Source organism: Sander lucioperca, chromosome 7, assembly GCF_008315115.2.
Source record: "Sander lucioperca isolate FBNREF2018 chromosome 7, SLUC_FBN_1.2, whole genome shotgun sequence".
Classification (NCBI taxonomy): domain Eukaryota; kingdom Metazoa; phylum Chordata; class Actinopteri; order Perciformes; family Percidae; genus Sander; species Sander lucioperca.
In genome coordinates, this window is record NC_050179.1 from 1 (window position 1) to 67500 (window position 67500).

General features: G+C 45.3%; 1 long non-coding RNA gene across 1 annotated transcript; it reads left to right on the forward strand.

Annotated features, from left to right (window-relative positions):
* The first annotated feature begins 20378 nt into the window (after positions 1–20378).
* LOC116035182 lies at positions 20379–25622 on the forward strand. The gene is made up of 4 exons (XR_004101285.2): positions 20379–20433; positions 20550–20724; positions 20805–20966; positions 25229–25622. It is a non-coding gene; the product is annotated as an uncharacterized LOC116035182 (long non-coding RNA).
* The last annotated feature ends 41878 nt before the right edge of the window (positions 25623–67500 follow it).

Below are 67500 nucleotides of genomic sequence, written 5' to 3' on the forward strand. Positions count from 1 at the left end.
ACAGTGAGGAAATAAGTATTTGAACACCCTGCTATTTTGCAGTTCTCCCACTTAGAATCATGGAGGGGTCTGAAATTGTCATCGTAGGTGCATGTCCACTGTGAGAGACATAATCTAAAAAAAAATCCAGAAATCACAATATATGATTTTTAACTATTTATTTGTATGATACAGTTGCAAATAAGTATTGAACACCTGTCTATCAGCTAGAATTCTGACCCTCAAGACCTGTTAGTCTGCCTTTAAATGTCCCCCTCCACTCCATTTACTATCCTAAATTAGATGCACCTGTTTGAGGTCGTTAGCTGCATAAAGACACCTGTCCACCCCATACAATCAGTAAGAATCCAACTACTACATGGCCAAGACCAAAGAGCTGTCCAAGACACTAGAGACTAAATTGTACACCTCCACAAGGCTGGAAAGGGCTACGGGGAAATTGCCAAGCAGCTTGGTGAAAAAAGGTCCACTGTTTGGAGCAATCATTAGAAAATGGAAGAAGCTAAACATGACTGTCAGTCTCCCGCGGACTGGGGCTCCATGCAAGATCTCACCTCGTGGGGTCTCAATGATCCTAAGAAGGTGAAAATCAGCCCAGAACTACACGGGAGGAGCTGGTCAATGACCTGAAAGAGCTGGACCACCGTTTCCAAGGTTACTGTTGGTAATACACTAAGACGTCATGGTTTGAAATCATGCATGGCACGGAAGGTTCCCCTGCTTAAACCAGCTCATGTCAAGGCCCGTCTTAAGTTTGCCAATGACCATTTGGATGATCCAGAGGAGTCATGGGAGAAAGTCATGTGTCAGATGAGACCAAAATAGAACTTTTGGTCATAATTCCACTAACCGTGTTTGGAGGAAGAAGAATGATGAGTACCATCCCAAGAACACCATCCCTACTGTGAAGCATGGGGGTGGTAGCATCATGCTTTGGGGGTGTTTTTCTGCACATGGGACAGGGCGACTGCACTGTATTAAGGAGAGGATGACCGGGCCATGTATTGCGAGATTTTGGGGAAATTCCTCCTTCCCTCAGTTAGAGCATTGAAGATGGGTCGAGGCTGGGTCTTCCAACATGGCAATGACCCGAGCACACAGCCAGGATAACCAAGGAGTGGCTCTGTAAGAAGCATATCAAGGTTCTGGCGTGGCCTAGCCAGTCTCCAGACCTAAACCCAATAGAGAATCTTTGGAGGGAGCTCAAACTCCGTGTTTCTCAGCGACAGCCCAGAAACCTGACTGATCTAGAGAAGATCTGTGTGGAGGAGTGGGCCAAAATCCCTCCTGCAGTGTGTGCAAACCTGTGAAAAACTACAGGAATCCAACTCTCTCTCTCACAAATTAACTTTGGACTATATATAATACATATAATATTGTAATATCATACTTATTTGCAGCTGTATCATACAAATAAATAGTTAAAAAATCATACATTGTGATTTCCTGATTTTTTTTTTTAGATTATGTCTCTCACAGTGGACATGCACCTACGATGACAATTTCAGACCCCTCCATGATTTCTAAGTGGGAGAACTTGCAGGGTGTTCAAATACTTATTTTCCTCACTGTAATACCTATAATATTATAATATCATAACTTGAAAGGGCCCCCCCACCCTCCCCAGGAGGCCCCCGGGGGCCGACTGCACCAAACATGTCAGTGTAGGTCTCTCCAATAATAACTTCAAGGGCCCGCCCAAGGGGGTTGAGAGTCGTGATTGTACGGCCTCTGCGGGTCTTCTGGATGAGTTTGAAGCTGATGGGAGCTTAAATGACCGTATACTTACATTAAAGATTTTCACAACTACAAACCGGGTCTCTTCCCATTGAAAAACAGATGAAGTTGGTCCCCAGCGGCCTCCTGACCTTTGAAAACTCATTTAACTCTTTGCTGCATAATTTCGATGTTGGGCTCCTCATCTAATACAAATATTGTGGGTTTTTTATTCCTGTAAATGTACCAAAATTGCAGCAACATTACATTACAGTGTTTCACAGCTCGAAGGTTGGTCTTTTCCCATTGAAATACATATGAAGTTGGTCCTCAGCGGTAATGTAGTCAGAGTTGTCTTAATATATTTAATGTTTTGTTAAAATTTCGAATGAATCATAATTAATTAACTATTGGGGCTTTTTTTTTTTTAATGGGCCCCAGCCCCCAGCCCACAAAAAGTTTTGTCCGCCCCTGCAGCCAGCAGAGCTGAGGGCGTCGTCAATTAGTGAACGTGCAGCAGCCGCGCAGGTGGATCAAAGAGATCAGTGAGGACGAGGGGAGAGCAGGCATCAGAGACAGGACAGAGAAAGCATGGGATCGCAGGTGTTTGAGGCAGAACTGGATTCTGAGGTAAGAAACAAAAGAAATTCCGGTGTATTAGCTTACAGGGACTGACTTTGTGTTGTGTTAGTGACTGTTTATCGAAGTAAATTCAGGGAATTCAGAATCAAAGCACCTCTGCAGGTTCATTTGTGTGGTTATAGTGTCATTTAACACAATAATCGAAATTAAAACAGTAGTTAATTGTTTTACAAGTCATTTTCACCGTGGTTTTCACCGTGTACGGGTCGTTTGCAAGTCATTTAACATATGAATGCACTTAATTGTTTTACAAATTATTTTCGCGGAGATTTGGGGCTTTAACGCGTTACGTCATTTTCCTGGGAGATTCAGCAAGCCATTTTGCGCAGGTGGATCAAAGAGACGGGGAGGGGAGAGCAGTCAGAATTGAGAAAGCGTAACGCGTTACGTCATTTTCCCGGGAGATTCAGCAAGCCATTTAACACATGAATGCAAATGAATGGTGTACACTTTATTTTTGTAATGAAGTCAGGATGAACATATTCTCAGTCATTGCATCATGTCAATAAAATTGGAATTAAAATGGAATTCAACATGCTATCGTTTCCCCAATTAGAACATTCTTAACACATTGGGACCTTTGAATTAACGTGAAAAGTATGAAATGCATCAAAATAACGTTTGATATGACATGAATTATTTCATATATCTGAAAAAAAAATGTTCTACTGTTGTGCTTTTTGTTTCCGTGTACAGAGAGGGAACATAGATGGGGATGAACCAGCCTGATGTCTGACTTCCACCCCCAAACGAAAAGTCTGCAAAGTACGTGAACAGGTCTGCAACAAAATCGAATGCATTTTTGTGTCTATTTTGGTGAACTCAAATGGCAGTTTATAGCATTAGAGGCCCACACCTAGAAGGCGGCTCTTTTACCATTGAAATACATACAAAGTTGGGTCTTTCATTAAATAACCGCCCAATTGAGTAGTCCTCTGCGATTCAGGCCTGATGCACAATTGCGCCGTGGTGGTGCACGCCGCGTGAGCTGTGTACAGGCCTTTTTGACCTTTAGATTACAGGGACCCACACCTGGAAACTGGGTTTAGGTATGTGTTGGTCCATGAAAATGTTTATATATATTCTACATGAGTAATTTGAGCTCTGGATTTAGATCACTGCATTAGTTTGAATATACTGTATTTTACTTAAGACTATACTTGTATTTAATGAGCTGTGGAAAGGCCTTTTGAACTTTTAGATTACACGGACCCACATCTAGAAACTGGATTTAGGTAGGGGTGTGTGTGTGTGTGTGTGTGTGTGTGTGTGTGTGCGCATTGCATAAAGTGGTCTTCCTCTGCTTTTACAGATACCGCCACCGCTTCCTCTTCTTCCTCCTCTTCGTCCTCCTCGTCCTCTGCGGTCCTGGGTGTCTGCCACAAACAAACCTGCCAGCGAGGCCACGTCCCCGTCCGCAGCTGAGCCGTTTGCCAGTTTCTCCCCCGGAGTTCCACTAGCAGCGCATTTAGGCTTTTTCCGCCTATTTTCACCCCTTCTGGCACCATATTCGTAATATATTTGACGAATGCAACAGCATCTGTCATGTAGCTTCTTATTGTCGTCGGTTTGAAGTTTGGCTCAGACGGTTTGGGCTGTATATCTTGAAATACGAAAATATCAATTTAGATCACGTCTTCTACTCTTTTAGACATTGATAGTCCTCACGATTTGTACTTACTTCCTGATCCGATCGTAGTCCTTCAGAAAGAGAAGGTTTCTCCGCGTGGGATTGCTTCCTTCCGTGTGCTTCCTTGAACTCCTCCGCCAGTTTGACTTAAAACGGAACATACTTTTACAACACAAGTGTACGAAAAAAGCCACAAAATTAGGAAACTAATAAATAAGCAGAAAAAAAACGTACTTTGATATTGACATGATGGTTGTATTTACCATATTGCGGCGCTTTCGATGGTGAAATGGGGCTCGTGCCTCCTGTATTTCACTGCCTGAAATTGAAAAGAGAAAATGAGCTTAGTTTGTCACATATATTGCGCTGCGCTGCATTTTTTTCCATGCCATGTTTGGATGGTGAAAGACCCATCGGGGCCGCATTAATGTAAGAAACTCAGTTGAGCTCTAGTCGGCTTCAAATAATGAAAATGTAATATCAGAATCGGAGGAATGACGCAATGCTCGCAGTTTCTCGACTGGCCGATGAGTGCAACTGTTTAAGTTCATCATTCCGGTCTACTTCGGACTCCAGCGGCCCCCTTTCCCACCTTCACCTCGGCAGCAAGGATCTCGCAGTTCTTGCTGCCGAGGGACGGGCTCCTCGGAACCGGCTTGTTCCTTCTAAACAACTTTGTGCTCGACGTATGGCAGGCAGGTTTGTTCAAGGGTGTCGAACTGGCGGAAGGATGGGCGGACAGCTCGGCGGAGGATGGGGCTTCATCTGTGGTCTGGACGCACTCAGCAAAGCCAGTTCTCTCGCAAAGTGGCGGTCCTCCTGTGTCCCGGTCCTCTACCTCCTCTGTGGCTCTGTGGTCCTGGGCGCGTCTGCTTCTGTCTCACTGGTCTCGACGGCACGACACTCATCGACCGGTCGAGAAACTGTGAGTATTGCGTCATTCCTCCGATTCTGATATTGGATTTGAATTATTTGGGAAGGTGCCAGAAGATTAGGCTTTGGGATTCATGATACCACGGTCTCTGTGAGTCTTCTGGTTAAGTCTGAAGCCGATTAGAGCTCAGCGTCTTACAGTAAAGGGTCACGGAGCTATAAGTTGTGCCATTTCCCATTAAGCTACTCGTGAAGTTGTCCAAGTAATGAAGGGTTGTTTTAGGTGTCCAAAAATGGTGTTTGGGTTAGTTAAAATACATCTTTACCAATTAACAATTGTTTTATTTATTTCCCACAGCGAGGACAGTTTTCATGTGCCAGTCCCTCCTGGTGTAAGAGCGCTCACATTTAACAAATCTGAACATTCAAGCAGGATGAGCCTAATGAACAGCAATATATTTGAGCTCTTATTTGTATTTGTTTTTATTTTTCCAGGTGCAGAAGGACTTCAGCAGTCCGGGGACGGCGGAGGTGCTCGCAAAGCGCGTCGACACACCCTCGGCGTCCTCCGACAGACCCTTCGCGTCTGCGCTTTCTTCCAACGGACCCCTCTCCTCGGCCTCCCCTTGGCCGCCTGGCAGCTCGGGGGATCCCACCGACTGCAACGCTTTACCTAAAGCGCTAACAAACATAAATGAATACACCTTAATGACTTAGGCGAGTCTTTTGTCTATGTACTTTTTCTTAACTGTTTCCGATTACCACGTATGGTTAAGGTGTACTCAAAAAGAGCCGTCTGGTGGAAAACCATCCGACACGCACTCCCAACTGTTTACCCTGGAGAGAAAATAAATTAAAAAGAAAACCATGACATTGACAATGTTTGACAACACGCGACTCATGTCAAAACACATTCATTCAGACTGACAATTCACACAGTGAAATCAACACTAAAAAAAAGAATAAAAATACATAGTTTTTTTTCTCATTGCGAGTAATTTTCTATATTGTGACATTTTGTGATGAAGAATTCCGTCTCACCATGCTTCCTCTCACTACAGACAAAATTAATTTTTTTTCACATTGTTTCTCTTATCAACTGTTTTTCACATTGTTTCTCTTATCAACTGTTATGCTCTGTGTCATGAGCACACTGAAGCAAATTCCTAGCAACCTGCGCTGAGTTGTATGGCAATAAAGTATTGAATCTTGAATCTTTTTCTTGTACTCTGTTTTTTCTTCTTTTTTTTTCAAATACAATATGAATTCAGTTGATTGGTGTGGAGGACAATTCTAGCCTTGTGGATAGACAACTTTATCCATAGACATTACAACAGATGCAGATGCAAAGAATAATTGATTTGGACTGAGAGCTAATGACTAAAGTGCTTTAAATTGTTTCAGTTTTGGTCAGTAAGAGTTGTTGTGCTTCATAACTACTGCATCATAGTGTTAGCCCAAAACAATCTAAATTATAAAAAAACAAACAAAAAAACCTGCTTCCGGTTAAGTTTGAAGCAGATTGTAGATCAAATGACTGAAATGGAACGGCCCCACAACTACTAACCGGGTCTCTTCCAATTGAAATACATATAAGGTCACTGCCGCCGTCAAGGAGATTCTGCTGCTGCTGCCACCGTTCAGGAAAGTCAATCACCGTCCTGTGGAAGACGATCAAATGACAGTTTCTTTCATTATAGTTTCACAACTAACTGAAGGAGTGTATTTGCCCTGTAAGCAGCCAGCATTCTCAATGACATTAAATATAAAATATATTTATATAAATTTTATAAATATAAAACTATAAAAAAGAACTGGCTTTAGGAAGGTGCTAGCAGGTTGGGGCTAGGGATTCACGGTCTTACTGCCTCTGTGAGTCTTCTGGTTAAGTTTAAAGCTGTTTGGAGTTCAAATGAGAGTTTCTAACGTTAAAGAGTTTGACACCTGTCAGTTGGGTCTCTCGCCATTAAAATACATACAACGTTGGTCCCCAGTGTTTTTAGTTAAATAAAATAAAGTAAAATAAAGTGGTAAAGTAGTCAGAGTTGTCTTAATATATTTAATGTTTTGTTAAAATGTCATACAAATAATAATTAGTTAACTATTTGGCCATTTTTTTTTAAATGGGCCTCATCCCCCACAATTCTTTGTACGCACCTGCAGCCAATTGAACCCTACTGCACGTGGGACCTACCAATTAAAAGGCTCATGCAGGTGGGTGAAGGGGGAGGGTTCAGTGAGAGGGTAGAGCAGTTGCTGATAGGAAAGGAGACAGGAGACAGCGTGATTTGGACAGCTTTGGAGCAGATCTTGATTTTTGAGGTAAGAAACAACACAAATTACTTTTTCTAACTTACAGTTACTGACTTAGTGTTGTGTTAGTTGTTGTTTGTTGAAGTAATTTCAGTAATTTCAGAAATAAAGCACTTTTGCAGGTTCCTGTAATTTTTCACAACTTTTTTGGTTTGTTAAAATGTCATTTAACACATTAGTCGAAATTAAGAAGTACTTAATTGTTTAACAAGTCATTTTCACGTCGTGTGTGGGTCGTTTGAAAGTCATTTAACACAGTAATTTTCACGTCGTGTGTGGGTCGTTTGAGAGTCATTTAACACAGTAATGCAAATTAAGAAGTACTTATTTGTTTAACAAGTCATTTTTGCTGAGGTAGTTGTTTTTCGACGTGGTTTAAGGGTTTTGATGTTCTCCTGGGAGTTTAAGCCAGACATTTAACACAATACGTCATTTTCCCGGGAAATTAAACAAGCCATTTAACACATGAATGCAATTTATTGATACTTAATGGTGTAAATGTTTGTTCGTTTGTTTTTAAAGGGTTTGATGTGGTTAACACTGTTAATGAAGTCATGATTAACATATTTACAAACATTGCATCACAAATGAAATTGCAATTTAAAATGGAATGTAACATGTTTCCCAGTTAAGAACATTCTTAACACATTGGGACCATTTGAATTAAAATGAAGTATGAGATACATCAATTTTAATCGTCCTAATTTGATACAACCTAATTAATTCATATATTTAAAAAAAACAAAATGTTCTATTGTGCTTTTTGTTTCCATGTACAGAGAGTGAGAGTTGCAGAGTGTGAGTTGTGGAGTGAGAGTGCACAGATTGAGTTGCGGTGTGAGTTGTGGAGTAACAGTTGTGGCGTGAGAGTGCACAGATTGAGTTGCAATGGACGGGGATGAGCCAGTCTCAACCCGCCAACCAAAAGGGAAAATGGGACACAAATGTCCAATGTGTGGGCTGGAGTATGCAGACTTGATGCAGCACCTGAAACTAGGTGAACATGTGATGAACAGAACAGAACTGGACCTTCTCTGCAAGCTATCACACAGACAGTAAGTGTCTTATCTAATGTATTTAATTTATTCATTGGTTTATCTTTATAACTTGGCCTTTTTGAGGCCTTTTTTATTTTATTTTTATATATTTTTTTTTTTAAATAACGGGCCAATTAATAAGTCCTAAATGGATTCATGGCTTCAATATGGGTTTGAAATTCATTACTATCTCTGAGTCCTCTGGTTGAGTTTGAAGCTGATTGGAGCACAAATGAGTTTCTTACATTAAAGTTTTTCACAGCTAGTAGCTGGGTCTTTTCCCATTGAAATACATATGAAGTTGGTTCCCAGCGGCCTCCTGACCTTTGGAAGCTCATTTAACTCTTTGCTGCATAATTTTGATGTTGGGCACCTCATCTAATAAAAATATTTTGGGTTTTTTTTCCTATAAATGTACCAGAATTGCAGCAACATTACATTAGAGTTTCACAGCTAGAAGCTGGTTTTTTTTTACCCCATTGAAATGCATATGAAGTTGGGCCTTGGTTTCATGTTTTGTGTTGGTTTTCCATTTCCTGTTGTATTTTGAATCTGTTCTCTTCAGTCATGTCTTGTTTTTACTTCATGCCTTGTGTTTTCCCCTCCGTGATGTATTTCACCTGTTCCTGCTTATTACACTCACGGTTTTATTTTTATTTATTGCTAAACTTCCTATACCCCAAAAGTGTAGGCAGTCAATATTTTTCACTCTACTTCTACAGCTTCACCGCCAGCCTGGATTGCCCGGTCCGACTGTGCGAGTCCAAGAAAATCACCAGGCTGGACAAGCACCTGCAGAGAGTCCACAAGCTGGGGGTAAGAATTGGACATTAGTCCAATGTGTGGTTTTTGTGTCTTGGTGAGGCCATTCCAGATTCGTAAATGCAGCTCTAGAATGAAATTGGTTTTTACCTGAAAGGGACTCGCATGTAGAATCTGGGTTATTTGGTAAATCCAATGGGTTGGATATCTTTGAAAATTAAAAGAATACTCCTCATTGTGAAACGTGCTATATTGAATTTAATCCTGCACCTTGCCTACAAACTTTGCTTGATGCTAAAAGTAAATAAAATACTGACAATAGTAGAATATATTAAAACAAAATCCTCCCACTTTAGACACACTAAAATGTTTAACTTTCATATTTTCAGAATGAAATGGTGACATTGTATGTTCAGAAGGCAAAGGACCGCTACATTTCGAGAGAACTGGCATTGCTGAGGGCGTCCAAACCCCACCCGCCGATGGTATCCCATCTCGGTGAGGTTGATGACGGTGCTATAGAAGAGGGGATCAGGAGGAAGCTCGGGGACCCTTCCTCAGTCCCGCCTGCCACTGAGGTCACGGCCCGATGCCCAGCTAAGACATCTGCACCTCGTTCAACCAGCGTGGCCCCGTCCAAGGCCCGACCTGCCACCAATAGGTCTGCGCCCGTTTCCGCCCGTGTGACATCTGCACCTCGTTCTACCAGCGTGACCCCGTCCAAGGCCCGATCTGCCGCTGACCTGTCCACGCCTCGTTCCGCCCGTGTGATGTCTGCCCCTCGTTCCGCCCAGGCCCCACCTGCCGCTGACCCGTCTGCCCTTCGTACCGCCCGTATCACACCTTTGAATGAACCTGCCTGTGATGACGTAGACCCATCCTCCGCCGAACGGTCCGACAGTCCGTCCACCACTGTGACACCATCGAACGACGATGCCTGTGAGGACGTAGACCCATCCTCCGCCGAGCGGTCCGACACTCCGTCCACCAGTGTGACACCGTTTAACGAACCTGCCAGCTGTTCACCGAGAAGGACGTTGTTTAGAAGAAACAAGCCGCTTCCAAGGACTCCATCTGCCCACTGCAAGAACTGTGTGATCCTTGCTGCAGAGCTGAAGGTGACGAAAGAGCTTCTGGAATCCGAATTAGACCGGAATGATGAACTGAAACAGTTGCACTCATCAGCCAATCGAGGAAAGGTGAGCATTGTGTTATTCCTCTGATTCTGATGTTACATTTTCCGTATTTGGAAAGTTGCTAGAAGGTTAGGCAGTCTTCTGGTTAAGTTTGAAGATGATTGGAGTTCAACTGAGTTTCTTGTATTAAAGGGTCCCGATGCTAGAAGTTGGGTCTTTCACCACTGAAACGCGGGATTGATAAAATGCAGTGCACTGCAATATGTCACATAGTAAGCTCATATTCTCAAATTCCAGGCAGTGAAGTACAGGAGGCACAAGCCCTATTCGCCATCGAAATCGCCAAAATATGGTAAACGTAACAATCCTGTCAATGTCAAACTACTTGATTATATTTTTTTTTCCCTTAGTTTCATAATTTTGGGGCTTTTGTTTTGTAGACTTGTGTGTTGTAAAAGTGTGTTCTTGTGACGATAGTTAAACTGGTGGAGGAGTTCAAGGATTACACGGAAGGAAGCAATCCCACGCGGAAAATGAAGGAGAATGCCCGCCAGCGAGCTAACCACGTCCTGCAGTTTCTGACGTTCATGTCCGAGCCTGTTATGCCACACATGAACCTTCTCTTTCTAAAGGACCACGGTCTGATCAGGAAGTAAGTACAAATTGTAAAGACTATCAATGTCTAAAAGAGTAGAAGACGTGACCTAATTGATATTTTTGTATTTCAAGATTTGCAGCCAAACTGTGTGATCAAGGCTTGAAACCAACGACAGTAAGAAGCTACCTGATGGATGTGGTCGCCTTTGTGAAGTACATTATGTGTATGCCGCCAGAAGGGGTGAAAATAGGCGTAAAAAGCCTAAATGCGCTCCTTGTGGAACTTCGGGCGAGGGTGAGGGACGTGTCCAGAGCTGTGGTAGGGCAACAGCTGGCTCAGCGCCGCAAAAAGTCCAGTAAGGTCACACCCCCCCCCCCTTCTCTCTATTTGTTGACAAATCAGAAAACGCAGAACACGTGAATAATAAATTCTTTCAATTTTCAGGGCAACTGGTGAAAGCGACTAAACATGCGTGGTTTATTCAGAACGCACCAACAAGGATTACTACTGCACTCGGTAAGAATCACTGATCACTGCAGTACTTAAGATTTATATTATACACGTGAACACTGGGGAGTCCTGCTGATCTAATGTGATAGGGACTCACACCTAGAAACTGGGTTTATGCATGTTCAATAAGTGTGTATATATTCTACTGAAGTAATTTGAGCTCTGGATTAAGATCACTGCTCACTGCAGTAGTTTGAATATAATGTGTGTTTTACTTAAGACTATATTATACACTTTACCTGTGGTCAGGCCTGCTGATCTAACGTGATAGGGACTCGGACCTAGAAACTGGGTTTAGGTATGTGTTGGTCCATAAATGTGTGTGTATGTATATATTCTACTGAAGTAATTTGAGCTCTGGATTAAGATCACTGCTCACTGCAGTAGTTTGAATATAATGTGTGTTTTACTTAAGACTATATTATACACTTTACCTGTGGTCAGGCCTGCTGATCTAACGTGATAGGGACTCGGACCTAGAAACTGGGTTTAGGTATGTGTTGGTCCATAAATGTGTGTGTATGTATATATTCTACTGAAGTAATTTGAGCTCTGGATTAAGATCACTGCTCACTGCAGTAGTTTGAATATAATGTGTGTTTTACTTAAGACTATATTATACACTTTACCTGTGGTCAGGCCTGCTGATCTAACGTGATAGGGACTCGGACCTAGAAACTGGGTTTAGGTATGTGCTGGTCCATAAAAGTTTGTCTATGTTCTACAGAATCTTTCATTGAAATGATAATGGTGAGTCCTGAGCTTAAACATTCACCATTGCTGGTTCTTTACCACATCACTGGGCTAATATTGAGGCTTGTCTTTACATCACGGGGTCTTGCATGTTGAAACTGGCTCTGGCTGGATTCTGTAAAGTGACTTGAGACAATCCCACTTGTTAAAAAAATAAATAACAAATGCACTATATAGATAAAATGTTGGGTTTTGGTGTAGTGGTGATGGCGCTAGGCTTTGGTTTGTGGGTATGGGAAGTCCGTAGCTAAAGGACTTGACCATTGCATGAAGTGGTCTTCCTGTGCTTTTACAGATTCTCTAGAGAAAAAACCCGAGGATAAGAAGAGGCAGAGGATGTTTTTCGGGCTCCTGAGTGGCTACATCGTGGCGGTGACTGGGCACAGAAAAGGAGTCTTGCTAAATATGACGCGGAAAGAGGTCAAAGAGGCGGACAAATTGAAAAATGGCAGTCGCATCATACGGGTAAGTACAACAATGCTGACTGCAAAGTTCATTGTATGTTTATTGAGTCGCTCTGAGAGAAATGTCATTTTTTTGATATTATAGGTGGAACAGCACAAAACCGTTCGCTACTTCGGCCAGGCGGCCGTACCGCTGGAAAAAAAAGAGTACGTCTGGTTCCTCAGATATAACTGTCTCCGGTCTCGCATTGAGGGAGGACTAGAAGCGGCAACCTTCTTCCACACTTCCAGTGGCTCGGAGTGCCAAAAGCTTCCAGAGTACTTTAAGGAGGCGTGGGAGTCGTTGGAGTTGGGAAAGGCCCCGAGCTTCAACCTCCTCCGTTCCTCTGTGGCTACTTATGTGAGACAACTTCTAATCTAGTTTTTCTTATATGCAATAATGTGTGGTGAAATGTGGCATGCATTTTAGTCCTGTGTGTTTTCTGTTTTACATTTTTCATTCCTCTAGACAAAGAGGCAACTGGGCTCGAAGGAATACAAACGAGTGGCGGCCTTCATGTGTCATGATGAGAACACTGCCAAGAAGTTTTATCATGGTTCGTTAAATCTAATCGTAATTGTGATTGTAATCCAATGCAGTTTGGTTAAATTCAGCTGATGTTTCCACGCAGTCTGCTAGCTGTAGGTTTCTATATGCACTGAAAAAGCATCACTTACTTTCCGTTTACTATGTTCAACATCTATTCATTTTTCCATTGCTTTCCACAGCGGATGACCCAGCGGCCGAGGTCTTCAGAAGCAGAAATTTATCCATGACAGCAATCAGCACTTACGCTGTCAAGAAAGGTGAAGAAGCAGCCACAGAGGAGGAGGTTGAGGACGGGGACGAGGTAGAGGACAGTGATGTGGACGAGGACGAGGAGGAGGAGGAGGAGGAAGAAGAAGAAGAAGAAGAAGAAGAAGAAGTAGTAGTAATAAAGGAACGGGACACAGAGGATGAGGTAGATGACCGGGACATGGAAGAAGAAGTAGTAGTAATAAAGGAACAGGACACAGAGGATGAGGTAGATGACTGGGACATAGAAGAAGAAGAAGTAGTAAAGGAACGGGACACAGAGGATGAGGTAGATGACCGGGACATGGAGGAGGAGGAAGAAGTAGTATTAGTCGAGGAACGCGACACCGAGGATGAGGTAGAGGACCAGGACATGGAGCGGCCCTCTACGTCTGAAGCGCAACAGAAAGACCCTTCAAAACCTTCCGTCCCTGGAAAGCATCCCTCTGAAGCGCAACAGAAAGACCCTTCAAAACCTTCCGTCCCCGGAAAGCGGCCCTCTGAAGCGAAACAGAGAGACTCGTCAAAACCTTCCGTCCCCGGAAAGCGGCCCTCTGAAGCGCAACAGAGAGACTCGTCAAAACCTTCCGTCCCCGGAAAGCGGCCCTCTGAAGTGCAACAGAGAGACTCGTCAAAACCTTCCGTCCCCGGAAAGCGGCCCTCTGAAGCGAAACAGAGAGACTCGTCAAAACCTTCCGTCCCCGGAAAGCGGCCCTCTGAAGCGCAACAGAGAGACTCGTCAAAACCTTCCGTCCCCGGAAAGCGGCCCTCTGAAGCGCAACAGAGAGACTCGTCAAAACCTTCCGTCCCCGGAAAGCGGCCCTCTGAAGCGCAACAGAGAGACTCGTCAATACCTTCCGTCCCCGGAAAGCGGCCCTCTGAAGCGCAACAGAGAGACTCGTCAAAACCTTCCGTCCCCGGAAAGCGGCCCTCTGAAGCGCAACAGAGAGACTCGTCAAAACCTTCCGTCCCCGGAAAGCGGCCCTCTGAAGCGCAACAGAGTGACTCGTCAAAACCTTCCGTCCCCGGAAAGCGGCCCTCTGAAGCGCAACAGAGAGACTCGTCAAAACCTTCCGTCCCCGGAAAGCGGCCCTCTGAAGCGCAACAGAGAGACTCGTCAAAACCTTCCGTCCATGGAAAGCGGCCCTATGAAGCGCAACAGAAAGACTCGTCAAAACCTTCCGTCCCCGGAAAGCGGCCCTCTGAAGCGCAACAGAAAGACTCGTCAAAACCTTCCGTCCATGGAAAGCGGCCCTCTGAAGCGCAACAGAAAGACTCGTCAAAACCTTCCGTCCCCGGAAAGCGGCCCTCTGAAGCGCAACAGAAAGACTCGTCAAAACCTTCCGTCCATGGAAAGCGGCCCTCTGAAGCGCAACAGAAAGACTCGTCAAAACCTTCCGTCCATGGAAAGCGGCCCTCTGAAGCGCAACAGAAAGACTCGTCAAAACCTTCCGTCCCCGGAAAGCGGCCCTCTGAAGCGCAACAGAAAGACTCGTCAAAACCTTCCGTCCCCGGAAAGCGGCCCTCTGAAGCGCAACAGAAAGACTCGTCAAAACCTTCCGTCCCCGGAAAGCGGCCCTCTGAAGCGCAACAGAAAGACCCGTCAAAACCTTCCGTCCCCAGAAAGCGGCCCTATGAAGCGCAACAGAGAGACTCGTCAAAACCTCTCCCTAAAAAGCTGAAAAGGGGCGGAAAATGCCCCTTCAAAACAAATAGGGTAAGGGTGCCCTTAGAACCACACATTTCCACACAGTAATATCTTTCAATCGAAAATTGACGACATGTACTCTGTATTTATCTAGGAAGTGCCATCAGAACGGGAGGAAGAAAGGCCCCTTCAAATGAAGAGAAAACGAGAAGTGAGTTATTTTCAGTTCATTCACACATCTTTTAATTTTCCTTTTTTATTAAATTAATGAAAAACCATTGATCTTTTCCAATTATGGGATTGGGTCCTATCATCAGTTTCAACACTCTACATGTTGGTGGTATTTGTCTAATTTATCTTTGCCTTTTCTAGGAGGTCATGTCGAGCACCAATGAGACAGAGGATCAAAGACAACTCGCAGTCCCTGGCACCCTGGTTTATCTGAGTCCTGTGAAAGTGGAAACACCGGTTGTGAGTATAATTTACCAAATTTGTATACAAATAACAAACAGTGAAGAAACTAATATTGCGGAGATTGGATATGTATCATTGTGTACGTCTCTTTGAGTCTTCTGGGTTAAGTTTGGCAGCTGATTGGAGCTCAAATGAGTTTCTATCATTAAAGAGTCCCACACGTAGCAGTTGGATCTTTTACAATGGTAATACATATGAAGTTGGGTCTCCACGTAAGTAAGGGTTAGAGTAAGATCAATTTGGGATTCATTGTGTTATGGCCTCTGAGTCTTTGGGTTAATTTTGAAGCTGATTTGGAGCTCAAATGACATTTTATTACATTAAAGGGTCCCAATGGTAGAAGCTGGGTCTTTTCCCATTGAACCAATTATGAAGTTGCCTGTTTAATAAATGAAGGGTGTTTAAGGTGTCCAAAAATCTAAATCACTTATCATTGTTTGGGTTAGTTAAACTATATCTTTACCATTTCTTTAACAATTCTTTGATTTATTTCCCACAGAACGACAGATTTCCTGTGGCAGTCCATCCTGATGTAAGAGCACTCCCATTTAACAAATCTGAACATTCAAGCAGGATGAGCTACATGAACAGCAATATATTTGAGTTCTTATTTTGTATTTGTTTGTTTTTATTTTTCCAGGTGCAGAAGGCCTTTGTTAGTCCGGGGACAGCGAAGATGCTCAGACAGCACACACAGAGCATAACCGTGGATAAGAGAAACAATGTGAGGAGGATGATTTTCCATCAGACGGCTCTTTTTCAGTGCCCCTTACCCGGTAATTGGAAACAGTTGTAACAAGTACATCGACAAAGAGTTGACTAAGTCATTGAGGTGTATTCATTTGTTTGATACAGTTTCAGGTGAAGTGGTATCCCCTGAGCTGCCAGGTGGCCAAGAGGAGGTCGCTGAGGTCACTGAATCCAAGGGTGCTGAGTCCACTGAGTCCGAGGTCACTGAGTCCAAGGGTGCAGAGTCCGAGGTCGCTGAGGCAGAGTCCGAGGTCGCTGACGCAGAGGTCGAGGCGGCAGAATCCAAGGCGGAGGCGGCAGAGTCCAAGGAGGCAGAGGTCGAGGCAGCGGAGGAGGCAGAGGTAGAGGCGGCAGAGTCCGAGGAGGCGGAGGAGGCAGAGGTAGAGGCGGCAGAGTCCGAGGAGGCGGAGGAGGCAGAGGTAGAGGCGGCAGAGTCCGAGGAGGCGGAGGAGGCAGAGGTAGAGGCGGCAGAGTCCGAGGAGGCGGAGGAGGCAGAGGTAGAGGCGGCAGAGTCCGAGGAGGCGGAGGAGGCAGAGGTCGAGGCGGCAGAGTCCGAGGAGGCGGAGGAGGCAGAGGTAGAGGCGGCAGAGTCCGAGGAGGCAGAGGAGGCAGAGGTAGAGGCGGCAGAGTCCGAGGCAGCGGAGGAGGCAGAGGTAGAGGCGGCAGAGTCCGAGGAGGCGGAGGAGGCAGAGGTAGAGGCGGCAGAGTCCGAGGAGGCGGAGGAGGCAGAGGTAGAGGCGGCAGAGTCCACGGAGGAGGCAGAGGTAGAGCTAGAGGCGGAGCCCGAGGAGGTCGCAGAGTCCGAGCCCGAGGAGGTCGCAGAGTCCGAGCCCGAGGAGGTCGCAGAGTCCGAGCCCGAGGAGGTCGCAGAGTCCGAGCCCGAGGAGGTCGCAGAGTCCGAGCCCGAGGAGGTCGCAGAGTCCGAGGATGTGCATGAAAGTTCAGATTTTGAACTGCCAGCTGGCCAAGAGGAGGCTGAGAAGAAGGGTATTTTGCATTGACACTTTAAAGCTTGTGTTTGATTTTAAATGTTTAAAGCCTTGTTCAATAAACATTTTGAATGTAAATAAATTGCAGATGCAAAGAATGGTGTTTCTTTTTCAATTGATTTGGAGTGAGAGTGACTAAAGTTCTTTAAATTGGTTCAATTTTGGTCAGTGAGGCTTGTGCTTCATAACTACTGCATCATAGGGTGGTAGCCTAAAACAATCTAAATGAAAAAAACTGCTTCTGGTTAAGTTTGCAGCTGATGTGAGCTCAAATGACCGTTTACTGATGTTAAAGATTTTCACAAATACAAACCGGGTCTCTTCCCATTGAAATACATATGAAGTTGGTCCACAGCGGCCTCCTGACCTTTGGAAACTCATTTAACTCTTTGCTGCATAATTTCAATGTTGGGCTCCTCATCTAATACAAATATTGTGGGTTTTTTATTCCAAAATTGCAGCAACATTACATTAGTGTTTCACAGCTCGAAGGTGGGTCTTTTCCCATTGAAATACATATGAAGTTGGTCCTCAGCGGCCTCCTGCATAAGTTAAATAAAATAAAATGGTAATGTAGCTTCAAAATAGGCAGGCGCGATACAGGGGTGACGTACAATTGAGCCGTGGCAGTTTCGGGGCCTCAGGAGGCCCCCGTAAAGAACTGGCTTTGGGAAGGGGCTAGAAGGCTGGGGGTTGGGAGTCGTGATTGTACGGCCTCTGTGGGTCTACTGGATGAGTTTGAAGCTGATTGGACCTCAATTGACCGTTTACTTACATTAGAGATTTTCACACCTACAAACCGGGTCTCTTCCAATTGAAATACATACGAAGCTGGTCCCCAGCGTCCTCCTGTATAAGTTAAATAAAATAAAATGGTAATGTAGTCAGAGTTGTCTTAATATATTTAATGTTTTGTTAAAATTTCGAATAAATAATTAATTATTAGGCCTTTTTTTTCAATGGGCCCCAGCCCCCAGCCCCCAACATCTTTTGTCCGCCCCTGCAGCCAGCAGAGCTGTGGGCGGCGTCAATTAGAGTGCGTGCAGCGGCTACGCAGGTGGATCAAAGAGATCAGTGAGACGACAGAGAAAGCATGGGATCGCAGAAGTTTGAGGCAGAACTTGATTTTGAGGTAAGAAACAAAAGAAATTCCGTTTTATTAGCTTACAGGGACTGACATTGTCTTGTTTTAGTTGTTTATCTAAGTGATTTCAGGGAATTCGTTTTTTTTCTGTTAGCAAGCCATTTAAACACACTTGCGTCATTTTCCCGGGAGTTTCAGCAAGCCATTTAAACACACTTGCGTCATTTTCCCGGGAGTTTCAGAAAGCCATTTAAACACACTTGCGTCATTTTCCCGGGAGTTTCAGCACGCCATTTAACACATAAATGCAAACGAATGGTGCTTAACGGTGTACACTTTATTTTTCTATGGGTTTTACGTGGTTAACACACTGTTAATGAAGTCAGGATTAAGGTGCGTGCAGCGTTGCGCAGGTACATCAAAGGGAGCAGTGAGGGGGAGGGGAGAGCAGTCATAATTGAAGGATGAACATATTCTCAGCCATATCAATAAAATTGCAATTAAAATGGAATTTAACATGTTATTTTTTCCCATTTAGAACATTCTTAACACATTGGGACCTTTGAATTAACATGAAAAGTATGAAATGCCTAATTTGATATGACATAATTAATTCATATATCTAAAAAATATTCTACTGTTGTGCTTTTTGTTTCCATGTACAGAGAGGGAATATAGATGGGGATGAGCCAGGCTCAAGTCTGACTTCCACCCACAAACGAAAAGTCTGCAAAGTACGTGAACAGGTCTGCAACAAAATCTAATGCATTTTTGTGTCTATATATATTGGGAGCTCAAATGAGTTTCTATCATTCTATCATTTCACACATAGTAGTTGGGTCTTTTACCATTGTAATACATATGAAGTTGGGCCTCCAGAATCTGTTGACCTCCTGTTGAGCTATACAGACAAATCAGGTGTCAGAGCGCCCAGTGAGAAATAAATGAAATGGATTTATTTATCTTTATAACTTGGTCTTAATGGATAGTCGGTTGTAACGTGGAGAGTGGAGGCCGGGGGAGTAACGCAGTCTTTGGTGGAAATCTCAGGGGGTCCCTCAAACAGATTTTCATCAAACCCCTGGGCCAGGACATCATTTACATAATTGTCAATGAGTAGCATTTCCATATTTCCATCTGGTCTCCATGCTTTATCGACCAACACCTTTTCTGGGGCCTGATGAGCGTCGGCATCGGGCGCCTTAACCCGGCGTTCGGTTCATCCCGCGGCGCCAGTTCTGCTTACCAAGTGGCAGGTGCTGGCTCACACTGTCAAACCTGTGCTCCTCCGTCATTTGTTTCCCGTCCTTCCACAGCTTGTGTCCGTTGCTGCCAGAACACCCAGGCACTGGGCTTAGGTATAGTGTAGGTCCATAAAAATGTTTGTTTATATTCTAGATGAGTAATTTGAGCTCTGGATTAACATCACTACTCACTGAATTAGTTTGAATATACTGTGTATTTCACTTAAGACTATAGGCCTTTTGACATTAGATTACAGGGACCGACACCTAGAAACTGGGTTTAGGTGTGTTTGTTTGTGTGTGTGTGTGTAATGCATGAAGTGTTCTTCCTCTGCTTTTACAGATGCCGCCTCATCCTCCTCCTCCTCTTCTTCTTCCTCCTTTTCATCCTCCTCCGTGTCCCGGCCCTCTACCTCCTCCTCCTCCTCCGTGTTCCTTGGTGTCTGCCACGAACAGAGCTGCCGCTGAGGTCGTGACGCCATGCGCTGCCGAGCCATCTGCCCTTCCTTCCGGCAGTGTGACACTCTTGAACAAACCTGCCAGCCGTACACCGAGCGCAAAGTTGTTTAGAAGGAACAAGCCGGTTCCTAGGACTCCGTCCCTCGCCTGCAAGAACTGTCATATCCTTGCTGCTGAGGTGAAGGTGGTGAGAAAACTGCTGGATATCGAAGTAGTCCGGAATGATGAACTTAAGCAGTTGCACTCGTCATCCAGTCGAGAAACTGTGAGCATTGTGTTATTCCTCTGATTCTGATATTACATTGTCATTATTTGGAAAGGTGCTAAAAGCTTAGGCTGTGGGATTCATGATATCACGGTCTCTGTGAGTCTTCTGGTTAAGTTTGAAGCTGATCAACTGAAAGTTTCTTACATTAAAGGGTCCCGATGCTAGAAGTTGGGTCTTTTACCATTGAAACATGAGATTGATGAAATGCAGTGCCCTGCAATGTATGTGTGACTCATTCTCTCTTAAATTTCAGGCTGCAAAGTACAAAAGGCGCAAGCCGCTTTCACTACCGAAATCGTCTCAATATGGTAAATATAACAATCATGCCAATGTCAAATTAATTTTATTCCTTAGTTTCATAATTTTGGGGCTTTTGTTTTGTAGACTATTGTGTTTTGAAAAAAGTATGTTCTTGTATTTTTAGTAAAACTGGTGGAGGAGTTCAAGGAGCACACGGAAGGAAGCAATCCCACGCATAAAATGAGGGAGAATGCCAACCAGCGAGCTAGCCATGTCCTTACCTTCCTGAGGTTTATGTCCCAGCCCGCTGATCCTCATTTGAACCTTCTCTTCTTGAAGGACTACGGTCAGATCAGGAAGTACGTACAAAATTGTAAAGATTATCAATGTCTAAAAGAGTAGAAGACGTGACCTAATTGATATTTTTTTCTATTTCAAGATTTACAGCCCATCTGTCTGAGCGTAACTTGAAACCGATGACGATAAGAAGCTACCTGACGGATGCTGTTGTATTTGTGAAGTACATTATGAGTACGGCGCCAGAAGGGGTGAAAATAGACGTAAAAAGCCTAAATGCGCTACTAGTGGAACTCCGGGCGAGGTTGAGGGACGTGTCGAGGTAGGGCAATGGCTGGCTCGGCGCCGCAGAAAGTCCGGTAAGATCACATCGCCCCACCTCTATTTACTTTAGACTATCTGGGCATGCCTGTAGACTTAACATGATAGGGACCCACACCCAGAAACTGGGTTTAGGTATGTGTTGGTCCATATATGTGTGAATATATTCTACTGAAGTAATTTGCGCTCTGGATTAAGATCACTGCTCACTGCATTAGTTTGAATGTACTGTGTGTTTTACTTAAGACTATATTATATAAAGAAACCCACACCTAGAAACTGGGTTTAACACATCTGAACAGCAAGATGAGCTACATGAACAGCAATATATTGGAGCTCTTATTTTCATTTGTTCTTTATTTTTCCAGGTGCAGAAGGCATGTCCGGGGACAGCGGAGATGCTCACACAGCACACACGGAGCATAACGGTTGATAAGAGAAACAATGTGAGAAGGATGGAGGATGGCTGTCTGAGGACGCGGAGTGTCTGTCGGAGGATGCGGAGGGGCTGTCGGAGAGTCTGTCGGAGATTTGTAGGAGTCTCTCTTCTGTTCCGCTTCAGACGTAGAGGGCAGCTTTCTGGGGAGGGAAGGTTTTGACGAGTCTTTCTGTTGCGCTTCAGAAAGTTCCATTCTCATTGAATGTCCAATTTGAATGTTGTTAATGTATAATAAATTGCAGATGCAATGAAGAATGATGTTTTTCTTGAGTTGGAGTGAGAGTGAATGACTAAAGTGCTTTAAATTGTTTCAATTTTGATCAGTAAGACTTCAGAAGTGCTTCATAACTCCTGCATCATAGGGTGTTAGCCTAAAACAATATAAATAAAAAAAAACTGCTTCTGGTTAAGTTTGAAGCTGATTGGAGCTCAAATGACAGTTTCTGACATTAAAGGGTCTCACACCTTCAAGCCGTGTCTTTTCACAATTGAAATAATTGAGCATTGTGTGACCTTTATAAAACAACGGGCCTATTCAGTAACTACTGATGGATTCATAGCTTCAAAAGAGGCATGTTCACAATTGAGCCGTTGCGGTTTCGGGGACCTGAGTGGCCCCCGTAAAGAACTGGCTTTGGGAAGGGGCTAGAAAGGTGGTGGTTGAGAGTCATGATTGTACGGCATCTGTGGGTCTTCTGGATGAGTTTGAAGCTGATTGGAGCTTAAATGACCCTTTACTTACATTACAGTGTTTCACAGCTCGAAGGTGGGTCTTTTCCCCATTGTAATACATATGAAATTGGTCCTCAGCGGCCTCCTGCATAACTTAAATAAAATAAAATGGTAATGTAGTCAGAGTTGTCTTAATATATTTAATTTTTTGTTAAAATTTCGAATGAATAATAATTAATTAACTATTAGGCCTTTTTTTTTCAATGGGCCCCAGCCCCCAGCCCACAAAAAGTTTTGTCCGCCCCTGCAGCCAGCAGAGCTGTGGGCGTCGTCAATTAGTGAACGTGCAGCAGCTGCGCAGGTGGATCAAAGAGATCAGTGAGACGACCGAGAGAGCGTGGGATCGCAGGTGTTTGAGGCATAACTGGATTCTGAGGTAAGAAACAAAAGAAATTCCGGTTTATTAGCTTACAGGGACTGACTTTGTGTTGTGTTAGTGATTGTTTATCGAAGTAATTTCAGGGAATTCAGAATCAACTGAACTTTTGCAGGTTCATGTAAGATTTCACAACGTTTTAGGGTGGTTATAGTGTCATTTAACACATTAATCGAAATTAAAACAGTAGTTAATTGTTTTACAAGTCATTTTCACCGTGTACGGGTCGTTTGCAAGTCATTTAATACATTAATGCACTTAATTGTTTTACAAGTTATTTTCGCGGGGATTTGGGGCTTTAAAGCGCTACGTCATTTTCCCGGGAGATTCAGCCAGCCATTTTGCGCAGGTGGATCAAAGAGACGGGGAGGGGAGAGCAGTCAGAATTGAGAAAGCGTAGGATCGCAGGTGTTTGAGGCAGAACTTGATTTTGAGGTAAGAAACAAAAGAAACTCCGTTTTACTGCTTACAGGGACTGACTTTGTGTTGTGTTAGTTGTTGTTCGTCAAAGTGATTTCAGGGAATTCAGAAATAAAGCACGTCATTTTCGCGGGAGATTCAGCAAGCTATTTAACACAATACGCCATTTTCCCGGGAGATTCTCCATTACACATGGATGCAAATTAATGGTACTTAATTTTGTACACATTATTTTTATATGGGTTTTACGTGGTTAACACACTGTTAATGAAGTCAGGATGAACATATTCTCAGCCATTGCATCATGTCAATAAAATTGCAACTAAAATGTTGTTATTTCCCAATTATAACATTCTTAACACATTGGGACCTTTGATTTAACATGAAAAGTATGAACTACATCAAATTAACTTGGCCTAATTTGATATAACATAATTAACTATCAAATGAGTTTCTATCAGAGTCTCACACCTAGAAGGTGGGTCCTTTACCATTGAAATACATACAAAGTTGGGTCTTTATTAATAACCGGCCTATTGAGTAGTCTTCTGCGATTCAGGCGTGATGCACAATTGCGCAGTGGTGGTGCACGCCGCATGAGCTGTGGACAGGCCTTCTGACCTCAGATTACAGGGACCCACACCCAGAAACTGGGTTTAGGTATAGTGTTGGTCCATAAAAATGTTTGCTTATTGAGATTTGAACTTCTATATTTTCAAATAGACACAGTGACCTGCTCAATGGATGGCTACGTTGGAAGTCCACTTTCTTTGCTGAGGGAGTACAGACCCAACTCGCTGAAGGTATCCCATCTTGAGGACATCGATGCCGCATCCCATGTTGATGACAGCGATGACGCTGCTGTAGAAGATGGGATCAGGAGGGAGATCCAGGACCCTTCCTTGGACCCACCTGCCATTGAGGCCATGGCCCCATCGGCTGCTGAGCCATTGGCCATTTCTTCCGCCAGCGTGACACTGTCTAACAACCCTGACTGTGAGGTCATGTCCCCGTCTGCCCATCCTTCCACCAGTAAGATTCACTGCTCACTGCATTTGTTTGAATATAATGTTTATTTTACTTAAGAGCATATTGTATACTTGAGCCTCCTGACCTAACATGATAGGGACTCAAACCTTGAAATTGGGTTTAGCAATGTGTTTGTCCATAAAAGTGTGTGTGTATTCTACTGAAATAATTTGAGCTCTGTATTAAGATCAAAGCTCACTGCATTAATTTGAATATACTGTGCATTTGACTGAAGAATATATTATATACTTGAGCTCTGGGCAGACCTAACATTATAGTACTCTCATCTAGAAACTGGGTTTAGGTATGTGTTAGTCTATAAAGGTTTTTTTTGTGTGTGTGTACATTGCATAACATGGTCTTCCTCTGCTTTTACAGATGCACTTGAGCAAAACCCTATAGAGTAAAAAATCCTGAGTGGCGGTAACTGGGGATAAAGTGCTAATGTCCTCCTCGTCCTCCTCTTCTTCCATCTCCATGTCCCTGTCCTCTACATCCTCGTCCTGGTCCTCCACAATGTCCCGGTCCTCTACCCCCTCCTCGTCCTCTGTGGTCCTGGGTGTTGGCCTCTTTCGTTCGGTTGTGCCGTGTGCTCATCGTGACACATGACGGCCGCCACTAGTTTGTATGCCTTTGAAGCATACAAACTCCGACTCTCACGCCTCCTTAAAGTACTTGAGGCAGTCCGAGCCACTGGCAGTGTGAAAGAGTTTCTGCCTCTAGTCCTCCCTCAATGCGAGACCGGAGACAGTTGTATCTGAGGAACCAGGCATTCTCCTTTTTTTGGCAGCGGTATGGCTTCCTGGCCAAAGTAGCGAGCTGTTTTGTGCTGGGAGGAGGTATAGGGCCGGGACATGGAGGAGGACCAGGACACAGTGGAGGACCGCTACATTGTGAGGGGAATCCTTCCACCAGTGTGACATCGTTGGATGAACCTGCCAGTGTCCCCATCCGCAGCTGATCCATTTGCCAATTCCTCGCCCGGAGTTCCACTAGCAGCGCACTCGTAATGTACTTCACAAATGCAACGGCGTCCGTCAGGTAGCTTTTTACTGTTGTCGGTTTCAAGTCGGTCTCCTTTATTTTCCACGTGGGATTGCTTCCTTCCGTGTGATCCTTGAACTCCGGAACCGGCTTGTTCCTTCTAAACAACTTTGTGCTCGATGTACGGTAGGCAGGTTTGTTCAAGGGTGTCAAACTGGCAGAAGGAGATGAGATGCCATCAGAGAGCAGTGGAACTCCGGGAGAGGGTGAGGGACGTGTCCAGAGCTGTGGTAGGGCAACAGCTGGCTCAGCGCCGCAGAAAGTCCGGTAAGATCACATCGCCCCACCTCTATTTGTTGACAAATCATAAAACACAGAACACATGTATGATAAATTGTTTCAATTTTCAGTTGAACTGGTGAAAGCGACTCATCGTGCATGATTCATTCATAACACACCAACAAGGATTTCTGCTGCACTCGGTAAGAATCACTGCTCACTGCAGTAGTTTGAATATAATGTATATTTTACTTAAAACTATATTATATACTTGAGCTCTGGACAGGCCTGCTGACCTAACATTAAAGGGACCAGCACCTAGAAACTGGGCTTAACACATCTGAACATTCAAGCAGGATGAGCTACATGAACAGCAATATATTTGAATAGCTCTTCTTTGCATTTGTTCTTTATTTTTCCAGGTGCAGAAGGCCGTTATTAATCCGGGGACAGCGAAGATGCTCACACAGCACACACAGAGCATAACCGGGGATAAGAGAATCAATGTGAGGAGGATGGTTTTCCACCGGTCTGTCGGAGGACGCGGAGGATCTGTTGGAGGACGCGGAGGATCTGTCAGAGGACGCGGAGGGTCTGTTGGAGGGTCTGCAGAAGGTTTCTGGTTCTAGTCCTCCCTCAATGTGAGACCGGAGACAGTTGTATCTGAGGAACCAGACGTACTCTTTTTTTCCCAGCGGTATGGCCGCTTGGCCAAAGTAACGAGCCGTTTTGTGTAGTTCCACCTATCAAAAATCATGACATTTCTCAATTAGGGTTACGATGACTTTGAAGTTAGAATTATTGTACTTACCCATATGATGCGATCGCCATTTTTCAATATTTCTGCTGATTTGACCCCTTTCTGCGTCATGTTGAGCGCGTCGCCTTTTTTGTGCCCAGTCACCGCCATGATGTAACCACTCAGGAGCCCGAAAAACATCCTCAGCCTCTTCTTCTTTTTCCAATTCTTCTCTTGCAAGAGAACTGGCATTGCTGAGGCCTAACAAGCAAATAGATTTCTAGGAGTCTCTTCTGTTCTGCTTGACACAGTTCAGTCCTCATTGAATGTCCAATGTGAATGTTTAAAATGTTTAATAAATTGTAGTTGCAAAGAATGTTGTTTTTCTTGAGTTGGAGTGAGAATGAATGACTAAAGTGCTTTAAATTGTTTCAATTTTGGTCAGTAAGACTTGTGCTTCATAACTACTGCATCATAGGGTGTTAGCCCAAAACAATCTAAATAATAAAAAAAACTGCTTCTGGTTAAGTTTGAAGCTGATTTGAGCTCAAATGAGTTTCTATCATTAAAGATTTTCACACCTGGAAGTTGGATCTTTTACCATTGTAATACATATGAAGTTGGGCCTCCAGAATCTGATGACCTCCTGTTGTGCTGGACAGACAAATCAGGTGTAAAAGTGCTCGGTGAGATGTCAGCTGCACAGCAAAAGTAACCACATCTTGATACGCAAACATTTGGCTAAACGGGCACGCCTCGACGCAGTGGGCCCGATGTTCGATTCCGGCCTGCGGCCTTTTGCTGCATGTTATTCAAAGTATGTCTCCCCTTTCATCTCTTCGGCTGTCCTGTCAAATAAAGGCATTAAAAAATGCCCCAAAAACAATCTTTAAAAAAAGAGGAATTATAGAAGCTTCAAACATTGCCAACTGATAAGACACGTAGGCCAAATTTAGCCTTTTCTGACCTTTATAAAGCAACAGGGCAATAAAGTATTTCTAATTGAAAACATAGCTTCAAAATAGCAATGTGTGATCAGTGCGGGATGCCAAGTTGAGCCGTGGCGGTTTTTGGGACCCCCTTCCTAATGCCAGTTCTTTACAGGGGCCACCCCTACAAAGAACTGGCATTAGGAAGGGGCTAGAATGTTGGGGGTTGAGATTCCTGGTCCTCTGGCCTCTGTGAGTCTTCTGGTCCAGTTTGAAGCTGATTGGACCTCAAATGACCGTTTACTTACATTAAAGATTTTCAAACCTACAAACCGGGTCTCTTCCAATTGATAAACATACGAAGTTGGGACTCCGGATGTCGTCCATCGGCCTCCTGAGGTTTGCGGTCGATTTCGGTCACCTCCCGTCGCGCTAGACGGACCGATCGGGTGACGGAGCGTTAGGCGAGACCTCGGCCGTACGGCAAAAGCGACCGCGAGTCGATACGACCGCGTTTGGCCGAACGGGCCTAGGCCGGGCAAACGAAGCCGCCCGAGACACGTAGGCTTAAACCGAGGCCTCGCGTGACCCCCGGTGACCATTATAAAACAACGGGCAGATTCAGTAGTTCTAAATGGATTCGTAGCTTCAAAATGGGCACGCGCGACACAGGGCTGACGCACAATTGAGACGTGGCGGTTTCGGGGCCTCAGTTGGCCCCCGTAAAGAACTGGCCTTGGGAATGGGCTAGAACGCTGGGGGTTGAGATAGATAGATAGATAGATAGATAGATAGATATCTTATATATTTATTTTATAGATTTTTATATAGATTTTTATTGATCCCAAAAAAAATGGGAAATAACATTTTTGCAGCGGCAAAAAATTCAGACACAGCACACGTACAGAGTAAACATTAAATAATAGGAAAAAAATATACATGAAATAATAATAGAATACTACACTAGCAATATTTAAGATATATACAATTTGGAAATGAAATGTAAAATGTACAACTGTTTCTATTTATAGATAAAACTTAATGTGCAAGTTGGGGAGTAAAAATGTACAACTGTTTCACTGGTAATGATTGTGCAATGTTGGTCAAGGTGCATTCAGTGTAGTTGTGATGTATTTGAGTCTTATCTAACACTCAGAGATGAAGTGTTAAAATGTTTTAAAGCCTGTGGTAGGAATGATTTCCTGTAGCGGTCAGTGCAACATCGAAGCTGTCGGAGCCTCTTGGAGAAGGTGCTCCTCTGTTGGACCAGTGTGGGGTGGAGAGGGTGGTCGGGGTTATCCATGATAGATAACAGCTCCGATGCTGCTGCCCCAGCAGATGGCGGAGGAGAACAGAGCGCTGGCCACAACAGACTGGTAGAACATCTCCAGCATCTTTCTGCACACGTTGAAGGATCTCTGCTTCCTCAGGAAATAGAGTCTGCTCATCCCCTTCTTGTAAACGGCAGTGCTGTTGACTTTCCAGTTCAGCCTGTTGTCGATGTTGACGCCCAGGTATCTGTACTACGGAGCCGTTCCCTTCCTCCTGAAGTCAATCACCATCTCTCTGGTCTTATCCACATTCAGCAGCAGGTGATTCTTACCAGACCACTCCACAAAGTTGTCCACCAGCACTCTGTACTCTCCCTCCTGTCCGTCACTTATACACCCAACAACTGTACAGTCATCAGAGAACTTCTGTAGGTGACATGACTCTGAGCTGTACTGGAAGTCTGTGGTGTATAAGGTGAACAGAATGGGAGATTCATGATTGTACGGCCTCTGCGGGTCTTCTGGAAGAGTTTGAAGCTGATGGGAACTTAAATGACCGTTTACTTACATTAAAGATTTTCACACCTACAAACCGGGTCTTTTCCAATTGAAATACATACAAAGATGGGCCTTTATAAAACAATGGGCCAATTAAGTAGTTCTAAATGGATTCGTAGCTCCAAAATAGGCATGTGCGATACAGGGGTGACGCACAATTGAGGCGTGCTGGTTTCGGCGACCTGAGTGGCCCCCGTAAAGAACTGGCTTTGGGAAGGGGCTAGAAAGCTGGAGGTTGGGAGTCGTGATTGTACGGCCTCTGTGGGTCTACTGGATGAGTTTGAAGCTGATTGGACCTCAAATGACCGTTTACTTACATTAAAGATTTTCACACCTACTAACCGGGTCTCTTCCCATTGAAATACATATGAAGTTGGTCCCCAGCGGACTCCTGACCTTTGGAAACTCATTTAACTCTTTGCTGCATAATTTCGATGTTGGGCTCCTCATCTAATAAAAATATAATATTGTAAATGTACCAAAATTGCAGCAACTTTACATTAAAGTGGGTAACAGCTCTAAGGTGGGTCTTTTCCCATTGAAATACATATGAAGTTGGTCCTCAGCGGCCTCCTGCATAAGTTAATAAAATAAAATGTTAATGTACCTTCAAAATAGGCACGCGCGATAAAGGGGTGATGCACAATTGAGCCGTGGCAGTTTCGGGGCCTCAGGAGGCCCCCGTAAAGGACAGGCATTGGGAAGGGGCTAGAAGGCCGGGGGTTGAGAGTCGTGATTGTATGGCCTCCGCGGGTCTTCTGGATGAGTTTGAAGCTGATGGGAGTTTAAATGTACGTTTACTTACATTAAAGATTTTCACACCTACACACTGGGTCCTTTCCAATTGAAATACATACAAAGATGGGCCTTTATAAAACAATGGGCCAATTAAGTAGTTCTAAATGGATTCGTAGCTTCAAAATAGGCGTGTGCGACACGTGCTTGGATGCACAATTGAGCCGTGCTGGATTCGTGGCCTCGGGTGGCCCCCGTAAAGAACTGGCTTTGGGAAGGGGCTAGAAGGCCGGGGGTTGAGATTCTTGTTCTCACGGCCTCTGTGTGTCTTCTGGTCGAGTTTGAAGCTGATTAGACCTCAAATTACAGTTTCTACCATTAAAGAGTTTCACACCTACGAACCGGTTCTCTTCCAATTGAAATACATACGAAGTTGGTCCCCAGCGGCCTCCTGCATCAGACAAATAAAATGAAATGGTAATGTAGTCAGAGTTGTCTTAATATATTTAATGTTTTGTTAAAATTTCGACTAAATAATAATTAATTAAGTATTAGGCTTTTTTTTTTCAATGGACACCAGCCCCCAGCCCCCAACATTTTTTTTTCCGCCCCTGCAGCCAGCAGAGCTGTGGGCGTCGTCAATTAGAGTGCGTGCAGCGGCCACGCAGGTAGATCAAAGTGATCAGTGAGTGGGAGGGGAGAGCAGGCATCAGTGAGACGACAGAGACAGCATGGGATCGTAGAAGTTTGAGGCAGAACTTGATTTTAAGGTAAGAAACAAAAGAAATTCCGCTTTATTAGCTTACAGGGACTGACTTTGTGTTGTGTTAGTTGTTGTTTATCGAAGTGATTTCAGGGAATTCGTTTTTTTTGCGTTAGCAAGCCATTTAACACAATGCGTCATTTTCCCGGGAGATTTTCCCGGGAGATTTACCATGCCATTTAACACACGGATGCAAATGTATGGTATTTACTGGTGTACACTTTATTTTTGTATGGGTTTTATGTGGTTAAACACACTGTTAATGAAGTCAGGATGAAGATATTCTCAGCCATTGCATCACATCAATAAAATTGGAATTCAAATGGAATTTAACATGTTATTGTTTCCTAATTTGATATGACATAATTCATTGAAAAGTGTTCTACTGTTGTGCTTTTTGTTTCCATGAACACAGAGGGAATATAGACGTGGATGAGCTAGCCGCAAGTCGGGCTCTCCCCCCCCCCAAATCAGGAAGGCATGACAGTAAGTGTCTTATTTAATGTATTTATGTATCTATATGTATTTATTTATATTTTTATAACTTGGGCTTATTGAGGCCTTTAGTGATCTTTTTTTTAAATACCTGGGCCAATTAATTATTCCTAAAAGGATTCATAACTTCAATATGGGTCTCTATTCTTGGTCTCACGGCCTCTGTGAGTCTTCTGGTCGAGTTTGAAGCTGATTGGACCTCAAACGATAGTTTCTAACACTAAAGAGTCTTACACCTAGAAGTCGGATCTTTTAAACATTGAAAATATTGAGCATTGTGTGGCCTTTGTAAAACAACGGGCCAATTAAGTAGTTCTAAATGGATTCGTAGCTTCAAAAGAGGCACGCGCGATACAGGGGTGACGCACAATTGAGCCGTTGCGGTTTCGGGGCCTCGGGAGGCCCCCGTAAAGAACTGGCTTTGGGAGGGGGCTAGAAGGCTGGGGAGTCGTGATTGTACGGCCTCTGCGGGTCTTCTTGTCGAGTTTGAAGCTGATTGGACCTCAAATGACAGTTTCTAACATTAAAGAGTTTCACACCTACAAACCGGGTCTTTTCCAATTGAAAAACATACGAAGTTGGCCTCCAGATCTCGTCCGTCGGCCTCTTGAGGTTTGCGGTCAATTTCGGTCACCTCCCGTCGCGCTAGACGGACAAATCGGGTGTCGGAGCGTTCGGCGAGACCTCTGCCGTACGGCGAAAGCGACCGCGATTGGCTGAAAGGGCCTCAGTCGGGCAAATAAAGCCACCCAAATAGGCTTCACTGAGGCCTTTTGTGACCCTTGGTGACCATTATAAAATAACAATTAAAAAATTCTAAATGGATTTGTAGCTTCAAAATAGGCATGCGCGAATCAGTCTGGTGTGTATTTAGGGGGTGAGCAAAAACAGATGAAAAGTCAAAATATTTTGAGCCCTGTGGAACAACTCTCCTCCCTCCATCAGCTCCAACGCAATGTAATAACTGTCCTCCGTCTGATAGAAGTCCTTCGTTTTTATGCAACTCTGCGGTTAAATTTGGCAGCATTGTAGTGTCTTTCTGCGCAGAGGTTGTAGATTTTGTAATGGTTTTTATGCTTTGAATCCAAAAACCATACTACATAGTCTATATTGTTTCTGTACACGCGTTTGAGTCCCTCCACTGGGAAGCCCATTGTACAATATAGCCGCAGGCTCCACTCCTGGTGGTGCCCTTCCGTCAATTCCTTTAAGTGTCAGCTTATAAACCGTTGATGTCTTCTTTATAAACCGCTGTGGCCCTGAGGACAGCACCTGGAGGAAGTTTCCCGGCATGTGAGGCGTCCTTTCCCCGTTGTTGTTTCCTAAACCCAACCTTCGCCGTCTTGTTATTGTCTTACATCTCCTGTAAATAAAATACTGACAATACTAGAATATGTTTAGAGACAAAAATGTTTTCCCCACTTTATTTATTTTTAGAGATTTTAACTTCTATATTTTCAGAAAAATATGGTGACCCGGTCTGAGGACAGGATGGAAGGGAGGGAGATGCAGGACCCTTCCTCAGTCCCACCTGCCATTGATGTCACGGCCCCATCCTCTGCTGAGCCATTTTCCACTCCTTCCGCAAGTGTGACGCCGACGCACAACCCTGATTATGAGGTCACGGCCCCATCCCCTGCTGAGCCATTTGCCACTCCTTCCACTCATGTGGTCATTGACACGTCTGCCTATCCTTCCACCAGTAAGAATCACTGCTCACTGTATTTCCTTGAATGTAATGTGTATTTGACTTAAGAATATATTGTATTCCTGAGCTCTGGTCCGGCCTGTTAACCTTACATTACAGGGACCCACATCTAGAAACTGGGTTTATGTATGTGTTAGTCTATAAAGGTGTGTTTGTGTGTGTACATTGCATAAAGTGGTCTTCCTCTGCTTTTACAGATGCACTTGAACAAAATCCTAGCATCCCTGTGGACATTGGTGTCTGCCACGAACGAACCGGCCGGAGAGGTCATGGCCCCTTCTGCCACAGTCAGCCTGTCCTTCTACCAGTAAGAATCACTGCTCACTGTATTTGTTTGAATATACTGTGCATTTGACTTGAGAATATAATATATATAATTGAGCTCTGGTCAGGCCTGCTGAACTTACATTGTAGGGACTCACACCTAGAAACTGGTTTTAACTCATCTGAACATTCAAACAAGATGAGCTACATGAACAGCAATATATTTGAGCTCTTATTTGTATTTTTGTTCTTTATTTTTCCAGGTGCAGAAGGCCTCTATTAGTCCAGAGACGGTGAAAATGCCCACACAGCACTTGCAGAGCGTAACGGCTGATAAGAGAGACAATTTGAGGAGGATGGTTTTCCTCCTGTATGGATATGTCAGAGATTCTGTCGGATGCGGAGGATCTGTCGGAGGATGCGGAGGATCTGTCGGAGGATGTGTCGGACGACGCAGGAGGGTCTGTCTGAGGGTCTGTCGGAGGGTCTGTCGGAGGGTCTGTCGGAGGGTCTGTCGGAGGGTCTGTCGGAGGGTCTGTCGGAAGGTCTGTCGAAGGGTATGTCGGAGGAGGCAGGAGGGTCTGTCGGAGGGTCTGTCGAAGGGTCTGTCGAAGGGTCTGTCGGAGGACGCAGGAGGGTCTGTCGGAGGGTCTGTCGGAGGGTCTGTCGGAGGGTCTGTGGGAGGGTCTGTAGGAGGACGCAGGAGGGTCTGTCGAAGGGTATGTCGGAGGACGCAGGAGGGTCTGTCGGAGGGTCTGTCGGAGGGTCTGTCGGAGGACGCAGGAGGGTCTGTCGGAGGGTCTGTCGGAGGGTCTGTGGGAGGGTCCGTAGGAGGACGCAGGAGGGTCTGTCGAAGGGTATGTCGGAGGACGCAGGAGGGTCTGTCGGAGGGTCTGTCGGAGGGTCTGTCGGAGGATGCAGGAGGGTCTGTCGGAGGGTCTATCGGAGGGTATGTCGGATGACACAGGAGGGTCTGTCGAAGGGTCTGTCGAAGGGTCTGTCGGAGGGTCTGTCGGAGGGTCTGTCGGAGGGTATGTCGGAGGGTCTGTAGGAGGGTCTGTCGGAGATTTGTAGGAGTCTGTTCTGTTCCGCTTCAGACGTAGAGGGCCGCTTTAGGGAAGGTTTTGATGAGTCTATTCTGTTCCGCTTGATACAGTTCCGTTCTCATTGAATGTCCAATTTGAATGTTAAAAATAAATTGCAGATGCAAAGAAGAATGATGTTTTTCTTGAGTTGGAGTGAGAGTGAATGACAAAAGTGCTTTAAATTGTTTCAATTTTGATCAGAAAGACTTGTGCTTCATAACTCCTGCATCATAGGGTGTTAGCCCAAAACAAAGTTTGAAGCTGATTGGAGCTCAAATGAGTTTCTATCATTAAAGAGTTTCACATCTGGAAGTTGGGTCTTTTACCATTGTAATACATATGAAGTTGGGCCTCCATGTAAGTAAGGGTTAGAGTAAGATCAATTTGGGATTCATTGTTTTACGGCCTCTGAGTCATCTGGTTTTAATTTTGAAACTGATTGGAGCTCAAATGTGTTTTACATTAATGGGTCTCACACCTACAGGTTGGGTCTTATCAATTGAAATACATATGAATTTGGGCCTCCAGAATCTGATGACCTCCTGTTGTGCTAGACAGACAAATCAGGTGTAAAAGTGCTCGGTGAGACGTCAGCTGTACAGCAAAAGTAACCACAACTCGATACGCAAACATTTGGCTAAACGGGCACGCCTCGACGCAGTGGGCCCGATGTTCGAATCCGGCCTGCGGCCTTTTGCTGCATGTTATTCAAAGTCTGTCTCCCCTTTCATCTCTTCGGCTGTCCTGTCAAACAAAGGCATTAAAAAATGCCCAAAAAACAATCTTTAAAAAAAGAGGAATTATAAAAGCTTCAAACATTGCCAACTGATAAGACACATAGGCCAAATTGAGCCTTTTTTGACCTTTATAAAGCAACAGGGCAATAAAGTATTTCTAATTGGAAACATAGCTTCAAAATAGCAAAGTGTGATCAGTGCGGGATGCCAAGTTGAGCCGTGGCAGTTTTTGGGACCTAATGCCAGTTCTTTATAGGGGCCACCCCTATAAAGAACTGGCATTAGGAAGGGGCTAGAATGTTGGGGGTTGAGATTCCTGGTCCTCTGGCCTCTGTGAGTCTTCTGGTCGAGTTTGAAGCTGATTGGACCACAAATGACCGTTTACTTACATTAAAGATTTTCAAACCTACAAACCGGGTCTCTTCCAATTGAAAAACATACAAAGTTGGGCCTCCGGATGTCGTCCATCGGCCTCCTGAGGTTTGCGGTCGATTTCGGTCACCTCCCGTTGCGCTAGACGGACCGATCGGGTGTCGGAGCGTTCGGGGAGACCTCGGCCGTACGGCAAAAGCGACCGCGAGTCAATACGACCGGGCAAACGGAGCCGCCCGAGACGCGTAGGCTTAGAACGAGGCCTCGCGTGACCCCTGGTGACCATTATAAAACAACGGGCCGATTCAGTAGTTCTAAATGGATTCGTAGCTTCAAAATGGGCACGCGCGACACAGGGCTGACGCACAATTGAGACGTGGCGGTTTAGCGGCCTCAGTAGGCCCCTGTAAAGAACTGGCTTTGGGAATGGACTAGAACGCTGGGGGTTGAGATAGATAATTAGATAGATTTTTTTATTAATCCCAAAAAAAATGGGAAATAACATTGTTGCAGCTGCAACAATTTCAGACACACAGCACAAGTACAGAGTAAACATTAAATAATAGGAAAAAAATATACATAAAATAATAATAGAATACTACACTAGCAATATTTAAAATACATACAATTTGGAAATGAAATGTAAAATGTACAACTGTTTCGATATATAGATAAAACTTAATGTGCAAGTTGGGGAGTAAAAATGTACAACTGTTTCACTGGTAATGATTGTGCAAGGTTGGTCAAAGTGCATCCAGTGTAGTTGTGATGTATTTGAGTCTTATCTAACACTCAGAGATGAAGTGTTAAAATGTTTTAAAGCCAGCAGCAGGTGATTCTTACCAGACCACTCCACAACGTTGTCCACCAGCGCTCTGTACTCTCCCTCCTGTCCGTCACTTGTACACCAAACAACTGCAGAGTCATCAGAGAACTACTGTAGGTTACATGACTGAGCTGTACTGGAAGTCCGTGGTGTATAAGGTGAAAAGAAAGGGAGAGTCATGATTGTACGGCCTCTGCGGGTCTTCTGGATGAGTTTGAAGCTGATGGGAGCTTAAATGACCGTTTACTTACATTAAAGATTTTCACACCTACAAACCGGGTCTTTTCCAATTGAAATACATACGAAGATGGGCCTTTATAAAACAACGGGCCAATTAAGTAGTTCTAAATGGATTCGTAGCTTCAAATTAGGCGTGTGCGATACGTGCTTGGATGCACAATTGAGCCGTGCTGGATTCGGGGCCCCGGGTGGCCCCCGTAAAGAACAGGCTTTGGGAAGGGGCTAGAAGGCTGGGGGTTGAGATTCTTGGTCTCACGGCCTCTGTGAGTCTTCTGGTCGAGCTTGATGCTGATTGGACCTCAAATGACAGTTTCTACCATTAAAGAGTTTCACAACTACAAACCGGGTCTCTTCCAATTGAAATATATACGAATTTGGTCCCCAGCGGCCTCCTGCATAAGTTAAATAAAATAAAATGGTAATGTAGTCAGAGTTGTCTTAATATATTTAATGTTTTGTTAAAATTTCGACTAAATATTAATTAATTAAGTATTAGGCCTTTTTTTACAATGGGCCCCAGCCCCCAACATTTTTTGTCCGCCCCTGCAGCCAGCAGAGCTGTGGGCGTGGTCAATTAGAGTGCGTGCAGTGGCCACGCAGGTAGATCAAAGAGATCAGTGAGTGGGAGGGGAGAGCAGGCATCAGTGAGACGACAGAGAAAGCATGGGATCGCAGAAGTTTGAGGCAGAACTTGATTTTAAGGTAAGAAACAAAAGAAATTCCGTTTTATTAGCTTACAGGGACTGACTTTGTGTTGTGTTAGTTGTTGTTTATCGAATTGATTTCAGGGAATTCGTTTTTTTGCGTTAGCAAGCCATTTAACACAATGCGTCATTTTCCCGGGAGATTTTCCCGGGAGATTCAGTGAGCCATTTAACACAATACGTCATTTTCCAGGGAGATTCAGCACGTCATTTAACACATGGATGTAAATGAATGGTACTTAATGGTGTACACGTTATTTTTGTATGGGTTTTACGTGGTTAACACACTGTTGAAGTCGGGATTAAAGTGCGTGCGGCGTTGCGCAGGTAGATCAAAGGGAGAGAGCATGCGGTCGCAGAAGTCTGAGGCTGAACTTGATTTTGAGGTAGGAAACAAAAGAAATTCTGTTTTATTTGGCTTACAGGGAGACTGACTTTGTGTTAGGTTAGTGATTGTTTATCGAAGTAATTTCAGGGAATTCAGAAATAAAGCACGTTGTTTTTCGTGTTGTGTTAGCAAGCCATGTAACACACTACGTCATTTTCCCGGGAGATTCAGCAAGTCATTTAACACAATACGCCATTTTCCCGGGAGATTCACCATGCCATTTAACACACGGATGCAAATGTATGGTATTTAATGGTGTACACTTTATTTTTGTATGGGTTTTATGTGGTTAAACACACTGTTAATGAAGTCAGGATGAACATATTCTCAGCCATTGCATCACATCAATAAAATTGGAATTCAAATGGAATTTAACACGTTATTGTTTCCTAATTTGATAGATAGGTTCTAGAAGGCTGGGGGTTGAGATTCTTGGTCTCACGGCCTCTGTGAGTCTTCTGGTCGAGTTTGAAGCTGATTGGACCTCAAATGACAGTTTTTAACATTAAAGAGTTTCACACCTACAAACCGGTTCTTTTCCAATTGAAATACATACGAAGTTGGTCTCTTGTGAGGTTTGCGGTCAATTTCGGTCGCCTCCCGTCGCACTAGACGGACAAATCGGGTCTCGGAGCGTTCGGCGAGACCTCGGCCGTACGGCGAAAGCGACCGCGATTGGCTGAAAGGGCCTCGGTCGTGCAAATAAAGCCACCCAAGTAGGCTTCACTGAGGCCTTTTGTGACCCTTGGTGACCATTATAAAATAACAATTAAAAAATTCTAAATGGATTTGTAGCTTCAAAATAGGCATGCCTGAATCAGTATGGTGTGTATTTAGGGGGTAAGCAAAAACAGATGAAAAGTCAAAATATTTTGAGCCCTGTGGAACAACTCTCCTCCCTCCATCAGCTCCAACGCGATGTAATAACTGTCCTCCGTCTGATAGAAGTCCTCCGTTTTTATGCAACTCTGCGGTTAAATTTGGCAGCATTGTAGTGTCTTTGTGCGCAGAGGTTGTAGATTTTGTAATGGTTGTTAGGCTTTGAATCCAAAAACCATACTACATAGTCTATATTGTTTCTGTACACGCGTTTGAGTCCATCCACTGGAAAGCCCATTGTGAAATTTAGCCGCAGGCTCCACTCCTGGTGGTGCCCTTCCATCAATTCCTTTAAGTTTCAGCTTATAAACCGCTGATGTCTTCTCATAAACCGCTGATGTCTTCTCATAAACCGCTCTGGCCCTGAGGACAGCACCCGGAGGAAGTTTCCCGGCATGTGAGGCGTCCTTTCCCCGTTGTTGTTTCCTAAACCCAACCTTCGCCGTCTTGTTATTGTCTTACATTTCCTGTAAATAAAATACTGACAATACTAGAATATGTTTAGAGACAAAAATGTTTTCCCCACTTTATTTATATTTAGAGATTTTAACTTCTATATTTTCAGAAAAATATGGTGACCCGGTCTAAGGACCGCTACATTGGAAAGCGACATACTTTGCTGAGGGCGTCCAGACCCAACTCGCCGATGGCATCCCATCTTGATGAGCTCGATGATGCTGCTGTAGAACATGGGATCAGGAGGGAGATGCAGGACCCTTCCTCAGTCCAACCTGCCATTGATGTCATGGCCCCATCCGCTGCTGAGCCGTGTGCCACTCATTCCGCCAGTGTGACGCCGTCGAACAACCCTTATTATGAGGTCACGGCCCTATCCCCTGCTGAGCCAATTGCCACTCCTTCCGCCAGTGTGACGCCGTCGAACGACCCTGATTATGAGGTCACGGCCCCATCCGCTGCTGAGCCCTTTGCCACTCCTTCCGCCAGTGTGACGCCGTCGAACGACCCGGATTATGAGGTCACGGCCCCATCCGCTGCTGAGCCATTTGCCACTCCTTCCGCCAGTGTGACGCCGTCGAACGAGCCTGATTATGAGGTCACGGCCCCATCCGTGGCTGAGCCATTTGCCACTCCTTCTGCCAGTGTGACGCCGTCGAACGACCCTGATTATGAGGTCATGGCCCCATCCGCTGCTGAGCCCTTTGCCACTCCTTCCGCCAGTGTGACGCCGTCGAACGACCCGGATTATGAGGTCATGGCCCCATCCGCTGCTGAGCCATTTGCTACTCCTTCCGCCCGTGTGACGCCATCACACAACCCTGATTATGAGGTCATGGCCCCATCCGCTGCTGAGCCCTTTGCCACTCCTTCCGCCAGTGTGACGCCGTCGAACGACCCGGATTATGAGGTCATGGCCCCATCCGCTGCTCAGCCATTTGCCTCTCCTTCCACTCGTGTGACACCGTCGCACAAACCTGACTTTGAGGTCATTGACACGTCTGCCTCTACTTCCACCAGTAAGAATCACTGCTCACTGTATTTCCTTGTATGTAATCTGTATTTTATTTAAGAATATATTGTATTCTTGAGCTCTGGTCCGGCCTTTTAACCTTACATTACAGGGACCCACATCTAGAAACTGGGTTTATGTATGTGTTAGTCTATAAAGGTGTGTTTGTGTGTGTACATTGCATAAAGTGGTCTTCCTCTGCTTTTACAGATGCACTTGAACAAAATCCTAGCATCCCTGTGGTCATTGGTGTCTGCCACAAACGAACCGGCTGGAGAGGTCATGGCCCCTTCTGCCACAGTCAGCCTGTCCTACCAGTAAGAATCACTGCTCATTGTATTTGTTTGAATATACTGTGCATTTGACTTGAGAATATAATATATATACTTCAGCTCTGGTCAGGCCTGCTGAACTTACATTGAAGGGACTCACACCTAGAAACTGGGTTTAGGTATCGGTTGATCTATAAATGTGTGTGTGTGTATTCTACATAAGTATTTTGAGCTCTGGATTAAGATTACTGCTCACTGCATTAGTTTGAATGTACTGGGTATTTTACTTAAGACTATATTATATACTTGAATTCTGGACAGGCCTGCTGGGTTAGGCTAACCCAAACATTAAAGGGACCCACACCTAGAAACTGGGTTTAACACATCTGAACATTCAAACAGGATGAGGTACATGAACAGCAATATATTTGAGCTCTTATTTGGATTTGTTCTTTATCTTTCCAGGTGCAGAAGGCCTCTATTAGTCCGGAGACAGTGAAAATGCTCACACAGCACTCGGAGTGCATAACGGTTGATAAGAGAAACAATGCGAGTAGGATGGTTTTCCACATGTCTGGATATGTCGGAGGATCTGTCGGTGGATGCAGAGGATCTGTCGGAGGGTGTGTGGGAGAGTCTGTCGGAGGGTCTGTCGGAAGACGCGGAGGGTCTCTCGGAGGGTCTGTCGGAGAGTCTGTCGGAGGGTCTGTCGGAAGACGCGGAGGGTCTCTCGGATGGTCTGTCGGAGGGTCTGTCGGAGAGTCTGTCGGAGGGTCTGTCGGAAGACGCGGAGGGTCTCTCGGATGGTCTGTCGGAGGGTCTGTCGGAGAGTCTGTCGGAGGGTCTGTCGGAAGACGCGGAGGGTCTCTTGGATGGTCTGTCGTAGGGTCTGTCGGAGAGTCTGTCGGAGGGTCTGTCGGAAGACGCGGATGGTCTCTCGGAGGGTCTGTCGGAAGATGCGGAGGGTCTGTCGGAGGGTCTGTCGGAGGGTCTGTCGGAGGGTCTGTCGGAAGACGCGGAGGGTCTGTCGGAGAGTCTGTCGGAGGGTCTGTCGGAGGGTCTGTCGGAAGACGCGGAGGGTCTGTCGGAGGGTCTGTCGGAAGGTCTGTCGGAGGGTCTGTCGGAGAGTCTGTCGGAAGACACGGAGGGTCTGTCGGAGGGTCTGTCGGAGGGTCTGTAGGAAAACGTGGAGGATCTGTCGGAGAAACCCTCCGACGGACCCTCCGCATCTTCCGACATACCGTCGGAGGACGCGGAGGGTCCGTCGTGCAAGAGGTCGCAAAGAATAGATCTAAATATTAATAGATGTTGACTTTTGAAATATGAGAACAACTAGATTAGAAGTTGTCTCACATAAGTAGCCACAGAGAAATGGAGGAGGTTGAAGCTCGGGGCCCTTCCAAACGCCAACGAATCCAATGCCTCCTTAAAGTACTCGGGGAGCTTGAGGCAGTCTGAGCCACTGGCAATGTGAAAGGTTTCTGCCTCTAGTCCTCCCTCAATACGAGACCGGAGACAGTTGTATATGAGGAACCAGACGTATTCTGTTCTTGGCAGCGGTATGGCCGCTTGGCCAAAGTATCGAGCTGTTTTGTGTTGTTCCTTACGATGACTTTGAAGTTAGTTTTAGTTTGAAGTTTTGAAGTTGCGATCGCCACTCTTCAATTTATCTGCAGCTTTGACCTCTTTCTGCGTCATGTTGTGCACGACGCCTTTTCTGTGCCCTGTCACCGCCACGATGTAACCACTCAGGAGCCCGAAGAACAACACAGAGGAGGAGGTAGAGGACCAGGATGTGGACGAGGAGGATGACGTTGAAGAAGCGCAGGACACAGAGGAGAGTGCAGAAGGTGTATGCATTCTATATTTTTAGAATGACATGATGGCAAGAGAACTGGCTTTTCTGAGGGCGTCCAAACCCCACCGATGGTATCGATGGTATCCCATCTCGATGAGGTCGATGAAGCTGCTATAGAAGAGGGGATCAGGAGGGAGATCCGGGACCCTTCCTCAGTCCCACCTGCCATTGAGGTCATGAAGCCATCCGCTGCTGAGCCATTTGCCACGCCTTCCACCCGTGTGACACCATCGAACAAACCTGACTGTGAGGTCATTGACACGTCTGCCTATCCTTCCAACAGTAAGAATCACTGCTCATTGTATTTGTTTGAATATAATGTGTATTTGACTTAAGACTCTATTGTATTCTTGAGCTCTGGTCCGGCCTGCAGACTTAACATTACAGGGACCCACATCTAGAAACTGGGTTTAGTTATGTGTTAGTCTATACAGGTGTGTGTGTGTGTGTGTATTCTACAGAAGTAATTTGAGCTCTGGATTAAGATCACTTCTCACTGCATTAGTTTGAATATACTGTGCATTTGACATAAGAATATATTATATACTTGAGCTCTGGACAGGCCTGCAGACCTAACATTACAGGCACCAACATCTAGAAACTGGGTTTAGGTATGTGTTAGTCTATACATGTGTGTGTGTGTGTATACATTGCATAAAGTGGTCTTCCTCTGCTTTTTACAGATGCACGTGAACAAAACCCTACAGAGAAAAAACTCCTGAATGGCGGTAACCGGGCCTAAAGTACTAATGTCGTCGTCGTCATCATGATCCTCCTCCTCCTCCTCCTCCTCTTCTTCCTCCTCCTCCATGTCCTTGTCCTCTAAATCCTCCGTGTCGCGGTCCTCTACCTCCTCCTCGTCCTCTGTGGTCCTGGGTGTCGGCCTCTTTCGTCCGCTTCTTGACAGCGTAACTGGCGTTCGCCGTCACGAATGAAGTTTTGCTTCTAAATACTTCGGCCGCCGGGGTCTTCCGATTGGAAAAATTAATAAAACTTTTTTGCCATGTGCTCATCGTGACACGTGAAGGCCGCCACTCGTTTGTACGCCTTTGAGCCCAGTTGCCTCTTTGAGTAGAGGAATAAAAAATGTAAAAACCGAAAACACATGAGACTAAAATGCATGACACATTTCCCCATACATTATTGCATATGAGAAAAACAAGATTAGAAGTTGTCTCACGTGAATAGCCACAGAGGAACGGAGGGGGTCGAAGCTCCGGGCCCTTCCCAACTCCAACGACTCTCACGCCTGTTTAAAGTACTTGAGTCAGTCCGAGCCACTGGCAGTGTGAAAGAATTTTTTTGACTCTAGTCATCCCTTGATGCGAGACCAGAGACAGTTGTATCTGAGGAACCAGTCGTATTCCTTTTTTGGCAGCGGTATGGCTGCTTGGCCAAAGTATCAAGCCGTTTTATGCTGGGAGGAGGTATAGGACCGAGACGTGGAGGAGGACCGGGACACAGAGTAGGACCGCTACATTACGAAGGAACTCCTTCCACCAGTGTGGTCTGTCGGAGGACGCGGAGGGTCTGTTGCAAGAAAGTGCACCTGCCAAAAGATTTCTAGGAGTCTCTCCTCTGTTCCGCTTTAGACATAGTGGGGCGCTTTCTAGGAAGAGGAGTCTGTCTTCTGCTTCTGTCTTCGTTTGAGATAGTTAAATCCTCAGTGAATGTTCAATTTGAATGTTGAAAATGTATAATAAATTGCAGTTGCAAAAAAAATGATGTTTTCAATTGAGTTGGAGTGAGAGTGAATGACAAAAGTGCTTTAAATTGTTTCAATTTTGGTCAGTAAGACTTGTGTTTCATAACTACTGCATCATAGGGTGTTAGCCCAAAACAATGTAAATAAAAAATCTGCTTCTGGTTAAGTTTGAAGCTGATTGGATCTCAAATGAGTTTCTATCATTAAATAGTTTCACACCTAGAAATTGGATCTTTTACCATTGTAATACATATGAAGTTGGGCCTCCAGGTAAGTAAGGGTTAGAGTAAGATCAATTTGGGATTCATTGTGTTACGGCCTCTGAGTCATCTGGTTTTAATTTTGAAACTGATTGGAGCTCAAATGTGTTTCTTACATTAATGGGTCTCACACCTACAGGTTGGGTCTTATCAATTGAAATACATATGAATTTGGGCCTCCAGAATCTGATGACCTCCTGTTGTGCTAGACAGACAAATCAGGTGTAAAAGTGCACGGTGAGACGTCAGCTGTACAGCAAAAGTAACCACAACTCGATACGCAAACATTTGGCTAAACGGGCACGCCTCGACGCAGTGGGCCCGATGTTCGATTCCGGCCTGCGGCCTTTTGCTGCATGTTATTCAAAGTCTGTCTCCCCTTTCATCTCTTCGGCTGTCCTGTCAAACAAAGGCATTAAAAAATGCACAAAAAACAATCTTTAAAAAAAGAGGAATTATAAAAGCTTCAAACATTGCCAAATGATAAGACACGTAGGCCAAATTGAGCCTTTTCTGACCTTTATAAAGCAACAGGGCAATAAAGTATTTCGAATTGGAAACATAGCTTCAAAATAGCAAAGTGTGATCAGTGCGGGATGTCAAGTTGAGCCGTGGCGGTTTTTGGGACCTAATGCCAGTCCTTTATAGGGGCCACCCCTATAAAGAACTGGCATTAGGAAGGGGCTAGAATGTTGGGGGTTGAGATTCCTGGTCCTCTGGCCTCTGTGAGTCGTCTGGTCGAGTTTGAAGCTGATTGGACCACAAATGACCGTTTACTTACATTAAAGATTTTCAAACCTATAAACCGGGTCTCTTCCAATTGATATACATACGAAGTAGGGCCTCCGGATGTCGTCCATCGGCCTCCTGAGGTTTGCGGTCGATTTTGGTCACCTCCCGTTGCGCTAGACGGACCGATCGGGTGTCGGAGCGTTAGGTGAGACCTCGGCCGTACGGCAAAAGCGACCGCGAGTCGATACGACCGCGTTTGGCCGAACGGGCCTAGGCCGGGCAAACGGAGCCGCCCGAGACGCGTAGGCTTAAACCGAGGCCTCGCGTGACCCCCGGTGACCATTATAAAACAACGGGCCGATTCAGTAGTTCTAAATGGATTCGTAGCTTCAAAATGGGCAAGCGCGACACAGGGCTGACGCACAATTGAGACGTGGCGGTTTCGGGGCCTCAGTTGGCCCCCGTAAAGAACTGGCTTTGGGAATGGGTTAGAACGCTGGGGGTTGAGATAGATAGATAGATAGATAGATAGATAGATAGATAGATATCTTATATATTTATTTTATAGATTTTTATATAGATTTTTATTGATCCCAAAAAAATGGGAAATAACATTGTTGCAGCAGCAAAAATTTCAGACACACAGCACACGTATAGAGTAAACATTAAATAATAGGAAAAAAATAATAATAGAATACTACACTAGCAATATTTAAAATATATACAATTTGGAAATGAAATGTAAAATGTACAACTGTTTCTATATATAGATAAAACTTAATATGCAAGTTGGGGAGTAAAAATGTACAACTGTTTCACTGGTAATGATTGTGCAATGTTGGTCAAGGTGCATTCAGTGTAGTTGTGATGTATTTGAGTCTTATCTAACACTCAGAGATGAAGTGTTAAAATGTTTTAAAGCCTGTGGTAGGAATGATTTCCTGTAGCCGTCAGTGCGACATCGAAGCTGTCGGAGCCTCTTGGAGAAGGTGCTCCTCTGTTGGACCAGTGTGGGGTGGAGAGGGTGGTCGGGGTTATCCATGATAGATAACAGCTCCGATGCTGCTGCCCCAGCAGATGGCGGAGGAGAACAGAGCTCTGGCCACAACAGACTGGTAGAACATCTCCAGCATCTTTCTGCACACGTTGAAGGATCTCAGCTTCCTCAGGAAATAGTCTGCTCATCCCCTTTTTGTAAACGGCAGTGCTGTTGACTTTCCAGTTCAGCCTGTTGTTGATGTTGACGCCCAGGTATCTGTACTACGGAGCCGTTCCCTTCCTCCTGAAGTCAATCACCATCTCTCTGGTCTTATCCACATTCAGCAGCAGGTGATTCTTACCAGACCACTCCACAAAGTTGTCCACCAGCGCTTTGTACTCTCCCTCCTGTCCGTCCCTTATACACCAAACAACTGCAGAGTCATCAGAGAACTTCTGTAGGTGACATGACTGAGCTGTACTGGAAGTCCGTGGTGTATAAGGTGAACAGAAAGGGAGAGTCGTGATTGTACGGCCTCTGCGGGTCTTCTGGATGAGTTTGAAGCTGATGGGTGCTTAAATGACCGTGTACTTACATTAAAGAGTTTCACACCTACAAACCGGGTCTTTTCCAATTGAAAAACATACGAAGATGGGCCTTTATGAATCAACGGGCAAATTAAGTAGTTCTAAATGGATTCATTGCTCCAAAATAGGCGTGTGCGATAAAGAGGGGACGCACAATTGAGCCGTGCTGGTTTCGGTGACCTGAGTGGCCCCCGTAAAGAACTGGCTTTGGGAAGGGGCTAGAAAGCTGGGGGTTGGGAGTCGTGATTGTACGGCATCTGTGGGTCTACTGGATGAGTTTGAAGCTGATTGGACCTCAAATGACCATTTACTTACATTAAAGATTTTCACACCTACAAACCGGGTCTCTTCCCATTGAAATACATATGAAGTTGGTCTCCAGCGGCCTCCTGACCTTTGGAATCTCATTTAACTTGTTGCTGCATAATTTCGATGTTGGGCTCCTCATCTAATAAAAATATAATATTTTAAATGTACCAAAATTGCAGCAACTTTACATTAAAGTGGTTCACAGCTCGAAGGTGGGTCTTTTCCCATTGAAATACATATGAAGTTGGTCCTCAGCGGCCTCCTGCAATAAGTTAATAAAATAAAATGTTAATGTACCTTCAAAATAGACAGGCTCGATACAGGGGTGACGGACAATTGAGCCCTGGCGGTTTCGGGGCCTCGGGAGGCCCCCGTAAAGAACTGGCTTTGGGAATGGGCTAGAAAGCCGGGGGTTGAGAGTCGTGATTGTACGGCCTCTGCGGGTCTTCTGGATGAGTTTGAAGCTGATGAGAGCTTAAATGACCGTTTACTTACATTAAAGATTTTCACACCTACAAACAACGTCTTTTCCAATTGAAATACATACGAAGATGGGCCTTTATAAAACAACGGGCCAATTAAGTAGTTCTAAATGGATTCGTAGCTTCAAAATAGTCGTGTGCGATACGTGCTTGGATGCACAATTGAGCCGTGCTGGATTCGGGGCCCCGGGTGGCCCCCGTAAAGAACTGGCTTTGGGAAGGGGCTAGAAGGCTGGGGGTTGAGATTCTTGGTCTCACGGCCTCTTTGAGTCTTCTGGTCGAGCTTGATGCTGATTGGACCTCAAATGACAGTTTCTACCATTAAAGAGTTTCACAACTACAAACCGGGTCTCTTCCAATTGAAATACATAAGAAGTTGGTCCCCAGCGGCCTCCTGCATCAGTTAAATAAAATAAAATGGTAATGTAGTCAGAGTTGTCTTAATATATTTAATGTTTTGTTAAAATTTCGACTAAATAATAATTAATTAAGTATTAGGATTTTTTTTTTCAATGGGCACCAGCCCCCAGCCCCCAACATTTTTTGTCCGCCCCTGCAGCCAGCAGAGCTGTGGGCGTCGTCAATTAGAGTGCGTGCAGCGGCAACGCAGGTAGATCAAAGAGATCAGTGAGTGGGAGGGGAGAGCAGGCATCAGTGAGACGACAGAGAAAGCATCTGATCGCAGAAGTTTGAGGCAGAACTTGATTTTAAGGTAAGAAACAAAAGAAATTCCATTTTATTAGCTTACAGGGACTGACTTTGTGATGTGTTAGTTGTTGTTTATCGAACTGATTTCAGGGAATTCGTTTTTTTGCGTTAGCAAGCCATTTAACACAATGCGTCATTTTCCCGGGAGATTCAGCAAGCCATTTAACACACTACGTCATTTTCCCGGGAGATTCAGCAAGCCATTTAACACACGGATGCAAATGTATGGTATTTAATGGTGTACACTTTATTTTTGTATGGGTTTTATGTGGTTAAACACACTGTTAATGAAGTCAGGATGAACATATCCTCAGCCATTGCATCACATCAATAAAATTGGAATTCAAATGGAATTTAACACGTTATTGTTTCCTAATTTGATATGACATAATTCATTAAAAAGTGTTCTACTGTTGTGCTTTTTGTTTCCATGAACACAGAGGGAATATAGACGTGGATGAGCTAGCCGCAAGTCGGGCTCTCCCCCCCCCAAATCAGGAAGGCATGACAGTAAGTGTCTTATTTAATGTATTTAGGTATCTATATGTATTTATTTATATTTTTAAAACTTGGGCTTATTGAGGCCTTTAGTGATCTTTTTTTAAATACCCGGGCCAATTAATTATTCCTAAATGGATTCATAACTTCAATATGGGTTTGAAATTCATGACATTACTGTCTGTATTCTCGGTCTTACGGCCTCTGTGAGTCTTGTGGTCAAGTTTGAAGCTGATTGGACCTCAAACGATAGTTTCTAACACTAAAGAGTCTCACACCTAGAAGTCGGATCTTTTAAACATTGAAATTATTGAGCATTGTGTGGCCTTTATAAAACAAACGGGCCAATTAAGAAGTTCTAAATGGATTCGTAGCTTCAAAATAGGCACGCGCGATACAGGGGTGACGCACAATTGAGCCGTTGCAGTTTCGGGGCCTCGGGAGGCCCCCCGTAAAGAACTGGCTTTGGGAGGGGGCTAGAAGGCTGGGGAGATGTGATTGTACGGCCTCTGCGGGTCTTCTGGAAGAGTTTGAAGCTGATGGGAGCTCAAATGACCGTTTACTTACATTAAAGATTTTCACACCTACACACTGGGTCCTTTTCAATTGAAATACATACGAAGATTGGCCTTTATAAAACAACGGGCCAATTAATTAGTTCTAAATGGATTCATAGCTTCAAAATAGACATGTGCGACACCTGCTTGGATGCACAATTGAGCCGTGCTGGATTCGGGGCCCCGGGTTGCCCCCGTAAAGAACTGGCTTTGGGAAGGGGTTAGAAGGCTGGGGGTTGAGATTCTTGGTCTCACGGCCTCTGTGAGTCTTCTGGTCGAGTTTGAAGCTGAGTGGACCTCAAATGACAGTTTCTAACATTAAAGAGTTTCACACCTACAAACCGGGTCTTTTCCTATTGAAATACATACGAAGTTGGCCTCCAGATCTCGTCCGTCGGCCTTTTGAGGTTTGCGGTCAATTTCGGTCACCTCCCGTCGCGCTAGACGGACAAATCGGGTGTCGGAGCGTTTGGCGAGACCTCGGCCGTACGGCGAAAGCGACCGCGATTGGCTTAAAGGGCCTCGGTCGGGCAAATAAAGCCATCCAAGTAGGCTTCACTGAGACCTTTTGTGACCCTTGGTGACCATTATAAAATAACAATTAAAAAATTCTAAATGGATTTGTAGCTTCAAAATAGGCATGTGCGAATCAGTCTGGTGTGTATTTAGGGGGTGAGCAAAAACAGATGAAAAGTCAAAATATTTTGAGCCCTGTGGAACAACTCTCCTCCCTCCATCAGCTCCAACGCGATGTAATAACTGTCCTCCGTCTGATAGAAGTCCTCCGTTTTTATGCAACTCTGCGGTTAAATTTGGCAGCATTGTAGTGTCTTTCTGCGCAGAGGTTGTAGATTTTGTAATGGTTTTTATGCTTTGAATCCAAAAACCATACTACATAGTCTATATTGTTTCTGTACACGCGTTTGACTCCCTCCACTGGAAAGCCCATTGTGAAATTTAGCCGCAGGCTCCACTCCTGGTGGTGCCCTTCCGTCAATTCCTTTAAGTTTCAGCTTATAAATGTCAAATATAGATAAAATAGATGTCTTCTTATAAACCGCTGTGGCCCTGAGGACAGCACCCGGAGGAAGTTTCCCGGCATGTGAGGCATCCTTTCCCCATTGTTTCCTAAACCCAACCTTCGCCGTCTTGTTATTGTCTTACATTTCCTGTAAATAAAATACTGACAATACTAGAATATGTTTAGAGACAAAAATGTTTTCCCCACTTTATTTATTTTTAGAGATTTTAACTTCTTTTTTTTCAGAAAAATATGGTGACCCGGTCTAAGGACAGCTACATTGGAAAGCGAAATACTTTGCTGAGGGCGTCCAGACCCAACTCGCCGATGGCATCCCATCTTGATGAGATCGATGATGCTGCTGTAGAACATGGGATCATGAGGGAGATGCAGGACCCTTCCTCAGTCCCACCTGCCATTGATGTCATGGCCCCATCCGCTGCTGAGCCGTGTGCCACTCCTTCCGCCAGTGTGACGCCGTCGAACAACCCTGATCATGAGGTCACGGCCCCATCCGCTGCTGAGCCGTTTGCCGCTCCTTCCGCCAGTGTGACGCCGTCGCACAACCCTGATTATGAGGTCACGGCCCCATCCGCTGCTCAGCCATTTGCCACTCCTTCCACTCGTGTGACACCGTCGCACAAACCTGACTTTGAGGTGATTGACACGTCTGCCTATCCTTCCACCAGTAAGAATCACTGCTCACAGTATTTCCTTGAATGTAATGTTTATTTGACTTAAGAATATATTGTATTCTTGAGCTCTGGTCCGGCCTGTTAACCTTACATTACAGGGACCCACATCTAGAAACTGGGTTTAGGTATGTGTTGGTCTATAAATGTGTGTGTGTGTATTCTACATAAGTAATTTGAGCTCTGGATTAATATTACTGCTCACTGCATTAGTTTGAATGTACTGGGTATTTTACTTAAGACTATATTATATACTTGAGCTCTGGACAGGCCTGCTGACCAAACATTAAAGTGACCCACACCTAGAAACTGGGTTTAACACATCTGAACATACAAACAGGATGAGCTACATGAACAGCCATATATTTGAGCTCTTATTTGTATTTGTTCTTTATTTTTAAGAGAAAAAATGTGAGGAGGATGGTTTTCCACCTGTATGGATATGTCACAGGGTCTGTCGGAGGATGCGGAGGATCTGTCGGAGGATGCGGAGGATCTGTCGGAGGATGCGGAGGATCTGTCGGAGGATGCGGAAGATCTGTCGGAGGGTGTGTCGGACGAGGCAGGAGGGTCTGTCTGAGGGTCTGTCGAAGGTATGTCGGAGGACGCAGGAGGGTCTGTCGGAGGGTCTGTCGAAGGGTATGTCGGAGGGTATGTCGGAGGACGCAGGAGGGTCTGTCGGAGGGTCTGTCGAATTGTATGTCGGAGGACGCGGGAGGGTCTGTCGAAGGGTATGTCGGAGGACGCAGGAGGGTCTGTCGGAGGGTCTGACAAAGCGCTGGCCACAACGGACTGGTAGAACATCTCCAGCATCTTTCTGCACACGTTGAAGGGGAGAGTGGAGGCCGGGGGAATAACGCAGTCTTTGGTGTAAATCTCAGGGGGGACCTCAAACAGATTTTCATCAAACCCCTGGGCCAGGACATCATTTACAAAATTGTCAATGAGTAGCATTTCCATATTTCCATCTGGTCTCCATGCTTTATCGACAACACCTTTTCTGGGGCCTGATGAGCGTCGGCATCGGGCGCCTTAACCCGGCGTTCGGTTCATCCCGCGGCGCCAGTTCTGCTTACCAAGTGGCAGGTTCTGGCTCACACTGTCAAACCTGTGCTCCTCTGTCATTTGTTTCCCGTCCTCCCGCAGCTTGCTGCTGGGAGAGATGAATCAGTATGGTCTGTATGTAGGGGGTGAGCAAAAGCAGATAATCAATGATAATAACGCCTTTGGGAAGGTGCTAGAAGGTTGGGGTTTGGGATTCGTGGTGTTACGGCCTCAGTGAGTCTTCTGGTTAAGTTTGAAGCTGATTGGAACTCAAATGACAGTTTCTAACATTAAAGATTCTCACACCTAGAAGAGGGGTCTTTTACCATTGAAATACATACAAAGTTGTGTCTTTATTAAATAACCGGCCAATTGAGTAGTCTTCTGCGATTCAGGCGTGATGCACAATTGCGCCGTGGTGGTGCACGCCGCATGAGCTGTGGTCAGGCCTTTTGACCTTAGATTACAGGGACCCACACCCAGAAACTGGGTTTAGGTGTGTTTGTTTGTGTGTGTGTGTGTGTGTGTAATGCATAAAGCGGTCTTCCTCTGCTTTTACAGATGCCTCCTCCCACTCTTCTTCCTCCTCTTAATCCTCCTCTGTGTCCCGATCCTCTACCTCCTCCTCGTCCTCCATTTTCCTTGGTGTCTGCCACGAACAGAGCTGCCGCTGAGGCCGTGACGCCATGCGCTGCCGAGCCATCTGCCCTTCCTTCCGGCAGTGTGGCGCTCTTTAACAAACCTGCCAGCCGTACACCGAGCGCAAAGTTGTTTAGAAGGAACAAGCCGGTTCTGAGGACTCCGTCCCTCGCCTGCAAGAACTGTCACATCCTTGCTGCTGAGGTGAAGGTGGTGAGAAAGCTGCTGGATATCGAAGTAGTCTGGAAAGATGAACTTAAGCAGTTGCACTCGTCATCCAGTCGAGAAACTGTGAGCATTGTTTTATTCCTCTGATTCTGATATTACATTGTCATTATTTGGAAAGGTGCTAGAAGCTTAGGCTTTGGGATTCATGATATCACGGTCTCTGTGAGTCTTCTGGTTAAGTTTGAAGCTGATCAACTGAAAGTTTCTTACATTAAACGGTCCCGATGCTAGAAGTTGGGTCTTTTACCATTTGAAATACATACAAAGTTGTGTCTTTATTAAATAACCGGCAAATTGAGTAGTCTTCTGCGACTCAGGCGTGATGCACAATTGCGCCGTGGTGGTGCACGCCGCATGAGCTGTGGTCAGGCATTCTGACCTTAGATTACATGGACCCACACCCAGAAACTGGGTTTAGGTATACCGTTGGTCCATAAAAATGTTTGTTTACATTCTAGATGAGTAATTTGAGCTCTGGATTAACGTCACTGCTCACTGCATTAGTTTGAATATACTGTGTATTTCACTTAAGACTATAGGCCTTTTGACATTAGATTACAGGGACCGACACCTAGAAACTGGGATTAGGTGTGTTTGTTTGTGTGTGTGTTTAATGCATAAAGTGGTCTTCCTCTGCTTTTACAGATGCCGCCTCCTCCTCCTCTTCTTCCTCCTCTTCATCCTCCTCCGTGTCCCGGCCCTCTACCTCCTCCTCGTCCTCCGTGTTCCTTGGTGTCTGCCACGAACAGAGCTGCCGCTGAGGTTGTGACGCCATGCGCTGCCGAGCCATCTGCCCTTCCTTCCGGCAGTGTGACGCTCTTGAACAAACCTGCCAGCCGTACTCCGAGCGCAAAGTTGTTTAGAAGGAACAAGCCGGTTCTGAGGACTCCGTCCTTCGCCTGCAAGAACTGTCATATCCTTGCTGCTGAGGTGAAGGTGGTGAGAAAGCTGCTGGATATCGAAGTATTCCGGAATGGTGAACTTAAGCAGTTGCACTCGTCAGTACATTATGAATACTGCGCCAGAAGGGGTGAAAATAGACGTAAAAACCCTAAATGTGCTGCAAGTGGAACTCCGGGCGAGGGTGAGGGACGTGTCGAGACGGGGCAACGGCTGGCTCGGCGCCGCAGAAAGTCCGGTAAGATCACATCGCCCCACCTCTATTTACTTTAGAATATCTGGGCAGGCCTGCTGACCTAACAATAAAAGGGACCCACACCTAGAAACTGGGTTTAACACATCTGAACATTCAAGCAAGATGGGCTACATGAACAGCATTATATTTGAGGTCTTATTTGCATTTTTTCTTTATTTTTCCAGGTGCAGAATGCATGACGCAGAGGGACTGTAGGAGGACGCAGGAGGGTCTGTCGGAGGACACGGAGGGTCTTTCAAAGTCTCTGTCGCAGGGTCTGTCGGAGATTGTAGGAGTCTGTTCTGTTCCCCTTCAGACGTAGAGGGTATGTCGGAGGATGCAGGAGGGTCTGTCGGAGGGTATGTCAGAGGACGCAGGAGGGTCTGTCGGAGTGTCTGACGGAGGGTATGTCGGAGGACGCAGGAGGGTCTGTCGGAGGGTCTGTCGAAGGGTATGTCGAAGGACGCAGGAGGGTCTGTCGGAGGGTCTGTCGGAGGGTCTGTCGGAGAGTCTGTCGGAGGGTCTGTCGGAGGGTCTGTCGGAGGACGCGGAGGGTCTGTCGAAGGGTATGTCGGAGGACGCAGGAGGGTCTGTCGGAGGGTCTGTCGGAGGGTCTGTCGGAGGGTCTGTCGGAGGGTCTGTCGGAGGACGCGGAGGGTCTGTCGGAGGGTCTGTCGGAGGACGCGGAGGGTCTGTCGGAGAGTCTGTCGGATGGTCTGTAGGAGGGTCTGTCGAAAGGTCTGTAGGAGGGTCTGTCGAAGGGTCTGTCGGAGGGTCTGTCAGAGGGTCTGTCGGAGGGTCTGTCGGAGGACGCGGAGGGTCTGTTGAAGGGTATGTCGGAGGACGCAGGAGGGTCTGTCGAAGGGTATGTCAGAGGACGCAGGAGGGTCTTTCGGAGGGTCTGTCGCAGGGTCTGTCGGAGGGTCTGTCAAAGGGTATGTCGGAGGACGCAGGAGGGTCTGTCGGAGGGTCTGTAGGAGGGTCTGTCGGAGGGTCTGTCGAAGGGTATGTCGGAGGACGCAGGAGGGTCTGTCGGAGGGTCTGTAGGAGGGTCTTTCAGAGTGTCTGTCGGAGATTTGTAGGAGTCTGTTCTGTTCCGCTTCAGACGTAGAGGGCGGATTCAGGGAAGGTTTTGACGAGTCTATTCTGTTCCGCTTGATACAGTTCTGTTCTCATTGAATGTCCAATTTGAATGTTAAAAATAAATTGCAGATGCAAAGAAGAATGATGTTTTTCTTGAGTTGGAGTCAGAGTGAATGAATAAAGTGCTTTAAATTGTTTCAATTTTGATCAGAAAGACTTGTGCTTCATAATTCCTGCATCATAGGGTGTTAGCCCAAAACAAAGTTTGAAGCTGATTGGAGCTCAAATGAGTTTCTCTCATCAAAGATTTTCACACCTGGAAGTTGGGTCTTTTACCATTGTAATACATATGAAGTTGGGCCTCCAGGTAAGTAAGGGTTAGAGTAAGATCAATTTGGGATTCATTGTGTTACGGCCTCTGAGTCATCTGGTTTTAATTTTGAAACTGATTGGAGCTCAAATGTGTTTCTTACATTAATGGGTCTCACACCTACAGGTTGGGTCTTATCAATTGAAATACATATGAATTTGGGCCTCCAGAATCTGATGACCTCCTGTTGTGCTAGACAGACAAATCAGGTGTAAAAGTGCACGGTGAGACGTCAGCTGTACAGCAAAAGCAACCACAACTCGATATGCAAACATTTGGCTAAACGGGCACGCCTCGACGCAGTGGGCCCGATGTTCGATTCCGGCCTGCGGCCTTTTGCTGCATGTTATTCAAAGTCTGTCTCCCCTTTCGTCTCTTCGGCTGTCCTGTCAAACAAAGGCATTAAAAAATGCCCAAAAAACAATCTTTAAAAAAAGAGGGATTATAAAAGCTTCAAACGTTGCCAACTGATAAGACACGTAGGCCAAATTGAGCCTTTTGACCTTTATAAAGCAACAGGGCAATAAAGTATTTCGAATTGGAAACATAGCTTCAAAATAGCAAAGTGTGATCAGTGCGGGATGCCAAGTTGAGCCGTGGCGGTTTTTGGGACCTAATGCCAGTTCTTTAGGTTGGTCATGGTGCATTCAGTGTAGTTGTGATGTATTTGAGTCTTATCTAACACTCAGAGATGAAGTGTTAAAATGTTTTAAAGCCTGTGGTAGGAATGATTTCCTGTAGCGGTCAGTGCAACATCGACGCTGTCGGAGCCTCTTGGAGAAGGTGCTTCTCTGTTGGACCAGTGTGGGGTGGAGTGTGGTCGGGGTTATCCATGATAGATAACAGCTCCGATGCTGCTGCCCCAGCAGATGGCGGAGGAGAACAGAGCGCTGGCCACAACGGAATGGTAGAACATCTCCAGCATCTTTCTGCACACGTTGAAGGATCTCAGCTTCCTCAGGAAATAGAGTCTGCTCATCCCCTTCTTGTAAACGGCAGTGCTGTTGACTTTCCAGTTCAGCCTGTTGTCGATGTTGACGCCCAGGTATCTGTACTACGGAGCCGTTCCCTTCCTCCTGAAGTCAATCACCATCTCTCTGGTCTTATCCACATTCATCAGCAGGTGATTCTTACCAGACCACTCCACAAAGTTGTCCACCAGCGCTCTGTACTCTCCCTCCTGTCCGTCCCTTGTACACCAAACAACTGCAGAGTCATCAGAGAACTACTGTAGGTGACATGACTGAGCTGTACTGGAAGTCCGTGGTGTATAAGGTGAACAGAAAGGGAGAGTCGTGATTGTACGGCCTCTGTGGGTCTTCCGGATGAGTTTGAAGCTGATGGGAGCTTAAATGACCGTTTACTTACATTAAAGAGTTTCACACCTACAAACCGGCTCTTTTCCAATTGAAATACATACGAAGATGGTCCTTTATAAAACAACGGGCCAATTAAGTAGTTCTAAATGGATTCGTAGCTTCAAAATAGGCGTGTGCCATACGAGCTTGGATGCACAATTGAGCCGTGCTGGTTTCGGCGACCTGAGTCGCCCCCGTAAAGAACTGGCTTTGGGAAGGGGCTAGAAGGCTGGGAGTTGAGAGGCGTGATTGTACGGCCTTTGTAGGTCTTCTGCACAAGTTTGAAGCTGATTGGACCTCAAATGACCGTTTACTTGCATTAAATATTTTCACACCTACAAACCGGGTCTCGTCCAATTGATATACATACGAAGTTGGGCCTCCGGATGTCGTCCATCGACCTCCTGAGGTTTGCAGGTCGATTTCGGTCACCTCCCGTTGCGCTAGACGGACCGATCGAGTGTCGGAGCGTCCGGCGAGACCTCGGCCGTACGGCAAAAGCGACCGCGAGTCGATACGACCGCGTTTGGCCGAACGGGCCTAGGCCGGGCAAACGAAGCCGGCCGAGACGCGTAGGCTTAAACCGAGGCCTCGCGTGACCCCCTGTGGCCATTATAAAACAACGAGCCGATTCAATAGTTCTAAATGGATTCGTAGCTTCAAATTGGGCACGCGCGACACAGGGCTGACGCACAATTGAGACGTGGCGGTTTCGGGGCCTCAGTAGGCCCCCGTAAAGAACTGGCTTTGGGAATGGGCTAGAACACTGGGGGTTGAGATCGATATAGAATTTTTTATTGATCCCAAAAAAATGGGAAGTAACATTGTTGCAGCGGCAAAAATTTCAGACACACAGCACAAGTACAGAGTAAACATTAAATAATAGGAAAGAAATATACATAAAATAATAATAGAATACTACACTAGCAATATTTAAAATATATACAACTTGGAAATGAAATGTAAAATGTACAACTGTTTCGATATATAGATAAAACTTAATGTGCAAGTTGGGGAGTAAAAATGTACAACTGTTTCACTGGTAATGATTGTGCAAGGTTGGTCAAGGTGCATCCAGTGTAGTTGTGATGTATTTGAGTCTTATCTAACACTCAGAGATGAAGTGTTAAAATGTTTTAAAGCCTGTGGTAGGAATGATTTCCTGTAGCGGTCAGTGCGACATCGAAGCTGTCGGAGCCTCTTGGAGAAGGTGCTCCTCTGTTGGACCAGTGTGGGGTGGAGAGGGTGGTCGGGGTTATCCATGATAGATAACAGCTCCGATGCTGCTGCCCCAGCAGATGGCGGAGGAGAACAGAGCGCTGGCCACAACGCACTGGTAGAACATCTCCAGCATCTTTCTGCACACGTTGAAGGATCTCAGCTTCCTCAGGAAATAGAGTCTGCTCATCCCCTTCTTGTAAACGGCAGTGCTGTTGACTTTCCAGTTCAGCCTGTTGTCGATGTTGACGCCCAGGTATCTGTACTACGGAGCCGTTCCCTTCCTCCTGAAGTCAATCACCATCTCTCTGGTCTTATCCACATTCATCAGCAGGTGATTCTTACCAGACCACTCCACAAAGTTGTCCACCAGCGCTCTGTACTCTCCCTCCTGTCTGTCCCTTGTACACCAAACAACTGCAGAGTCATCAGAGAACTACTGTAGGTGACATGACTGAGCTGTACTGGAAGTCCGTGGTGTATAAGGTGAACAGAAAGGGAGAGTCGTGATTGTACGGCCTCTGTGGGTCTTCCGGATGAGTTTGAAGCTGATGGGAGCTTAAATGACCGTTTACTTACATTTAAGAGTTTCACACCTACAAACCGGGTCTTTTCCAATTGAAACACATACAAAGATGGGCCTTTATAAAACAACGGGCCAATTAAGTAGTTCTAAATGGATTTGTAGCTTCAAAATAGGCGTGTGCGATACGAGCTTGGATGCACAATTGAGCCGTTCTTGTTTCGGCGACCTGAGTCGCCCCCGTAAAGAACTGGCTTTGGGAAGGGGCTGGAAAGCTGGGGGTTGGGAGTCGTGATTGTACGTCCTCTGTGGGTCTACTGGATGAGTTTGAAGCTGATTGGACCTCAAATGACTGTTTACTTACATTAAAGATTTTCACACCTACAAACCGGGTCTCTTCCCATTGAAATACATATGAAGTTGGTCCCCAGTGGCCTCCTGACGTTTGGAAACTCATTTAACTCTTTGCTGCATAATTTCGATGTTGGGCTCCTCATCTAATAAAAATATAATATTGTAAATGTACCAAAATTGCAGCAACATTACATTAAAGTGTTTCACAGCTCGAAGGTGGGTCTTTTCCCCATTGAAATACATATGAAGTTGGTCCTCAGTGGCCTCCTGCATAAGTTAATAAAATAAAATGTTAATGGAGATTCAAATAGACAGGCGCGATACAGGGGTGATGGACAATTGAGCCCTGGCGGTTTCAGGGCCTCGGGATACCCCCGTAAAGAACTGGCATTGGGAATGGGCTAGAAAGCTGGGGGTTGAGAGTCGTGATTGTACGGCCTCTGCGGGTCTTCTGGATGAGTTTGAAGCTGATGGGAGCTTAAATGACCGTTTACTTACATTAAAGATTTTCACACCTACAAACCGGATCTTTTCCAATTGAAATACATACGAAGATGGGCCTTTATAAAACAACGGGCCTATTAAGTAGTTCTAAATGGATTCGTAGCTTCAAAATAGGCGTGTGCGATACCTGCTTGGATGCACAATAGAGCCGTGCTGGATTCGGGGCCCCGGGTTGCCCCTGTAAAGAACTGGCTTTGGGAAGGGGCTAGAAGGCTGGGGGTTGAGATTCTTGGTCTCACGGCCTCTGTGAGTGTTCTGGTCGAGTTTGATGCTGATTGGACCTCAAATGACAGTTTCTACCATTAAAGAGTTTCACAACTACAAACCGGGTCTCTTCCAATTGAAATACATACGAAGTTGGTCCCCAGCGGCCTCCTGCATAAGTTAAATAAAATAAAATGGTAATGTAGTCAGAGTTGTCTTAATATATTTAATGTTTTGTTAAAATTTTGACTAAAAATTAATTAATTAAGTATTAGGCCTTTTTTTACAATGGGCCCCAGCCCCCAGCCCCCAACATTTTTTGTCCGCCCCTGCAGCCAGCAGAGCTGTGGGCGTCGTCAATTAGAGTGCGTGCAGCGGCCACGCAGGTAGATCAAAGAGATCAGTGAGTGGGAGGGGAGAGCAGGCATCAGTGAGACGACAGAGAAAGCATGGGATCGCAGAAGTTTGAGGCAGAACTTGAATTTAAGGTAAGAAACAAAAGAAATTCCGTTTTATTAGCTTAGAGGGACTGACTTTGTGTTGTGTTAGTTGTTGTTTATCGCAGTGATTTCAGGGAATTCGTTTTTTTGCGTTAGCAAGCCATTTAACACAATGCGTCATTTTCCCGGGAGATTTTCCCGGGAGATTCAGCGAGCCATTTAACACATGGATGTAAATGAATAGTACTTAATGGTGTACACGTTATTTTTGTATGGGTTTTACGTGGTTAACACACTGTTAATGAAGTCAGGATGAACATATCCTCAGCCATTGCATCACATCAATAAAATTGGAATTCAAATGGAATTTAACACGTTATTGTTTCCTAATTTGATATGACATAATTCATTAAAAAGTGTTCTACTGTTGTGCTTTTTGTTTCCATGAACACAGAGGGAATATAGACGTGGATGAGCTAGCAGCAAGTCGGGCTCTCCCCCCCCCAAATCAGGAAGGCATGACAGTAAGTGTCTTATTTAATGTATTTAGGTATCTATATGTATTTATTTATATTTTTAAAACTTGGGCTTATTGAGGCCTTTAGTGATCTTTTTTTAAATACCCGGGCCAATTATTTATTCCTAAATGGATTCATAACTTCAATATGGGTTTGAAATTCATGATATTACTGTCTGTATTCTCGGTCTTACGGCCTCTGTGAGTCTTGTGGTCGAGTTTGAAGCTGATTGGACCTCAAACGATAGTTTCTAACACTAAAGAGTCTCACACCTAGAAGTCGGATCTTTTAAACATTGAAATTATTGAGCATTGTGTGGCCTTTATAAAACAAACGGGCCAATTAAGAAGTTCTAAATGGATTCGTAGCTTCAAAATAGGCACGCGCGATACAGGGGTGACGCACAATTGAGCCGTTGCGGTTTCGGGGCCTCGGGAGGCCCCCGTAAAGAACTGGCTTTGGGAGGGGGCTAGAAGGCTGGGGAGTCGTGATTGTACGGCCTCTGCGGGTCTTCTGGAAGAGTTTGAAGCTGATGGGAGCTCAAATGACAGTTTCTAACATTAAAGAGTTTCACACCTACAAACCGGGTCTTTTCCAATTGAAATACATACGAAGATTGGCCTTTATAAAACAACGGGCCAATTAATTAGTTCTAAATGGATTCATAGCTTCAAAATAGGCGTGTGCGACACGTGCTTGGATGCACAATTGAGCCGTGCTGGATTCGGGGCCCCGGGTGGCCCCCGTAAAGAACTGGCTTTGGGAAGGGGCTAGAAGGCTGGGGGTTGAGATTCTTGGTCTCACGGCCTCTGTGAGTCTTCTGGTCGAGTTTGAAGCTGAGTGGACCTCAAATGACAGTTTCTAACATTAAAGAGTTTCACACCTACAAACCGGGTCTTTTCCAATTGAAATACATACGAAGTTGGCCTCCAGATCTCGTCCGTCGGCCTTTTGAGGTTTGCGGTCAATTTCGGTCACCTCCCGTCGCGCTAGACTGACAAATCGGGTGTCGGAGCGTTTGGCGAGACCTCGGCCGTACGGCGAAAGCGACCGCGATTGGCTGAAAGGGCCTCGGTCGGGCAAATAAAGCCACCCAAGTAGGCTTCACTGAGGCCTTTTGTGACCCTTGGTGACCATTATAAAATAACAATTAAAAAATTCTAAATGGATTTGTAGCTTCAAAATAGGCATGTGCGAATCAGTCTGGTGTGTATTTAGGGGGTGAGCAAAAACAGATGAAAAGTCAAAATATTTTGAGCCCTGTGGAACAACTCTCCTCCCTCCATCAGCTCCAACGCGATGTAATAACTGTCCTCCGTCTGATAGAAGTCCTCCGTTTTTATGCAACTCTGCGGTTAAATTTGGCAGCATTGTAGTGTCTTTCTGCGCAGAGGTTGTAGATTTTGTAATGGTTTTTATGCTTTGAATCCAAAAACCATACTACATAGTCTATATTGTTTCTGTACACGCGTTTGACTCCCTCCACTGGAAAGCCCATTGTGAAATTTAGCCGCAGGCTCCACTCCTGGTGGTGCCCTTCCGTCAATTCCTTTAAGTTTCAGCTTATAAATGTCAAATATAGATAAAATAGATGTCTTCTTATAAACCGCTGTGGCCCTGAGGACAGCACCCGGAGGAAGTTTCCCGGCATGTGAGGCATCCTTTCCCCATTGTTTCCTAAACCCAACCTTCGCCGTCTTGTTATTGTCTTACATTTCCTGTAAATAAAATACTGACAATACTAGAATATGTTTAGAGACAAAAATGTTTTCCCCACTTTATTTATTTTTAGAGATTTTAACTTCTATATTTTCAGAAAAATATGGTGACCCGGTCTAAGGACAGCTACATTGGAAAGCGAAATACTTTGCTGAGGGCGTCCAGACCCAACTCGCCGATGGCATCCCATCTTGATGAGATCGATGATGCTGCTGTAGAACATGGGATCAGGAGGGAGATGCAGGACCCTTCCTCAGTCCCACCTGCCATTGATGTCATGGCCCCATCCGCTGCTGAGCCGTGTGCCACTCCTTCCGCCAGTGTGACGCCGTCGAACAACCCTTATCATGAAGTCACGGCCCCATCCGCTGCTGAGCCGTTTGCCGCTCCTTCCGCCAGTGTGACGCCGTCGAACAACCCTGATCATGAGGTCACGGCCCCATCCGCTGCTGAGCCGTTTGCCGCTCCTTCCGCCAGTGTGACGCCGTCGAACAACCCTGATCATGAGGTCAAGTCCCCATCCGCTGCTGAGCCATTTGCCGCTCCTTCCGCCAGTGTGACGCCGTCGAACAACCCTGATCATGAGGTCACGGCCCCATCCGCTGCTGAGCCGTTTTCCGCTCCTTCCGCCAGTGTGACGCCGTCGCACAACCCTGATTATGAGGTCAAGTCCCCATCCGCTGCTGAGCCATTTGCCGCTCCTTCCGCCCGTGTGACACCGGCGCACAAACCTGACTTTGAGGTCATTGACCAGTCTGCCTATCCTTCCACCAGTAAGAATCACTGCTCACTGTATTTCCTTGAATGTAATGTGTATTTGACTTAAGAATATATTGTATTCTTGAGCTCTGCTCCGGCCTGTTAACCTTACATTACAGGAATCCACATCTAGAAACTGGGTTTATGTATGTGTTAGTCTATAAAGGTGTGTTTGTGTGTGTAAATTACATAAAGTGGTCTTCCTCTGCTTTTACAGATGCACTTGAACAAAATCCTAGCATCCTTGTGGTCATTGGTGTCTGCCACAAACGAACCGGCCGGAGAGGTCATGTCCCCTTCTGCCACAGTCAGCCTGTCCTTCTACCAGTAAGAATCACTGCTCACTGTATTTGTTTGAATATACTGTGCATTTGACTTGAGGATATAATATATATACTTGAGCTCTGCTGAACTTACATTGTAGGGACTCACACCTAGAAACTGGGTTTAGGTATGTGTTGGTGTATAAATGTGTGAGTGTGTGTATTCTACATAAGTAATTTGAGCTCTGGATTAAGATTACTGCTCACTGCGTTAGTTTGAATTTACTGGGTATTTAACTTAAGACTATATTATATACTTGAGTTCTGGACAGGCCTGCTGGGTTAGGCTAACCCAAACATTAAAGGGACCCACACCTAGATACTGGGTTTAACACATCTGAACATTCAAACAGGATGAGCTACATGAACAGCAATATATTTGAGCTCTTATTTGTATTTGTTCTTTATTTTTCCAGGTGCAGAAGGCCTCTATTGGTCCGGAGACAGTGAAAATGCTCACACATCACTCGGAGTGCATAACGGTTGATAAGAGAAACAATGCGAGGAGGATGGTTTTCCACATGTCTGGATATGTCGGAGGGTCTGTCGGAGGATGCGGAGGATCTGTCGGAGGGTGTGTGGGAGAGTCTGTTGGAGGGCCTGTCGGAAGACCCGGAGGGTCTCTCGGAGGGTCTGTCGGAGGGTCTGTCGAATGGTATGTCGGAGGACGTAGGAGGGTCTCTCGGAGGGTCCGTCGAAGGGTATGTCGGAAGACGCAGGAGGGTCTGTCGGAGGGTCTGTCGAAGGGTATGTCGGAGGACGCAGGAGGGTCTGTCGGAGGTTCTGTCGGAGAGTCTGTCGGGGGGTCTGTCGGAAGACGCGGAGGGTCTGTCGGAGGGTCTGTCGAAGGGTATGTCGGAGGACGCAGGAGGGTCTCTCGGAGGGTCCGTCGAAGGGTATGTCGGAGGACGCAGGAGGGTCTGTCGGACGGTCTGTCGAAGGGTATGTCGGAGGACGCAGGAGGGTCTGTCGGAGGGTCTGTCGGAGAGTCTGTCGGAGGGTCTGTCGGAAGATGCGGAGGGTCTGTTGGAGGGTCTGTCGGAGGGTCTGTCGAAGGGTATGTCGGAGGACGCAGGAGGGTCTGTCGGAGGGTCTGTTGAAGGATATGTCGGAGGACGCAGGAGGGTCTGTCAGAGGGTCTGTCGGAGATTTGTAGGAGTCTGTTCTGTTCCGCTTCAGATGTAGAGGGACGCTTTAGGGAAGGTTTTGACGAGTCTATTCTGTTCCGCTTGATACAGTTCCGTTCTCATTGAATGTCCAATTTGAATGTTAAAAATAAATTGACGCAGGAGGGTCTGTCGGAGGGTCTGTCGGAGAGTCTGTCGGAAGGTCTGTCGGAGGACGCAGGAGGGTCTCTCGGAGGGTCTGTCGAAGGGTATGTCGGAGGACGCAGGAGGGTCTGTCGGAGGGTCTGTCGGAGGACACGGAGGGTCTGTCGGAGGGTCTGTCAGAGGACGCGGGAGGGTCTGTTGGAGGGTCTGTCGGAGATTTGTAGGAGTCTGTTCTGTTCCGCTTCAGACGTAGAGGGCCGCTTTAGGGAACGTTTTGACGAGTCTATTCTGTTCCTCTTGATACAGTTCCGTTCTCATTGAATGTCCAATTTGAATGTTAAAAATAAATTGCAGATGCAAAGAAGAATGATGTTTTTCTTGAGTTGGAGTGAGAGTGAATGACAAAAGTGCTTTAAATTGTTTCAATTTTGATCAGAAAGACTTGTGCTTCATAACTCCTGCATCATAGGGTGTTAGCCCAAAACAAAGTTTGAAGCTGATTGGAGCTCAAATGAGTTTATATCATTAAAGAGTTTCACATCTGGAAGTTGGGTCTTTTACCATTGTAATACATATGAAGTTGGGCCTCCATGTAAGTAAGGGTTAGAGTAAGATCAATTTGGGATTCATTGTGTTACGGCCTCTGAGTCCTCTGGTTTTAATTTTGAAACTGATTGGATCTCAAATGTGTTTCTTACATTAATGGGTCTCACACCTACAGGTTGGGTCTTATCAATTGAAATACATATGAATTTGGGCCTCCAGAATCTGATGACCTCCTGTTGTGCTAGACAGACAAATCAGGTGTAAAAGTGCTCGGTGAGACGTCAGCTGTACAGCAAAAGTAACCACAACTCGATACGCAAACATTTGGCTAAACGGGCACGCCTTGACGCAGTGGGCCCGATGTTCGAATCCGGCCTGCGGCCTTTTGCTGCATGTTATTCAAAGTCTGTCTCCCCTTTCATGTCTTCGGCTGTCCTGTCAAATAAAGGCATAAAAAAATGCCCAAAAAACAATCTTTAAAAAAAGAGGAATTATAAAAGCTTCAAACATTGCCAACTGATAAGACACGTAGGCCAAATTGAGCCTTTTTTGACCTTTATAAAGCAACAGGGCAATAAAGTATTTCTAATTGGAAACATAGCTTCAAAATAGCAACGTGTGATCAGTGCGGGATGCGAAGTTGAGCCGTGGCGGTTTTTGGGACCTAATGCCAGTTCTTTATAGGGGCCACCCCTATAAAGAACTGGCATTAGGAAGGGGCTAGAATGTTGGGGGTTGAGATTCCTGGTCCTCTGGCCTCTGTGAGACTTCTGGTCGAGTTTGAAGCTGATTGGACCACAAATGACCGTTTACTTACATTAAAGATTTTCAAACCTACAAACCGGGTCTCTTCCAATTGATATACATACGAAGTAGGGCTTCCGGATGTCGTCCATCGGCCTCCTGAGGTTTGCGGTCGATTTCGGTCACCTCCCGTTGCGCTAGACGGACCGATCGGGTGTCGGAGCGTTCGGGGAGACCTCGGCCGTACGGCAAAAGCGACCGCGAGTCGATACGACCGCGTTTGGCCGAACGGGCCTAGGCCGGGCAAACGGAGCCGCGCGAGACGCGTAGGCTTAAACCGAGGCCTCGCGTGTCCCCCGGTGACCATTATAAAACGATGGGCCGATTCAGTAGTTCTAAATGGATTCGTAGCTTCAAAATGGGCACGCGCGACACAGGGCTGACAAACAATTGAGACGTGGCGGTTTAGGGGCCTCAGTAGGCCCCTGTAAAGAACTGGCTTTGGGGAATGGACTAGAACACTGGGGGTATAATTAGATTTTTTATTGATCCCAAAAAATGGGAAATAACATTGTTGCAGCAGCAAAAATTTCAGACACAGAGCACAAGTACAGAGTAAACATTAAATAATAGGAAAAAAAATACATGAAATAATAATAGAACACTACACTAGCAATATTTAAAATACATACAATTTGGAAATGAAATGTAAAATGTACAACTGTTTCGATATAGATAAAACTTAATGTGCAAGTTGGGGAGTAAAAATGTACAACTGTTTCACTGCCAAGGGCCAGACATGTATTGATTTATGTCATCGAAAAAGTCAAACATCTCACAGTTTGGTCGACAAAATGTCAAAGAAAATGCCAAAAACGACGGAAAAGGGGTCAAAAACGTTGAAAAAAATGCCCAAAACTTTGTAAAAGTGACAATAACTAGTCAGTCCAAAATCGATTGTGAATCTAAAATGATATGGGGGCCAGATCAAACTTTGCAAAGGGCCAGATTTGGCCTGTGGGCCTTGAGTTTGACATTTGTGATCTAAGTTCATCGTGCAGTGAAAAATGAAAGTTTACAGAATTCCTTTTGTTAAGGTTACCCTACTGGCGGTTTTTCATACTTCAACCCATCAGTTGAAATTATGTATATATTACAGCACTGTTCACCATATCATCATTGATCAGTCATGCTTAAGGTTAACATGTGACATTGATTACAAACCACCAACAGGAGTAGTCTAGTAAATAGTGTGATTGTATCATCAGCAGGCAGAATGCTGGTTGCCAATAAATTAGCAGTGTTGAGGCAAACCAGAAGGGTTTAGAAAGCCAGGGCACGGACTAAAAAACTAACAGTGGTCAACATCACAAAGGCAGACAGGCAAATACGGGTCATAGGACTTAGACGGTACGGTTTGGAGGCACAATAAAAGACCTGGCAAATGACTAGGGCTACTGTGCTGGTACTAGAGATATACTCTGGGGAACTTCAAACTATGGAGTAGGTGCTCAGGCAGAGAGTGGATTGGTTGGTTAAATTTACAAAAATAACACACTGGGGACCAACTGATGCTCAAGAGAAATGGCAGGATCAACAGATGTTAGTGGACAGAACGAAAATGAATCAAACAGGTGATGATTGTGAGAATCTAATCAACTTTACTGAGAGGAATGTGGATGAAATGTCACTACACACGTCTAACTAACGGGTGCCAATGTTTGTCTGTTACTGTTGTAGATCAGAGTCCAGGAAAAAGCTTGGTGAAGAGGCCCTCACAGAAGAAGAAAAGACGTAAAAAGTCCACGACAGTGGAAGCAATGGGTAAGTGCTTTAAAATGCTTTTACTGGGTCTTTCTTTCATACACTGCATAGGATGAGGTGTCACTTTTAGCTTGCTCTTGTTTTTCAGATGGAGTTTCTGACCTCTCGTCCTGCAGTGACGAGGGGAGTTTAAATATAGATGGTGAGTTAAATAACGTTTATTATGAAATTCACAAAAACTCCTGCCTTTTTACAAAGGACCCTGCTAGCTTTTTCTCAAACTTAGTAGAGTACTACTTTAAGGACAATTCTGGAGCAAAATTAACCTAGGGGTTAATAACACGTGTACTGAGTCGACCATTCTCAGGGATATGTTTTCATGTCAATTGAATGCGTTTCTAGCTTTAAACAAGCTACTGCAAACCAGTGGTTAGCTGCTAACGCTACCTTTTAGAGCACAAGGTAAATCACTATTTTATACTACTAACTGGGCTCAAAACAGCACCACACTTCAACGGTAGCATGATGACAGTCCTTACATGTAAACCAAAGCATTGAGAACTTTGTAAGTGTACAGACAGTTTATTAAAAAGAGATTATAAAGACAGTAGCGTTCATGTTTACATGCGGGCGCCATCTTGGAAAACAGTCATGAACAGTCGAAACGACGAATGCTGTGCAGCCAGTAACATA